Source organism: Lactuca sativa, chromosome 3 (assembly GCF_002870075.4).
Source record: "Lactuca sativa cultivar Salinas chromosome 3, Lsat_Salinas_v11, whole genome shotgun sequence".
Classification (NCBI taxonomy): Eukaryota; Viridiplantae; Streptophyta; class Magnoliopsida; order Asterales; family Asteraceae; genus Lactuca; species Lactuca sativa.
The window spans coordinates 1,383,325-1,455,413 of record NC_056625.2 but is presented as its reverse complement, the minus strand read 5'-3'; the positions used below and the strand labels follow the sequence as shown (position 1 = coordinate 1,455,413).

The 72,089-nt window shown below is 37.5% G+C and overlaps 4 protein-coding genes across 4 annotated transcripts; 2 read left to right on the top strand and 2 right to left on the bottom strand.

Annotated features, from left to right (window-relative positions):
* The first annotated feature begins 17,161 nt into the window (after positions 1-17,161).
* LOC111892869 (4-coumarate--CoA ligase 2) lies at positions 17,162-22,694 on the top strand. Its single transcript, XM_023888927.2, has 6 exons — positions 17,162-18,283; positions 20,741-20,939; positions 21,014-21,159; positions 21,252-21,319; positions 22,394-22,496; positions 22,584-22,694. Exons 1-6 carry the CDS (start codon positions 17,162-17,164, stop codon positions 22,692-22,694), a joined length of 1,749 nt encoding a protein of 582 aa, XP_023744695.1.
* A 1,978-nt stretch (positions 22,695-24,672) lies between these two features.
* Positions 24,673-25,245, bottom strand: LOC111892912 (uncharacterized). Its single transcript, XM_023888989.1, has 2 exons — positions 25,000-25,245; positions 24,673-24,906 (listed from the first exon to the last, which is right to left on the bottom strand). The coding sequence occupies exons 1-2, from the start codon at positions 25,243-25,245 to the stop codon at positions 24,673-24,675; spliced, it is 480 nt and encodes a 159-aa protein (XP_023744757.1).
* A 32,416-nt stretch (positions 25,246-57,661) lies between these two features.
* LOC111892873 (phosphatidylglycerophosphate phosphatase PTPMT2) lies at positions 57,662-59,789 on the top strand. The gene is made up of 6 exons (XM_023888931.3): positions 57,662-58,288; positions 58,573-58,695; positions 58,840-58,933; positions 59,021-59,103; positions 59,186-59,275; positions 59,347-59,789. Exons 1-6 carry the CDS (start codon positions 58,055-58,057, stop codon positions 59,683-59,685), a joined length of 963 nt encoding a protein of 320 aa, XP_023744699.1. The 5' UTR covers positions 57,662-58,054; the 3' UTR covers positions 59,686-59,789.
* Positions 59,784-71,493, bottom strand: LOC111892872 (uncharacterized). Its single transcript, XM_023888930.3, has 12 exons — positions 71,306-71,493; positions 62,021-62,105; positions 61,876-61,927; positions 61,736-61,756; positions 61,593-61,646; positions 61,411-61,461; positions 61,111-61,173; positions 60,944-61,009; positions 60,837-60,875; positions 60,561-60,683; positions 60,399-60,491; positions 59,784-60,288 (listed from the first exon to the last, which is right to left on the bottom strand). Exons 1-12 carry the CDS (start codon positions 71,403-71,405, stop codon positions 60,016-60,018), a joined length of 1,020 nt encoding a protein of 339 aa, XP_023744698.1. The 5' UTR covers positions 71,406-71,493; the 3' UTR covers positions 59,784-60,015.
* Positions 71,494-72,089: the final 596 nt, after the last annotated feature.

Genomic DNA, 72,089 nt, shown 5'->3' with positions numbered 1-72,089 from the left:
ATTCATTTAAAACTTAATCGTCCTTTTCGTTTTTCATGGTGGAAATTGGTAAATCGTCATTTACCTACCTTCAAATATTCTGCAACTAGATTACGGTATCCCTCTTCTAGGTTGTAGAGTATTGTGTTGGATCCTAGCTTGATGTTTCATTTGGGTGTTCCATCAAGAATTCTAATCAACTTAACTTGAATTTTCTCCCGTTTTGTAGATGTCTGAATCTTACAATGGTCTTCCCAAATCCTTTGGAACAAGCTTTCCAAATGAAGATGACGTTCCGAGATATGATCAAGGAAATGAGAGTCGTGCTTCACTTCCTCCACCTCCTCAAATTATTCTCCCTGACCCACAAGTTCAAAGGCTTGAGAAGTTCAAGCTCACTCAAGCCCTTTTGGCAAGTAAACACGAAGATGGGAAACCTGTGTGTGCACACGTCTTAGAGATGAAGTCACACATTGATAGGTTAAGCATGTTGTGTGTCGAGATTTCAAGCGAGTTGGCTGTTGACTGGGTTCTTCAGTCACTTCCTGAATCATATAGTGAGTTCGTTAGAGAGTACTATATGATGGATCACGACGTGACCCTAATTGATCTCACCTATTTGCTTATAGCTGCTGAATCAGCAATGATTTGGCGTGCTGGTCAAGCAAATTTGTCTAGTGAATCAAACTCCCAAACTTCAATGGACACTGGCAACATTGGAAGTCCAGAAAGAACTAAGCCTGTGATTGTCCGATGTGCTGTGCCAAAGGAGTCCATTTGCTTTTATTGCCAAGAGAAGGGGCATTGGAGACGAAGCTGCCCTAACTACCTGAAAGATCTAAGAGATGGGAGAGTCAAGATGTATGGCTCTACTCCAGGTAAAATCCATTACCTAACTCTTTTGAGTTCCTATTCTGGATTCTTAATACATGATGTGATAAGATTACATTTTGATGTTTTGTAGGATCGAAGAAAAGAGAGGAAGCTTGAGGGAAGAAGTGAGCTGAATCTAATCATGAAGAAATGGATTTCGATCGCATTACTTGATGAATGGATTCTTGAGCTACTACTTGGAGTTAGAATAGATTGTTAAGAAATATGTAATAACATAGTTTTTCAATTGAATTGCATTGTAAGGACAAATTTTTTCCGCAATAAAATGAATTTTGACTTTATCTTATTTATTTATCCTTGCAATGGCATGTATGAAAGAATTAATGTTTGAATGTTTCTATTATTAGCAATAATGGATTTGATTCTTAATTGTGTTATTTGTGGAAATGTCAAAAGTTTACCAAATAGGGAGAGTTTCTCATCGCCCAAGTTTCAATTGGACAGAAACTTGGAATCATGCAATGTGCATTGTATGATGAATGAAAAACTTTCACATTTGGGAAACTTAGACTAATTCTTTGGCAAAGTGTCAATTGAAGGACTAGGAGATCGAGTACACTAGGTCGTACGTTGATCAAGTCTACCACAAGAGTGACAAAGATATTCGTCATGATTTACTAAAGTTTAGTAAATATGGTTATACTTATAAGATTGAGTAGAATTCTGAGTTAACTGAAATAGTTTCAATCAATAGCAGAACGAATAAGAAGAATCAAGAAGGCAGAAAGATAAAAGTTTCTCCATTCTAAGAAGAAGGGAGAGTACCTTTTATTGTGTTTTATGATGAAGTCTTAATGATTAAGAACCATATCTCAATTGATCCTCTAAGTGAGTCTTAGTGCATTTGCATGTCTAAGAAGAGAAATCAAGAATTGTAGAAATGGTTAAATCAAAGAGTCAATCGTACTTCATTCCAATATCAAGTCTTGGATTCATACTCCAAGATTATGACATTGAGTGAAAAGTCTTAAGTAGGTTTATAACGCTCATCAAATGTGGAACTTGGAAAAGTTTTCTTATTCTTGCACATTTGAAATTGGTAAGTTGTGTTGTCTTGGATAAGACAAAGACCAACTAGGACCAATTGTGTGAAGTGTTTTGTCTTGATAAGAACTACACTAACTCTTGAATATTTGGTTTGTCAAGAAATGTTTCTTGACAAGAGAATCTTATATGACAAGGAGTCAGTGGGAGTCTTAATGGTCTTGAAAAAATTTCAAGAACAAATCAAGAATAAACCTTATCGATCATCACTAGCACACGACTTGAGGTTTACAACCTATCGTGCTGACATTATTTTGTTTCTTTGCCATTCCAATTGAGTTAATTGTGTATGTGAGTTCTATGAGTACTCATTTGAATGCATACTAGAGCCTTAGTCGATGGAAAGTACATTGATATGTAAGGACAAGTTACTAAACTACTTGGAAGACATGGTGGGCACTCGTGTTACCATAGGGCAAGAAATCAAGATTAAGAAAGTTCGGTCCATATGAGTTTGGATTTGTCGCAAACCTTGGTTTTGGCAAATACACATGGATAGGAACTCATACACCATAAAATCTAAGTGTCATAAGATTCCCTCCTTCATGAAAATGACTGTGAGGAAATACTTTCACTAAGAGAGGTTTTAAGAAGATTGCGATTGTGAAAATTGTATTCTCACATTCGATTATGGTTATGGCATCCCTTTCCATAGTTCGAATTGTGAGATCTGGCAATTAGTTTGAACATTTGGAACTTAGTAACATAAGTTCTAGATTGTTTAAACACACATATGAGCTATCTAAGACAAAGGTGTATAAGTTTAAGAAGCTTAGATAAAGGCTTATCAAAGCATCTGGTATTAGAAATATGAATTTCAGAAATTCAATAGGCATTGTTTTCTGGAAGTTCATTTGTTTTCTGAATACATGTCAAGGCTAGTGGGAGCATAAGTGTTGTGCTTATATGATAATCATCATGATAGTGGGAGCATAAGTGTTATGATTGTATGATTATTATGGCGAGTATTGCAAGTTAGCAATATTAATTATAGAAAAACAAAGATTCAAATTTGCAAAGTTGCATGGGTTGAAAAGTTGTTTTGCTATAATTAAGGGAGAGAATATTATACTTCGTTTCAAAATCTAAAGCTTAGATTGAGAAATTTTAATATTTTCAGTCAAAGGATACATTGTGTGTTCTTAAAATTCGATTATGATTACGGCATCCCTCTTCATAGTTCGAATTGTGAGAACATGACACATAGAATATTATGGCAAAAGATTGGTAAAGTATCATATCTTTATGTAAGACATTATGCATCGTGTCCCATACGCTTCGGGTATAGGATCGATTGCAAATGCTATAATATTTTACCATTCTAAAATTTTTCAAATGTTTAGCGCATTAAGAGGGAAAAAGGACTAGAATGGATTTTGACTAAAATTATTAAACAACTATCAAAGGACGATCCAAAGTTCGCTGAGGATTGGTCGCTTGTGAGTAGTTGGAAGTATGGTATTGGATGGACCATATCGACATTATTATGAATAGATAAGATTCTATTAAGAATGAGTTGTCATATGGCAAATGTGGAAATGTTTCCATATTGGGAGTTGGATATTAAGAATCTATGTCTATATTAGAAACTTTTATGCAAGAAGGATGTTCAAAGGAATGTACTTTGAATGTGAGACTTCACGTCTATGGAATTGTCATGTAACAATTTCTAAGAAAGCACTTTGTAATTTCATTAGCCAAGTCTTGGTGACTTTTGTGCTATGACTTTACGAAAGGATCGTTGCGTAAAATGTTAGAATCTAGCATATTCTAGTAGTGGAAGAACCTTGTGTTCTTACACTAATAACGGGGATTGAGGAACTGTGAAATGAGAATCATTGGAAAAGTTTTCAATTGTTCTATTTCACAAAGTAAGGACCATAGGAAACATAGTGTGCATGCTTTATGCATGGGACAGCTGTTGTTGTAATTTAAGTAATAAGTTGATTTTCTGAAACAGTAAACGATAATAATGAGTAATCAATATGGTGGTTAGATAGAAGTGTTTTATTTACTCTCACAAGTTTGAGGCCATATAGGATTAAGTATTATTCTTATGTTTCAATTTGCATGTTTTGACTTCCATAATAACTAGGTTATTCAAACATCCACAGTCGGTCATACGTTGGAAGTAAGTATGAAGGAAGACTGTCATGAATCTGTCTGTAGATTGTCCAAAGTGTTTAGACATAGCACAAGTTTGCTGCAGAGTTCATGAGTGTTTTGATAAGATTAAAGTATTGGATTAAACCCACGCTCACTTGGATCACTTCATGGTTTTATCACGAGTGATTAGTGAGACGATAATATTGTATATTCTTGAAACCGAGACATGTGAGTTGTTATTTGTTGGTCGGTTGCACATTGATAATAAGTAAACGCACCAGTAACTTGGTGTTATAAAACTTATTGTTGTGTATGACTCGATCAATAAATGCAAGCGAGCATTTGAGTCGAAGTTTATCCATTCCTTTTACCCAAAGTGGGATAAAAGCGATATCTGTGGGCCTCTCGATGATTTAGTGATGACACCTAAGCGCTTGGCCAAGCTGGGACTAAGTTGATGTGTTCAATTGTAGTCTGTTGTCAGTCGTCATAAATCGGAAGTTGGGAAAAAGTATAGAGAGAATGATTGAAACTTATGTCTTTTGTCTATACGATATCTTGAGAATGGAGGAATATATAATCCCTTATCTAGAGGACACGCTATCTGATAAGATCAGAGTTGACAACGGCTTTTGAAAGCTACGATTGCTGATCAGGTTCTGAAGTCATACGGAAAATAGTTATTAGACTCATCCAAGTGGGAGACTGTTGGATTAGTGTCTAAGTCCATAACTATTTTGGTACGTACTTGACCCGATTATGAGCATGGTCCTTTTGGGTTGCCTTCACCATAGCAATATGTAGGATGATTTAAGGAGAGAAAGGTTTAAATATGATTTACTAATATATTATGAGAATAATATATTAAAGGAGAAATCATATTGTTTAATTAATATTAGTCAAGAATAAATTGTTAATTAATTTTGTGGCTAAAAGAGATTAATTAAACTTGGGGGACTGGACTGCAATTATTGGATAATTGAATTATTGGGCTAAGGAATGCTAAAGGAATAAGGGGTGGACGAAATTATGATGGAAGCCCATCATATTTTCGTCCATGGCCTTATCCAGAAAATTCCATGGGTTGCTTAGAGTTTAAGCTGTCCATTAGGGTTTTGACTGAAACCCTAGTAGCCCACACAAGTATATAAAGGACCCCTTAGGCTCCAAAAACGTGGAAAAGTCTTCCATTAGGGTTTCCAGCTGTTTTTGGGCAGCCTCTCTTCTTCTCCTCTTCATCCAAGTTGCTTAGTGGTGTTTGTGACTCCATTAGAGGTGCAGCACTTGAGGCACTAAGCTTTCTAAGGCCAATCCAAGCAAGGAATTGATTGTTATTACTATATAACAATCAAAGGTAATTCTATAAACCCTAATTCAGTTCATAATATGTTAGATCTAAGTTTATTAGTCTTGGATTCAAAGCATGTACAATAGAGAAACCTAGATCCGAGCATTAGGGTTTGTATGAGCACATAGGATTGTTCTTATGCCTAAAACCCATCAAATAAACCATAATATTCTCTCTCTACTTAAATTACCTTGTCAAGTTGCTTTGGTGAAGGCAACCCAAAAGGACCATGCACAACCGGGTCAAGTACATACCAAATATAGTTACGGGCTTAGACACTAATCCAACAGTCTCCCACTTGGATAAGTCTTGTAACTATATCTCACATATGACTTCAGGATCCGATTAGCAATCATAGCTCTTATACGTCGCTGTCAACTCTGATCAACAACGTATCCTTCAGATAAGGGATCGTATAATCCTCTGTTCTAGATATTATGCTGACAATGCCTATTGTCCAACATTTGTTCCTCGATTTCTGACTTGTTTGACATAGAATTTAGTTGAACACATCAACTTCATTCTGACCGGGCCCGACACATAAGTCAAACTAAATCATCAAGTGACCAAGATATCACCTTTATTCTCATAGAATAAAAGGAACAAATTAACTTCGAATCATATGCATCTATTATTTACCAATTAAATCATGCACAACAATGTGTTTTATAACATCAAGTTACTAATACGTTTACACATCATCAATGCATAATCAACCAGCAAACAACAACCATATCTCTAGGTTTAAAGACTATATGATATTATCGCTTTGCGATCACTTAAGGTAAAATACCACGAAGTGATACTAGCAAACGCGGGTTTATTCCAATGCTCAAATCATATTCATAAGCACTCATGAACTTGCAGCAAACCTTTGCTATGCCCAAAACCTTTTGAAAAATCTACAAACAATTCATGACAGTCTTCATTCATATCTACTTCCAAAATATGAACGACTGTGGACTGTTCGAATCATCCTATCATTCAGGAAGTCAAAACATGAAAAATTGAAACAATAGATAAATAAGCAACACAAGATAATAGCTTACTCATAAATAACACAACTTTATTTATTCATCAAATGTCAAGTACAAATTATCTATTACACGTTTCCTATCTAATCCAAACTTATATCATCCTTCAGCCCAATGCTCCTAGCGTGCTGCAAGTGTTTGACCCTACTTAGTCCCTTCGTAAGGGGATCTGCTGGGTTTTCTTCTGATGATACCCTCTTCACAACGAGGAGTCCCTCTTCTACTCGATGTCTGATAAAATGGTATTTTATGTCGATATGTCGAGATCTACCATGATCTCTTGGTTCCTTGGTTAAGGCAACTGCTCCTTCATTATCACTGAAAATTTCCATTGGCTCCTTTATGGATGGCATAACTCCAAGGTCTCTAATGAAGTTCTTCAACCATATAGCCTCCTTTGACGCTTCCCTTGCCGCAATGTACTCTGATTCTCATGTTGAATCAGCTACGGTCTCCTGATTGGAACTTTTCCAAGTCACTGCTCCTCCATTTAGAGTAAAGACCCAGCCCGACTGCGATCGGTAATTATCCCGATCCGTCTGAAAACTAGCGTCACTATACCCTCGTACCCTTAAGTCATCACTCCCACCGAGTACTAGAAACCATTCCTTGGTCCTTCGTAGGTACTTAAGAATATTCTTAACTGCAATCCAATGAGCTCTACTAGGATTCCCTTGATATCTGCTGACCATGCTCAAAGCGAAGGCCACATCAGGGAAAGTACAAGTCATAGCATACATGATAGAGCCTACTACGGAAGCGTAAGGTACTCGGTTCATATCAGCTATCTCTGCCTCTGTACTCGGGCTCTGAGTCTTACTCAACTTGGTATTGCTTTGGATTGGCAACTCCTCTTTCTTGGAATTTTCCATACTAAAACACTTTAGTACCTTATCCAAGTATGTATCCTGACTGAGTCCTATCAGTCTCTTTTCCCTATTTCTCGTTATCCTTATTCCCAGAATATAAGCAGCCTCTTCGAGGTCCTTCATAGCGAAACATTTCCCAAGCCAGGACTTGACCTCCTGCGAGGTTGGGACGTCGTTTCCTATGAGCAGTATGTCATTGACATACAATACGAGGAAAGTCACTATACTCCCACTGGCTTTGACATATACACAAGATTCATCTTTGCTTCGCAGAAAGCCAAAATGTTTAACTCTCTCGTCAAAACAAAGATTCTATCTGCGAGACGCTTGTTTCAATCCATAAATGGATTTCTCAAGCTTGCACACTCTATTTGGATGCTTCGCATCGACAAAACCCTCTGGCTGATTCATGTAAACATCCTCAAACAACTTTCCATTAAGGAAAGCGGTTTTCATGTCCATCTGCCATATTTCATAATCATGAAACGCAGCTATTGCGAGCATTACCCTAATAGACTTTATCTTCGCAACTGGTGAGAAGGTCTCATCATAGTCAACTCCAGGAGTTTGAGTAAATCCCTTCGCAACCAATCGTGCTTTATAAGTATGCACTTTCCCATCCATGTCCGTTTTCTTCTTGAAGATCCACTTGCACCCGACTGTCTTACGAGCCGGTATATTATCAGCCAAATTCCAAACTTGGTTGTCGTACATGGACTGAATCTCGCTGTCCATCGCCTCTTTCCATTTAGCAGACTTTGGGCCTTCCATGGCTTCCTTGTAGCTGTTAGGTTCGTCCAAATTCATTAGTGTTTCATCACTAATAAGTGTATCCCCTTCACTAGTAATATGAAAACCATAAAACTGGGGTTGAACACTAACCCTACTAGTACGTCTAAGAGGTAAGGACTCATCAACAGGCTCAACAAGAGTTTCCTTCTCGGGTTGCGTGCTAGTTTCAGAGGTTCCTTCATAACTTTGTTCTTGAATCTACTCAAGATCAATTTGCCTCCCACTGTCCTCTTGGCTTATCAATTCCCTTTCTCGAAAAACTCCTCTTCTAGCAACGAAGACAACATTGTCACTTGGTCTATAGAAAAGATATCCAAAAGACTTTTGTGGATAGCCGATGAAATAACACTTCTCACTACGAGGTTCGAGCTTGTTGTGAGTCTCTCGTCTTACGATAGCCTCGTAACCCCAAACCTTAAAATGTGCCAACGAGGGAGCTTTCCTTGTCCACATCTCATGAGGAGTCTTGGTAACCTTCTTGGTGGGAACTAAGTTAAGGATATGGGCAGCAGTCTCTAAGGTATACCCCCAGAAAGCTATTGGTAACAAAGTACGACTTATCATAGAACGAACCATGTCCAACAAAGTCCGATTACGTCTCTCAGCCACACCATTCAATTGTGGCGTTCTCGGAGGCGTCAATTGCGAAAAAATTTTGCATTCTTTTAGATAGTCGTGAAACTCAAGACTTACGTACTCTCCTCCTCGGTCTGACCGAAGCATCTTGATTTTCCTGCCCAACTGATTCTCCACTTCATTCTTAAACTCTTTGAACTTTTCAAAGGTTTCTGACTTTTGCTTGATTAAGTAGATATATCCATATCTGCTATAATCATCTATAAAAGTCACGTAGAAGTGGCAAGCATCCATTGTGGTGGATCTAAAGGGCCCACACACAGAGATCCAATAGAACCTCACCCCTTTCACAAGTGCCAGTAAAGGGTGACTTGGTCATCTTCCCAAGTAAACAAGATTCACACATGTCATCGTCCCTAAGGTCGAATGACTCCAACATTCCATCCTTTTGGAGTTGGGATATGCATTTCTTGTTGACATGGCCAAGGCGACAATGCCACAAGCATGCTTTGTCTAGGCTAGTAGACGAATCAATATTCAAAACATCATTTCCTAAATTATCAACAACCATCACTGATTCATAAATCCCATTACAAGGTAATGCATTGAAATAAAAGACACCATTCAAATAAACATTAATAGAACCATTGCTATTATCAAAAGAATATCTGAAACCTTGTCTAAACAATCCATGAAATGAAATAATGTTTCTTGCCATATTTGGATAATAACAACAATTGTTTAAATCTATCCCTAACCCATTACTCAACACTAAAGAATAAACTCTGACTTTGTTCACAGGCGACGATCTTCTGTTTCCCATAATCAAGTTCATCTTTCCATGTTCCACTTCCCTACTTCTTTTTAGGCCCTGCAAATCAAAACAAATGTGAAATCCACACCTTGTATCAAGAACCCATGAAGTAGCAAATGATGATTTGTTAGATTTAATAAAATACATACCTGCAAAGGTGGGCTTAATCTTCCCATCCTTTATATCTTGCATATAGTTCGGGCAACTTCGTTTCCAGTGGCCCTTTTCATAGCAATAGAAGCACTCTGCTTCCTTGGGATCGGAGGAGGGTTTAGCGGAGCCTGCTTTCGTCCCACTAGAGAATGAACCATCACGAGACTTTCCCTTTTGGTGGCTCTTACATAGAGCCTTCCTCTTTTTACCCTTTCCTTGACCTATTGCCATTACAGGAGCAGCCACAGCAGGGGATGGTGCAACGGATTTGTCTTTGAGGTTTCTCTCAGTAGTCCTCAAGAGTCCTTGGAGCTTGCTTAAGGAGACCTCTTCCTTGTTCATGTGGTAGGTCATCCTAAACTGGTTGTAGCAGGAGGGCAAGGAGTGGAGGATTATGTCGATAGCCAAATCCTCATCAAACTTAACATTAAGTTTGAGAATATGATCAACATACCTCTACATTTTCTGCAAATGAGAGGTTAGGGATTCTCCACTCCCCATCTTAGCGGTGATCATGTTAGTAATGATCTCATAGCATTATTGCCTCGCGCTCTGGTGATACCTGTCCAGCAAATCCTGATGCATTTCATACGGATACATGTCCTCATAGGACTTTTGGAGTTCGAGGTTCATGGTGGCCATCATGATGCAATGAACTTTCGTAGCATCACGCTCGTGGGCCTCAAAGGCGGCCAAATCTTCCAGAGTAGCAACATCTGGGATGATCTTCTCAAGCTTTTCATCGAGGACATATTCTTTATCCTCGTAGCGTGTGATCATGCGAATGTACCTCAAACACTCGTTGAAGTTTGACCCATCAAATGTCACCTTTTGACATAGGTTCATCAACGAGAATGACCCAGAAGCGTTGTTGTTGTTGTTTGCAGACATCTAAAAAAGAAAGGAACAAAGTTTGATTAGAAATGAGTCCCTAATTAAACACCCAAATGAGAAATTAGGGCTAGGATCCAACAACATTACTTACAACTTAGAAAGGGATGTCGTACTCTAAAAGTAAATAATTTGAAGGTAAGTGAATGACGATTCAATAATTCTCACAAAAAAAAAAACGAAAAAGAGATTTAGGTTTTAAATGTATTGAAAACTCCTAGATCTTTGAGATTCATTGAACTTTTCAATGGCATGTTTAAATCTCGATATGCACTTCAAATTTGCGACTGGGATACCGAGGATCGCAAACAAGATGTGAATAACCATGTGAATCAACATGGTGCACTCAATGTCTCTATAACCTAATCAATGTGTCAGAAAACCACACACGCTCCATTGATCTATGACAAACATCGAGTCACCCTTCGCTACCAATGTCATCCCCAAATTAGTGTGCCGGTTAACCATACGCGCTCCACCAACGTTTGACAAGGGTACAAAGTGTAATTCCACGGATTAGCATCATTTTCACATTTTACCCTAAAGTAACTAAGATTGGGAATTTGTAAAACATTGTAGTTACTTTGTATCTTACATTATACTTTTAATGAGGAGAGGATTGCCCTATCCTACCCGTTCGGCTAACGACCCTCCACCAGTTAAGCAAACGGTGGGTGTGAGTGTACACCCATTAAGCGCCATTTTATAGGCAGCAACCTTATACACACCTTATAGACTGGCTTCGTGAATGAGGCCTACTAACGGTAAGACTAGCATTTTAAGTTATACATACATACATACATACATATATATATATATATATATATATATATATATATATATATATATATATATATATATTAAGCTTGTAATAATATAATAGTATAGGGTTGAATTTTAAACTAGTAAAATTCTAAGGGTTTGAAATTTAAATTATTCAAAATTAAACTTTTAATCATAAAATTTAAATTTCAAAACATGAGGACAAGTTTTTGAACTTTTCAAAACAAAAGGGATCAAATAACAAATAATTTAAATTTAACAATTAATTTCATAATTATCTATATTTGACCTAATCCAATTGTAGTCACAAGATAATTACCAAATAATTTAAATAATCCATATTTATCATATAAACAACTAATATTCAAAAGATTTGAAATTATCTATTGTTTTGGCAGGGATAATCATTCAAATACAATAAAATTCAGATTTTATCTTCAAAAAAACGATTTAGGCATTAATCCCATGACAAAACAGCAACAAAATCTTGAAATATCCTCTGCCTGACGCACAGGCTCGCCGAGTCAGACTTGGACTCGCCGAGTTGAGTCGGGCAGAGGCAAGAAACACGAGTTTCAGCAAGCAAACAGTTAAAGCATCACATACAACAGAAACCAATCATGGCTCTGATACCACTAATGGGTTTTATGCATAAAAACAACCCTATGTGCTCATACAAACCCTAATGGTTGGATCTAGGTTTCTCTATTGTACATGCTTTGAATCCAAGACTTGCAACCCTAGATCTATCATATATAATTCGAAATCAACATCATAATAACAGATCTAAGTGTTTACCTCTATCAAATAGCTTGAAATCCTTGTAGTCTTCTTGATCTTGAGCTTAGAGTCACAACTGTAACTCCTCTAATGGTTCACAAACCCCACAAGCAAGAAGGCAATATGAGAGAGGGCGAGAGATGCTAAAATCGGTCGTAGGGTTCTTTAATAATTTGACATTTTGGGGATTTTGTGATATGTTTTGATGTGATTTATGTTAGTTTAAAATGAAAATTTTGTATGAAAATTTTCGGTGTTACACAAAATGTCAACAATATATTGGCCCAACACTTTTGTGTTTGCTTGCCGATGCTGAGGCTGCAAATGTGTTGAAGAACGTGTATGTTCATCAAAAATTTTGTCACTTGGAAAATTCCATTAGAATTTTTGATTCTATTTTCCCTTATCAACCAAGAATAACTTTCCTCATAAAAAACCTATACCTTGATTTAGTCGATAATGTTATGTTGGTCTAAAAACCTCCGTCAAGACTTTTCTTCCAATCGTCACTTTAAGTTCAACTTTGCTATCAAATATATGTGGGCATTCAATCTTGTAACTAGGGTCTATCCTCTATGATGGAATATTGTTATTACAAAAAATTGTACATGACAGTAAATGGGGAATACTATACAAAAGGGTATCCTAAAACCTAGGTTTATGTTCATCAACCAACTTTTCTCCATCATAAATACTTTCTAAGTTAGATATATCTAAATTAACATTTGCAACATCCGCAAATTCTCTGTAACGATCTAAATTTTCATCGTTCTGAAATGAATCTTTTCATTTTTAGTTTCATCTTACTACGCCGACATCGTCAACATGAAGTTGTTGTGGGTCCTCAGTAATATAATATCCACCCACATCATTAAGATATGTACCAACATCATCATCATCAACATACTTTTGAGGATCCTCATAGAATCGCTGAATGCACCATATTTATATTTTCAGAAACCCAATGAAACTGAGGTATACTAGGAGTTATAAAAGTACATATTGGGTTGTCGCTCCCTTTCTTGTTTCCTATTAGATATGTTTGCAACATGTGTTTTTCCTCTATCGTCACCTTCTTTAGCATCACTTTCACCAACCACCACATACATTTTCATAGGTTTTCCTCCAACCACTTTAATTACGTTAATCAACCGTCTAATATCACTAACATCAACCGTGACTATATAATAATGTGTTTTTGGATGTTGGAAACCAAGAGTAATTAGATTTATCTATCAAACCAATTTTTATTTTCACAAAATATAAAAATCAGTAAAATTAATATACTTTGAAAATATCAAAACGAAATTGCATATACTAGAAATCCTTTCATGTGGCCAAAACGTATTCTAGATTTTTCTAAACTATCTCCTACCTCCTGCCAGTTACAACCACAACAATATATTCACTAGAACTTATTTTAATAAAATAAAATTAAAATTAAAATTCAAAAGAAAAAATTGGTATTCTAACATTGTTTACATAATTTTTCTATATAATCTCGTGTGATTGTATTAATTGATAGTAAAAAAATGTCAGGTGTAATTGTATTAATTGATAGTAAAAAAATGTCAGATATCATAGTCGAAAGCAACAAATTCGTAGTTAAACTTACACACTTTTTTGGGAACATAAATAAAAAAATCAAGAATATACGAAGGGAAATCGCATACAAAGGAGAGGAAATCAAAGTTAGAGCACACCCAATTGTGATTTAAAAAACAAATGCTTTTTATAGCTACTCATTTTTGTTGGGTCATGGGTCGAAAATTGAACAAAATCATAGTATAATAAGTAAAATTGCAACCGGAGGCTAGAAAATAACAGATAGGGTTTACCAGTTTACCCTTCCTAGGTTAGTTTTGGAATATATATATATATATATATATATATATATATATATATATATATATATATATATATATATATATATATATAGAGAGAGAGAGAGAGAGAGAGAGAGAGAGAGGTAGGTTCAAATGTTTCTCACATCTATAGTGTGTTAGAATACACAAATAAAAATTGAGTAAACATTAAATGTATATTAAATGATATCCATATTTATAATTTTTTTTATGGAAACTAATTTAATTCGTCATTAATGTCAATAACAATATTCTTTCAGAATGAATTCATATATAAAATAATAAGAGTGTATTCTAGGAGAACGATAGTATATTCTACTAGAATACACCCTCATTCTTTATATTCCATACAACTTTATTGGATTTTAAGTAAGTCTTGAAATAATGTTATTGTTGACATAAAAACCTAGATACGAATTTATTCTGAAAGAATGTTATTGCTGACATTAATGACGAATTTAATTAATTTCCATAAAGAGAAAATTGTAATTATGGATATCATTTAATATACATATAATTATAGAAACCATTTAATATCTATCATTATTTAATTAAATAATAATATAATTTTACTAAATTCTTATCGGTGCATTCTAGCACACAATTAATGTAAAAAACACTTTAACCTAGCCCTATATATATATATATATATATATATATATATATATATATATATATATATATATATATATATATATATAGAGAGAGAGAGAGAGAGAGAGTTAGGTTCAAATGTTTTCATTATCTATTGTGTGATTGATTCTGGACCAATCATTTTAGTTATTTTAAGAAAGTAATTAATGCATATTAAATGCTGAAGATGTAATTAATACCTATTATATCTTCAACATGTAATATGCATTAATTACTTTCTTAAAATAACTAAAATGATTGGTCCAGAATCAGTCATACATGCACACAATAGATAGTGAAAACAAAATAACCTAACCCTATATATATATATATATATATATATATATATATATATATATATATATATATATATATATATATATATATATATATATATATATATAATTTTGGCTAATTTTGTAAATTATCTATAAAGACTTGTGTGTGTTAATAAGCCCGCATGTAATTTATAACAAAAATAAAAAATTTTAAGGTCAAAACTTAGAATAAAAACTTAAAAAGTGAAAGATAGATAAAAAAAAATTGAGTAATTGAACCCTTATAAATGACCACTTTAACAAAAATGTTTTTTTTTTGTAAAGTAACTATATTCTGTGGAACACATGGTTCCAGAGAGGTCCCCGGAATTCCGGAGTACGATTCCGGACCATGATTCCAGAACATTTGGTTGTTTTTTTGAGGGTTAGATTATTCAATTTTCATTTATATAATGATACATTATTTCGGACAGGCCTCTAGAACACTGGAGTATGATTTCAGACCACAGTTCTGGAACGTTTTTCTTATTGTTATTTGTGTAAATGTGTTTTGTTTTTTTTTTTTTTGGTAGAAGTTTTGTTTATATATATTAAATAAAATTCAATTGATAATCTTAAAAATTAAAAAAAAAAACAAATAAATTTATAAAGTATAAACTAAAGGGATTTGTTAGAAGTAATATTACAATGTTCAAATCATCTTCTTCCTTGTATTCCAAAATATTTTCGTCATTCGTTTACAATATGACATAGCCCATGTACTGCTTGGACCGTCTATACAATACGAATTCTCGATGATCAACGCTTCTAGGAACCAATACAAAAACACCCCAAAATCCCCCCTACTCTCCATCTGTTGAAGCAAAAAGATCCACATCTACATTATCAATGTCTAACCACCTCCTAAAACACGTATTCTGGAACATAGTCTTGCATTCGGGTCTGTCTCCGAATGCCGTAAGAATTTCTCAGTTAATTTTGGGTTTGCAAGAGAGTGTAATGGATGCATCAAAAATCCTATCATGTTGCACAAATAAAAAATGTGTTATCACTTCTTTCTGAAACGAAAATTGTCCAATATCCTGGACCAGTTCCTCGTGTTCCGGACGAGTTCCTCGTGTTCCAGAATAGTTCCTCGCATTCTGGAGGCTTCTGGAATGAAATTTTAAGATCTGAAATAGTACATTTCGATGTAAATTAACAATATTCAAACATCTAAACTACTTTTCAGTTGGTTCTACACCAATGATTTCTTTAATTTAAACTTTGGAACGTTTTCAGATCATTCCTGAGATGTTCTACGCATTTCGGAATAGTAATTATAGACGAATAAGCATGTCATACAAACAAGAAAACTAGGTTTTTAAAGTGAATATCGTATCTGTAATATAACGGGGTCGTAGTGGTCTTCTTCCATGTCGGAGTTGTGTGCGGAGATCGGAGTTGCGTGTCGGAGATCAAAAAAAGTATCGGGGTTGCGTGTCGGAATCGAATTGGAAAGTCGGAGCTAGATCCGGAATGAAGGCGAGGGTCCAGATTTTTTCAAATTATATTCGGGATTTTGAATTTCAAATTCCTGATCTTGAACACGGACGGATAGTCCGGAATCGAAATTTCGGAGACTCAATATGAGCTGGCCCACCCGAAAATGAGTCCTAAATATGTTCTGAAATACCCCATACCGAAATAAGTGGTCATTTAAAAAAATAAAAAATTATATTTTTAAAAAACACGAAAAAAGATGGTTAGATTACTCAATTTCCCTAATAGACATGGAAAGGATATAATACATTTTTGTTAGGCTGCAAGTCAGCAAACCGAATAGATGAAAACCAAGTTAATCACATTAATTTTTATTTTGGTTTTTATATTTAAAATCTATTTTTATTTTTATTTGAGTTGTTTCGCTTATTATATAACAAAAATTCTAGTCTGAACTCGTAATTTACGAATGTTACATTTAAATATCATAATACCCTAACCACACGTAGATACAACTTTACATTTATTACATAAAAAAGAGAATTTTAAGATTCAAAAAAGAAAAAGGAAATAAAAGGATCATGATTTTGTAGAATATTATTAACTCGCAGTTTCTTGATTTCGTATCACCTAACTCTAAATGTCCCCCCATCCACATTGTCCATGTTATGTCATATAATTCATTCATCTAACCCTTCAATCACCATCTTGCACCTCCTCTTCTACTTTCACAAATTTACAAGATAATTTACGACACAATTCCATAAGAATTCCGCTAAGAAAAACAAATTACAAGCATCAAGAAACATCCTCATAACACAAACGAAACCGAGAGGCATCATGCTTTCTGTCGAAGCTCAAAAACAAGAAACTCCACCACCTCCACCCCTTGCGTCGTCTTCTTCATCACCAGCTTCTACTTCTAATAACACTAATACAAATAACATTCATAAAGTTGATGATGGCTCCAATAGACATGTTATTTTCAGATCAAAACTACCAGACTTACCCAACATCGCAAACCATATACCTCTTCACACCTACTGTTTCGAGAATCTTTCCCGATTCTCTGACAAACCATGTCTCGTTGTTGGTTCCACCGGAGCCACCTACACTTTTTCCCAGACACACATTCTCTCTCGCAAAATAGCCGTTGGATTATCCGCTCTTGGTATCTCCAAGGGTGATGTGATTATGCTCCTCCTCCAGAATTGCGCTGAATTTGCGCTAACTTTCATGGCCGCTTCCATGATTGGCGCGGTGACCACCGCCGCAAATCCCTTCTACACTGCTGGTGAAATCTTCAAGCAGTTCAATTCCTCCAATTCCAAGATGATAATCACCCAGGCGCAGTACGTCGACAAGCTTCGTGATCATGGGGAACACAACCCAAAAATGGGCCAAGATTTCCCGGTTATAACCGTCGATGACCCACCAGAGAAGTGCCTACATTTCTCAATGCTTTATCGAACAAATGAAAACAATATTCCGTCTGTTACAATTGATCCGGACGATGCCGTGGCATTACCGTTTTCGTCGGGAACGACAGGACTGCCAAAAGGTGTCATCTTGACGCATAAGAGCCTGATCACGAGCGTTGCACAACAAGTCGACGGAGAAAACCCAAACCTTTATCTAAAACAGGAGGACGTGGTTTTATGTGTGCTTCCGTTGTTTCACATATATTCACTAAACTCAGTGTTATTGTGTTCTCTGAGAGCAGGGGCCTCTGTGGTGCTGATGCCTAAGTTTGAGATAAGATCGCTACTTGAGTTGATACAAAGGTATAGGGTGACGGTAGCAGCTGTCGTACCACCGCTGGTGCTTGCGTTGGCTAAGAATCCGATGGTCGGGAGCTACGACTTGAGTTCGATAAGGGTGGTATTGTCAGGGGCGGCGCCACTGGGGAAGGAGCTCGAAGATGGTCTTAGAAGTAGAGTCCCACAGGCAATTTTCGGTCAGGTAATTAAGTTGCACCATTTTTCTTTTCTTTTACCCAAAAAATTTTAATTACAAATTAAATATTAATAAATAAATAAATAAGTTGCTGGGTGACGGTCAATGATTGTAAATTAAGGAGTAACAAAGTTGTGGCACTCATGACTTGTGTAAAATAAATTACAACAAAATTATTACTAGATGACAATATATATATGAGGCTCAGATTCTGATTTTGGTTGGAAAGTAGTTGAAAGGTTATTTTTGGCAACGAATAGCACTATATAGTGTTCCGTGTTCCGATTAGATGAGTCAACAACTAACCTTTAATTTGCTCAAGATTGGTTTATTCGCCAGAAGAAAGTAGCATTGGCTTAATCTCATTCTCATATATCATGCTCATATAAGCTTATAAAAATTGAAGTTAAACGTAAATAGCATAATTAAATAAGTGGCGTAAATCAATTGGTCTCAAATATTGAGTATTATGTGCTCTTATGAAATGATATAAACATCTATAGCTTTTTACTACCAAAGGGCCTTGCCTCGGTAGGAGCGACCTCTCCTCTCATTTTTATTTTTCTAGGGGTTTGAACCATGTAGGTGGTATAGGTGGATTTGGAAGTTAATTATAATTTGCAGATTTTAAAAAAAAAATTGTAGATTTGTACTCTTTCTTTCATCCAAGGCTGCAAGCGTGATCATCAGCTTCTGTTAAGCATTAGTTGTTTTGCGGTTTTCTGTTTTTCCCATCCAAAAGGAAAGTAGATTTTCTTGGTTTAGGTCATTTAATAGCATACGTTGCTTAAACAAACATCTAATTACCCGGCTTATTGGTTGTGTTCTTTTATTAAATGCAATACACGTAAAGCCTTGCTGATGAATTGTAGCTCCATTCCATTTGCATGATGTCTCCTCTCCACAAACTACCTTACACACACACACACACACACACACACACACACACACATATATATATATATATATATATATATATATATATATATATATATATATATATATATATATATATATATATAAGGCTAGATTAAAATGTGGATGTATATATTGTGTGGACATGTATGGACAATGTTATTCTATTAAAATGATTAAAAAAATAGGTTGTTTGTTAATGTTAATACGTTCAGCCTCACATTAATATTATCATTATCAAACATTTTCATTAATTCTTATTTATTTTTTTTTCTCACGCATCATTTTTCACTCATTCTTATTCTTACAGTATACGATTATCAAAGAATATATTTTGACAAAATGAAAATCATAAAAAAAAATTCTATAATGCTCTTATAGACGATTTAATTAGTGAAAATGTGTGATAATGATAATAATATGTAAGGATAAATATATTCACATTAACAAACAACAATTGTTTTTTAATAATTCTCACATAATCACAATGTTCACAAGTCCACACAATAAATGTCAATCCACATATGAACCTAACTCTCTCTCTCTCTCTCTCTCTCTCTCTCTCTCTATATATATATATATATATATATATATATATATATATATATATATATATATATATATATAGAGAGAGAGAGAGAGAGAGAGAGAGGGGGGGGGGGAAGGGTTAATACTTAGAGATTACAAATTTTTTTTTGACATTTTTTTCCTAAAAATCGCAGGTTTATTTACAAAATCGCTGAAAAATAAAAATATCGATTTTTGTTTTGGTTTTTTTTCAAAAGAAATTTCAGCGAAAATAACAAAAAAAACTGCGAAAATTCATAATATAAAATCAAAAAAAAAAAAAAAAAAAGATTTGTGATGTCTAAGTGTTTCTTTTATACATTTTTATGAGTTTTAGAGTTTCTTGTTTTCCATAGAACCTATATATATATATATATATATATATATATATATATATATATATATATATATATATATATATATATATATATATATATATATATATATATATATATATATATATATATATATATATATATATATATATATATATATATATATATATATATGCACAGTTTGTGATATGAACATGTACATCTATGTTGACGAGAAAGGTGCACATATGCACATTTGCAAAAAAAAGATAAATAAATAAAAAATAAAAAAAACATTTTTTTTCGAAAAAAAGTTCAAGGATTTGCCAAACATACGTGCGTCTAAGGCATATGTGTAGTTTTGCTTGAAAAAAATAACAAGAAATAAGTTGGAAAAAGTTCACGTATTTTTACGAATCTTGTATTTTTACGAATCTTTGAGATATATATATATATATATATATATATATATATATATATATATATATATATATATATATATATATATATATATATATATATATATATATATATATATATATATATATATATATATATATATATATATATATATATATTCACTTGATGAGGCGATTCTAAAGAATAATTACAATTTACATATTAAAGTAATGCACCATGTATACATGTACATGTATACGCAAGACAGGGCTATGGGATGACAGAAGCAGGACCTGTGTTGTCAATGAGTGTCGCATTTGCTAAACAACCATTGCCCACCAAGTCGGGTTCTTGTGGTAGTGTTGTCAGGAATGCTGAGCTTAAGGTTATAGACCCTGACACCTATTCATCACTTGGATATAATCAACCTGGTGAGATATGTATCCGTGGTCCTCAGATTATGAAAGGTATGTAATGCTTCCTTTTATTAGTTTTCCTTATATATTTATGTTAAATATAATTAATACATATGATGTGATAGGATACCTGAATGATGCCAAGTCTACAGCTGCAACCATAGATGAAGAAGGTTGGCTTCACACAGGTGATATTGGGTATGTAGACCATGATGAGGAGGTTTTTATTGTGGATCGAGTCAAGGAACTTATCAAATTCAAAGGCTTCCAGGTACTCCATGGCTTTTAGTTGGTTCATTTATCAACTAAACATATTGATTAAATGGTAATATTGAACTTAATATGTGGTTGATGAATCATTAGGTTCCACCGGCAGAGTTGGAAGGCCTTCTTGTGAGTCATCCTTGTATTGCAGATGCTGCTGTTGTCTCGTAAGTGTAAATTAATGATGATGTATGTACTATATATATATATATATATATATATATATATATATATATATATATATATATATATATATATATATATATATATATATATATATATATATATATATATATATATATATATATATATTAGTTTACAACTCGTGGGAACCACGGTTAAAAAATTAAATAAATTTTTATAATAAAAACTCAAAATTATTAATTAATTATTCTAAATAAATTATTAATTAAGAGTTTTTTTTAGTTATATAAATTTTAATCATTAATTTAAATAAATATGTGAAATTATATCATTCGTATTATTTTTATTTTAATTTTTATTCTAATGTTATTAATTTATTGTAATTAAAGTGAAATTTTAAAATTGTAAATTTGAGATGGAGTTGACAAGTGGCACACATTAATCTACTATAATAAATAAAGATCTTTTTTGCCACATGTCACATTCTCATTCATTTTGCCACATGTAATTTTATGGTAATTTTAAATTAATTTTTATTCTACATGTCATTTTATTGTTTTTCCATTTTATTAAATTCCATATAATATTAAATGTAATAATAAATGCATTTCAATTTCATTTATGAACTTTCCTTCTAATTTCAAAATTACCAAGTTAAAGTTTTATTAATTTCTTTTAATTATTTATCTAAATTATTTCTATAAATTTAAAAGAGAAAAAAAACACTTGAATTTTTATAATTCAATATTTTTTTTTCATTTTTCTTATAGATTCAAACTTTCTTAAATGTTTAGAATTTTATATTTAATTTTTATTTTAAATAAACTCATGTAATATATGGGTCTCACACCTAGTTAGGATATATAATAAAGTGACAAATGGCAAAAGTGAATAAAATATGCATTAATTAGGAGGCTTAATAGAATTACACATGTCAAAAGGAAATTAAAACTATTCTTTTATTAGAATATATATATATATATATATATATATATATATATATATATATATATATATATATATATATATATATATATATATATATATATATATATCTTCAAATGCTGAACAACACAAGTAATACTTAACAAAAACAGGCAAAAAGATGATGCCGCAGGGGAGGTGCCCGTTGCTTTCGTTGTTTTATTGAATGGGATGGAGCTCACTCAAGAAGCTGTAAAAGATTACATTGCCAAGCAGGTAATTATTAATTAACTAAAATGAAAAAGAAAAATAATCATTCATTATACTTACAGTTATAATTAAAATGACGATGCATGCATGTAGGTGGTATTTTACAAGAAACTGCACAAGGTCTACTTTGTGGCGTCCATTCCTAAATCTCCATCAGGAAAGATACTAAGAAAAGATCTGAGAGCCAAACTCTCATCCACATGATCACCTTGTCATGTATTTTTCATAATACTTAATAACGTCCATGTATACGTATAGCTAGTACTTTCCACTTTTCATTCCATAAGGTCATCTATTTTCCTAAAATATATAGAATTGTGTAATATGGGTCATCACATATATCCGACCAACATACATGTCATGCCAACATAATTATTTAAGGACATTGATTAACTTTAGATCAGGTAGATGGCAGAAGTTTATAGGCGATTACAAATCAACTTGTGCTTAATCATTCACCTTGTAAAGAAAATCCAGATGCCTTGAAAATCAGAGCATCATATGGTGTATACGTTTGAGATTTTTAGGACAACAAAAGCCAAATTTATATACTTGAAGACCGGAGGAATATGAATCTACATATGCCTACTAAACAAAGTACTCAATTAGTAGTAGGTATATCACTAGAAGATCACAATAGAGTTTGATTAAAATAAATTCGAAATGATCTATTGCTAGATACAAAATTAAACAAATTTAATGCATAATTAAGAAACAAAGAACAACTCTCACGATGTTTGCAAGGTTTAGTTAGAGTTGGTCAATTCTCATTAATGGCCTCTCTTATTACTTCTTAATTTTCATTTTCAATGCAAATTGTCTTCTTGATGCATGCCTCTGAATACACAACAAACTCTCAAAGAACCTTTTTTAATAACTTATAAAATTACATGAATTCTCAACAAAACAATTTATATATGATCTATCAAGATCAATTGCGAAATATAAAAACTTGAATAGAGTATGTGATTGTGTGCTCCAAACGTTTCACTTGATGTCTCAATTTCCATGACATTCAATCGATAAATTATTTCCATTTAAATTTGAAATTCATATGGTTCGAGTGTCAACTCACCCATGAGTTTTTTGAATATAGTTGGTGATTTTGTGTGTCATATGAAGTCACGAAAACCGTTATAATTGCAACTTATTGTAATCTCTTAGTTTGTGAATATTTATAATGTTTTGCATGTTATGCATATAAAGATATATATTTGATTTAGTTCTAAACGAATGTAAATGTATTTTTACAAATATGTTACAACTTACTATCTATATTTTTGTTATTCAAATCGACATCTATTTTTTTAATTTATATAATATTTATTTATTACGATAGCAAAATAAAATTTGGCGTAGGCTATTGTAAATTTATGATTTCTATGTATTTTGTATAAGAGATAATTTCTCATTATTAATTAATTTCATTTTATTTCTTTGTATTTTCTCAGTTACCAAACAATATAATTTATTGACTCATTTCATTCCAAATATGCAACTAACTAGGGTAGTGAAACAGTAATAATTCATTTTATTACATTATTTATTTCACTATTTGGTCTACAGTATTTCTTAAACCATTAGGTGTGGACAACTAGATGTAACATCATTTTGGTGTCATATCACATGTCACATCATCAATTGTGTTATAACATCAAGTTAGGAAATAATCACTATGTTGTATCTTGTTATAACACCAACTTTTTTCCATTTTATAATTTATTTTTTTTTTTTGGAATTTTTTTTTAATTTAGACAAATATTTTTTAAATATAACATAATAAATAAAACATAGTGTTTAAAAATTATAAATAACATATAATAATTTTTAAATATTAAAATTAACATAGAAATTAAATTACACATAACATCCAAATTCAAAAAAAAATAACATCCAAATTCAAAAAAAAAAAATACAACGCTATTCGTTATCGTTTTGTTACCATAGAAGATATAATCCGTCAAGTCTTCTTGAAGTTGTCTGTGTTTATTTGCGTCTTGATATGTCAACAACGTGATGCAAATACTCTGTTGTTCCTGGTTGAAACTGAACGTGTCTGGGCTCCGTTGGGATATAGTGTGCAATATTTCGTCTTTTATCTTCTACTACCATGTTATGCATTATGATACATGCATACATGATATATCGTAGAGTTTTTAAATCCAATGGTCGGGCTACATGTTCAACTATATGTCACTTCGCCTTCAGCACGTTCCACATCCTTACGTGCTCCTTCTTGTCTTCTCTTAAAAAAATCATCTCGTTCTTCAACCGGGTGGCATAATGCCTTCACGAATGTGGAATACTGAGGATATATTCTATCTGTAAGGTAATACCCATATTTGTATTCGTTTCCATTCACCGTGAAAGGAGCATCCGGGGCCTTTCCATTCAAAAGATCGTCGAATATTGGCGACTGATCAAGAACGTTGATGTCGTTGTTGGAACCCGCAACCCCACAAAATGCATGTCAAATCCATAAATCTTGAGAAGCAACAGCCTCTAAAACCAACGAAGGTGATCCGTGATGACCACTTGCGTATTGCCCTTTCCATGCTACCGGAAAATTTTTCCATTTACAGTGTGTGCAATCAATGCTTCCGATCATTTCGGGAAACCCATGGTGTTCTTCATGCACCACATACAATTCTTGCAAATCATGCAACGAAGGTTTCCGCAAATACACGTCTCCAAATGTTTCAACAACACCCCTTGACAATGTATAGAAACTCTCCCTTACGGTTCTTTCGGACATTTTCATATAGTCGTCCATGATGTCGGGTGACTCCCCCACAACCATCAAACAAATGACCGCAACATGTTTCTATAACGTTGTAAACCCTCGTCTACCTCTAGCATCATATCTCAATTGAAAAAATTCATACCTAAATATAACTTAACTACAGTTTAAAAATATATTGCATATGTTGTAAATTTAAAAAGAAACATGTAGTGTATTTTTATTTAATTTGTATAAAAGTATAGTAAAGAAGCGATACCGGCTTTCCAAGGCATTGGTGATTCGTAAGAACACATCCTTACTCAAACGAAATCATCTTTTGAAGTCCTTCGTCCCGTATACACAATTATCCGCAAAGTAATCGCGATATAGATGCGCGTATCCTTCCTCGCGATTTCTGTTTAACATCGCACATCTCGTTAGCAGTGGGGCTGGGTCTGGTTGTAGTAGGTCGTTAGTGTAATAATGATACATCATCCTGAATAACATATCGGCATTGGAATCATCAGATGAATTGAAAGAATCCATAATTTTTTTTAAGATAATTGAGGTTATATAGAGAGAAAAAGAGAAGGTATTTGTAAAAAATTGTTTAGATAATAGGTATTTATATAGGAAAAGAATAAATAATTTTTTTTTTAATTAAGTCAAAGGTTTAATACACCAATTGTCAATTTTTTTCTCGTTTCACCCGGTGGTAACGGCCACAAAGTCCACCGCGGCGAGCTGCAACGAGTTAGGGGGGGGGGGGGGGGGGGTGTTCCCCCGTTAAGATGACGTTGCGCCTCGTCTCTTCTCATTGAGGCCCATATCGGGTACTCTTAGACAACCCATTTCATCTAACCAACCGGAACCTAAATGGCTTGGAGCATCATTAATGATATTTATTTGTAAAAAATAAAAATTTACAACTTGTATAAATATTTTTATAGGTTTTTATATACCATTGATGTGAAACGTTTTTTAATATTAGATGAAAAGTTATGATAAGCTACTTTGACTAATTCTTTTTTAATCTTTGATATTTATATTAATTTTAATAGTTTTGAGAAATAATTCATAACAATATAAGTTTTGATAAATATATTTAGTTCTATTTCTTATGTTTAAGGAAATAGATAACTAATATATACATAATAATAACTTCATATATATATATATATATATATATATATATATATATATATATATATATATATATATATATATATATATATATATATATATATATATATATATATATATATATATATATATATATATATATATATATATATATATAACGCCTGCGGATTCGGGCTTGTCAATTTAGAGCCAATAAGCATCAAAAATGAGTTTTTGATGGAAGAATATTTAGAAGGAGTAATCTTAACCAAGTTATAGTATATGTTACAATCCGAAATCCGAGTTATAACGAAGAAGTTATGGTCCGTCGAAGTTTCGCGACAAAACCGACACGACCCTGTGAGACGTAAATATGAATTTACGATAGAGGACTTTTTAGCCTTAGCAATCTAAACCAAAGTCATAGTATGCATTAAACTGAGAGAGTTCATAAAAAGAACGCCCAAATCTGACTTCTTATGAGGAAGTTATGATTTTTCTAAGATTTCGGTTAGCAGTGCACAGCCCGGAATTCAAATTTTAGATCAAGCGGTTTTTGGCCAATGCGACCTAAATGAGAGTTAAAAATCTCATTAATAGGGGCTCAACGGTAAAAAGACAGACGAAAACGGAGTCCGTATGTAGAAGTTATGAATTTTACGCGGTCATTTAACAGTATAATCTCACCCTACTGTTAAATTTAAGATCAGTCGAGAATTAGCCGATGGACTCAAAATGAAAGTTGTAGATTTTATTTTTACCTATGCGTGGATATAAATAACGTCAAAAACGAAGCTCATATGCAAGAATTATGAATTTTTGAAAATCGGCTAATTTACACCATGTGTGCGATGACATGTGTCAGCATCAGGCTCAGCCTTGGTGTCTCCAGCTAGCTCACGACGTGAGCACTAAGGACTCACGACGTGAGTGACCCCAATTCACCCTATAAATAGATGAACGAAGGCTACCGAGTTCCTTACACCTCCCATTACTTCTCTCTCTCTCTCTCTGTCTCTCTCTCTAGAACCTCTCTTTAGCCCCCTAAAAGCCTAAGGAACCCCCTAGAATGAGGCGGAAGCCCCGGAGCGCCCAATGGCTCCAAAAAGAAGAGCCTTTGGCTCAGAAACTCTGCTTCGGCGGAGCTCGGTTTTGAGAAAAACCCATTGTAACTGAGATACGCCTACCATACTTTAAATATAGCTTATATAAAAATATAATATTGTAATTATGAACCTATAAATAAGATTTATCAGTGATTCAAAGTCATTATACTGATTAATCTACTTACGGGAATGATGTCTAGGTTGTGATTTAGTGAGGTGTTTAAAGTGGGATTTCCAAATAGTATACTTCGTATATTAAACGGACCCTACCTCCGATATGATCCTACCTGGTTGTTCCTTACTTGATAGATCTTGAAGTAGACTTTGAGTTAATGATGAATCTAGACTAATAATTAGTCGCAATAAAGATTAGACTAAAATCTAGTGCTAATAATAATACGTTTCGTCAAAAGAAATCATATTGTTAAGAAGCGAAGCGCTGCTCAAATTTTGAGTCGTCACTTTAACAAGCGAGTGCATAGTTACTTTCATCTTATACATAGATATGAAGTATTTAATATAAATTACATGCTATGTGTGCATATTATCTGTATACTTGCTATCTATGTTGGATGAACAATTTTATACATATTTTAAATGATTTAAAATGTATACGTATTTTATATCTACAAATTATGCTGGATAATACATGGGTAGATATGAGAGGTGATATAGACCATGAGATAAGGGTGAGAGGTGAAAAATAAGAGAATCCTTTTTCCCAAGCGTTAGACCCGTCATCTAGCAGAGTATGGATGACAACCACGGACTATTCTAGACAGTCCAGTGGAACACTAACAGGCTCGCAACCTGTAGTGTTGTGAACGATGTGTTCACCCGATGTACTCTAAACCCTGGCGACTATGAGACTTAGTGCCTAAACCCTGGCGAATATGTGACTTAGTGCATGTTGTATAAACCCAGACAACTATGAGACTTAGTGCCTAAACCCTGGCGACTATGTGACTTAGTGCCCGCTGTATAAACCCTAGAGACTATGCGTCTTAGTGCTTGTTGTATAAACCCTGGCGACTATAAGACTTAGTGCCTAAACCCTAGCGACTATGTGACTTATTGCCTGTTGAGTAAACCCTGGCAACGATGGATTTTGTGTCATTTACTTAGGATGATCCTTAGGAACGAATGAACGAGGAATAGCTAATTCTTAGGGTAGATCCTTAAGAGTAAAGAAGATAATGGGGATGGGTAATTAGGTTGATTGTTTGATGTTTACACATAATAATTATATTACTGTGGGTTGAAAACCCTATGTACTCACCAGGTTTCCCAACCTAACCCACTCAAGCTTATTTGAATCGTAGGTGCCTATACGAAGTTACATTACACTGAGAGATTAAAGAGGTGTAGATCATTATTGTAAAGGAATGTAAGTTCTGTTTATGCTTATGTTTTTGTATTCACAATGACATCCCAAATGTTTTAAAATGAATAAAAATATATTTCTTCAAAAATTCTTTGATAACGTATTTATCATGTTTTATTGAGAACAAATTTCGCAACATTTTTATTAAAAGAAGTACTCTGATTTTTATAAAGCATAAACAAAATCGGTCTTTTCTGCCCATGAAAATGAGGATGTCACAATATATATATATATATATATATATATATATATATATATATATATATTAGTAAACCGTTGGCGCGCATGATTTAAGATAATAATATTTTCACTGTTGGTTGCACTAATTGTAACATCCATAAAATTCATGTAAAATTTAAAATTTTCAAACATTCCAAAACCATCCATTGTTTACAAATTGTTTTCAAAATAATCCAATATCAGATTTTTCCCATAAATTAATCATGAAAAACAAGGAGGTACACGATCAAGCCTTCGCCTTCCCGCGATCATCAGATGTACCTGAAACAAAATTCACAACTATAAGCCAGAAGCTTAGTGACTTCCCTCAAAATACTGATCCATAACACATAGTACACATAATAACAACATGTAATGGGTCCATAGCTTTACAGACTAGATTACCCCGAGCCCACAGCATGAGTCTGGCTTGCCTATCGGGCCCACAACTCATGTCTGGATTGTTCCCGAGCCCACAACATAAGTCTGGCTTGCCCCTTGGGCCCACAGCTTATGTCTGGCTTGCTCTCTTAGTCCTTGGATTGGCATACAAAAGATTAGCCCACAGTACGAGTCTCGCATACCCTGCTCGGCCCTCAGCTTCTATCTGGAATGCTCATAAGTCCTTAGTATGATTCTGGCATGCCCTCCCTGGCCCTCAGCTCAATCTGGCATACTCCAAGGTTTGTCGGCTACAGCACGGAACAGTACAACCTTCAACCCAACCCACAAAACATGTCGACATGTAACATATAATCACACATATAGATAATCAGACAATATCACAGGTAGTCCTACAGATCTACCAAACTAGCATATCAAACTAGCATGCATTTCTAACTCATACTCAACATATCAGTAACTACTAGGATATCAATCCAATGGGCCGGTAATATCAATCCCAACTCATAGCTCCAACTCAACTGCCTACAATCACCAAGTGACTAACCTCATCAAAATCCCGAAATACCCAAAATACCCTCAAGGTAAAACTTGGTCAACCATGGTCAAACTCAAAGTCAACAGTCAAGTTCTATAGTCAAGGTCAATGGTCCATGTTGACCCAACTCGTCGAGTGCATCTACTGACTCGTCGAGTTCCTTCATATCTCAGAAAATCGTGAAAAGCTTGAGACAACTCGTCGAGTTACCAGAGCAACTCGTCGAGTTTTTCATCATTCCAGAAAGCGGGAAAGCTCGAACCAACTCGTCGAGTTGGCAGAGCAACTCGTCGAGTTTTCCTAGACTTAATGCATTCAGACACTTCCAAGCGAAACCAAATCCCCAAACTATAGATCTTGTCCCTTAGGACTGAAATACCACGTAAAGTTGCTAGCTTTACGTCCATGCATGGCATCAAGAGGGCTAAAACACTCATGTAGGGTTTCAAAGCACTCCATGGATGATGGTAATGAGCCCCTTGATGAAGTGTAAGTTAAAAGCCCAAGACTTGTCTTTTCCCTATAAATAGTCATGTATTATTCATTATTAGGGTTAAGAGTGAGGCAAAATATAGCTGCCACGTTGTGAGGTTTCTTATGTAGTGTTAGATTCTTTAATTTATGTTGAAAGTGTAATTTATTCCTCATGTTTGAATAAATCTAGTGATCATTTGATATATCTTCTTTATTTGTGTTTGTTCTTATTTTCTGCATCTTGTTCATCAAATCACAATTAGGGTTTTAATCCCAACAAGTGGTATCAGAGCGGGTCTTTGAAGATCTATTGATTGATGATTTTCTGCACAAGATATTGAAGATTATTGGTTTTTTAGCGTCTTGGAATCATAATTATGTTCAAGCTACTGTTCATGAAAATTCATGATGTTCCTCTACTCTTCATCGTGGTATTTTTTCTCTCTGTTCTTTGGATCTAATTTGCTTTGAGATCAAAATCTTTTGATTCAATTATTTTTCTATAAACCCTCGTTTGAGTACAAATCGTGTTCATTGTTATTCATTTTTTTGGATCTGATTACTATACATTCAACCGATCCAATACCATTTTTTTTACCTGAGCCCATTATTGCCAATTACTGTTCATTCGATTCATCTTCAGCCCAATTTCAATTACCGTTCATATGAGTTTTGGCTTGTTGTTGATGGACATCACCGATTCACGTTGTTCTCGTAATTGTTGAAATTATCATGATCAAATTTTGATTTAAGGCCGAATTCATTCGATTTTGATCTCTATTTTTTTGATTCATTCTTCTTACCAATATTGAGTTGTTTCAATTCAAGTTAATCGGGTTCGAATTCTAATCAACGTTTGTAATAATACTTCCTTATGACTGATTGATATCCATTTGATGCTTTGATTTGAGAATCGAGTCTTGTTCTGCAATCAAAAAGTGATGTTTTCTTCAATGATTCTGATGAAATCTGTGAAGTTGTTGATTTGGTGTTCGTTGAAGAATAAAAATCAAAATTTGGTGTTTTGATTATTTGGAGGGTGTTTGTTTTATCTTTTTGAACCAACTTTTACACTTTATCTTTTCCAAAAAGTTAAAATGGGGTAAAAGATGTTTGGCAAATGTAAAAGATCTTTTAAAAGTTACTTTTCATAAAGAAGGATTTAAGGCATTTGGAAAAGTCACGTATCTGTGACTTTTTGAAACTTTTGAAGGCTTTCTCAATTAAATGACTGATATACCCCCGCTACCCTAAAATACTCTTCTCGTTCTGTCCGCCACCGTTCCTCTCTCGTTCATCCCTCTCTCTTGCGGTCGTTCATCATCAACTTCAACAAGTCGCCGGCAATCTCCAAGGCATCGACGATCGTCCGACGATTCACACAAAATCCGGCGATCTCCTTTCTCCCTCTCCGACCAGGTATTACTCCGATTTTGTTTTTTTTTTTGTCTTGATTTTCGATTTTAACAGCAAAAAACTATGAAGCTTCGTTTTTTCTTGTACTGTAAGTGGATTTGTTCCTTAGATTTCGATTTTCCTAGAATTATATGTGATTTGTTCCTTCAATTTGTTCCTTGTTCCTTGCATGGATCGGTCCCTGTAGCTGTTAACAGTTTGTGTTGTTAACAGTTTAATACAATTGTGAAATTGATAATTTATTGGATAATTATTAGTGGAATTCATGAATATATGGATGATTTTGATTAAAGTGATGAAATTTTTTGTTCCCAGGGACCAATTTGTGTTGCTAACAGGTAACATTTGTGAAAATTGTTCCAATTTCTTTATTCTGGTTTGTGTTATCTTCTTTTATTGTTGTTCTAATTTTTCTGTTTTAATTAAACTATAGCTCATGAATCATATAAAAGATTGATTAGCAATTGTTTAAATTGATAAAACCATTTAGGAAGGTTATTAAAATTGGTTTGGTGTTAAAATGTTGATATGAAATTCACAGATGGACGAAAACCTCACCACTGTTGTTGACTGTGAAACATCTTTAAAAATGAAAAAAACAAAATTCGGATGGGATAATCGTAGCTTCATGGTGTTTGTTGATTCATGTGTAACTGAAGTAAAAAAAAAAGGCAATAAAACCGGTACTCACTTAACTAAAGTTGGGTGGGAGAATATACAAAAACACATGAAGGACAAAACAGGTTATGTTCTTGAAAAAAAAACAACTAACAAACAAATGGGAGAATATGAAAAAAGAGTGGAAGCTTTATGACCGATTAATGAGGCTTGAAACCGGACTCGGTGGGACGAGAAGCCAGATAGATGCATCGCCCGAGTGGTGGGAGGAGAAAATAAAGGTATTTACTATTCTTTGTAATTATTTTAAGTGATGATTGCATATATATTGCATATAGATTGAGCATATTTGATTTACATTATCTTTTTGTCTTGTTGGAGAATAAAGATTATGCAAAATTTAGGAACGCAGATTTGAGCCTATTTGATGAGAAATATGCTTTTTTGTTTCGGGATTCCGTTGTCGTTGGAGATCAGACTATGACTCCATTACAGTTTCAAAACAATAGCAATCCAAACGGAGAAAATGTGGAAGGCAAAGGAGATAGTGATGATATCAATTTAGATGATGATGTTGAGCCACTTTTTCCTAGTTTTCATGAAAGTAGTTCAAGTAAGAAGAAAAGGTCTAAGCTTGTTTCCAACAACCGTTCAACCAAGAGTAAAAGTTCAGTTTTTGAAGAAAAAGTAGATGCTTTATTGGATGCCATATCAACAAAAAGCACACAAACTTATCCACAAAATAATCCTTCGCCAACAATAGCAGATTGCATGGCCATTGTTACCAAGTTTCCCGATTTTCGTGAAGGCTCCAACGAATTTTCACAAGCATTGTTTGTGTTCACCAAAAAGCAAAACCGTGAAGCTTTTATGTTTCCAACGACTGACGAAGCCAAGATGGGGTTCCTTAAATTACTTATGAAATAATGATTTAGCAATATGTGTTATGCTTTGACATTATGTTTTAGGAATATGTGTTATGTGTTTACAATGTTTTAACATTATGTGTTGTCCTTTGACATTATGTATTTGACATTTTATATTATGTGTTATTGTTTGTCTTTATGTTATATGTTATTGTTTGACATATTTTTATTTGTATTATGTAGGATGGATAGTGATGAGTCTAATTCTTCTAATGATAATGAAGAATGGTGGGTGGAAAAGGATAGACAATTTAAAATGTTATGTGGATTAGCTTTAAAAGGGATAATACTAGCTCGTAACGTACGTATGCCATGTCACACTTCAGACCGCACAGGGAACATGTTTATTAATGAAGTACTAAATGGACATCCTAGACGGTGTTATGAGATGTTCAGATTGCACGTACCGGTTTTTAGACAGTTATGCGCAGATCTTGCTACAAATTACGGGCTACAACAAACACGAAATATATCTATTGAGGAATCTATAGGAATTTTCTTGATGACGTTGGCTCATGGGTGTAGCAATAGATTTGTGCAAGAGTTTTTTAACCATTCGGGGGAAACAATTCATAGGCATTTCCATACAGTTTTGAAAGCCGTGCTAAAACTGAGTGCCGACATCATCAAGCCAGACGCAAACTATAATGATGATGTTCCTGAATATATATTAAATAACCCTCGGTATTACCCAATGTTCAAGGTATTATCTAATGTTCATTTTCTTAGTAGTCAAACTTTAACAAATCGTTTATTTATGATACATTTTTGTATTTGAAGGATTGCATTGGTGCTATAGATGGGACACACGTTAGGGCATCAGTTCCACAAAACGAGGAAGCGAAGTACATTGGTCGAAAGGGATATGCAACACAAAATATAATGGCTGTTTGTGATTTTAACATGTGTTTTACATTTGTATGGGCCGGTTGGGAGGGGACTGCACATGACACAAGAATTTTCAATGAAGCCCTACAGAGACCAGATCTTAATTTTCCATATCCAACTGGTGGTTAGTATAATTTTTTTGGAACACAAGTTTTATATTTTTACTACTTTTTTGAAAGGAAAAAATAATTTTTTTGTTTTAATTACAGATAAATATTACGTTGTTGATGCCGGATATCCAAATACTAGAGGGTATCTTGCTCCATACAAAGGCACAAATATTCGTTATCATTTACCGGATTTTCGACGTGGACACTCGGCTGCTGTTCGTGAACCTCGTGGACCGAAAGAGAAATTTAACTATCTCCACTCATCATTGCAGAATATCATTGAACGAACTTTTGGAGTGTGGAAAGCTAGGTGGGCGTTATTAAGAGACATGCATGTTAATTACAAGTATAAGAACCAAGTTAAAATTGTGATAGCATCGATGGCGATCCATAACTATATTAGAAAGTTTGGTAGGTTTGATGAAGCGTTTAATAGGGCACAACAAGAATCCTACAATCTCATACGAAGTGATACTAGTAGTGAAGTTTACGAAGAAGGTCCAAGTACACGTCGCACGAGTGGTGATGATTTATATATGGCTGCGATACGAGATATTATTGCACAAGATATAAACACATTGCGAAGACGAATGTAATATTATTTATGATATTTTTTATGAATTATTTATAATTTGTATGAACATTTTTTAATGTTATAATAAAAAATTTAGGAATATTTAAAAGAAATCTATATTTTATATTTTCTAATAAAATGTTTACAAAATTATAATATGTATTTAAAAAAAATGTTAAGTTGAAAATAGTATATGTAAATTACTAAATAATTGTAAATATATAAGCATGTTCTTTTTAGTCATTTTACATGCAAAAGTTAAACCAAACACCTTTTAAAAACAACTTTTGACTTTTGTTTCTCAAAAGTTAATTCAAACACATTTTTAAAACCATCTTTTGTGAAAAGTTCTTTTACAAAAGGGATAATGACTTGAAAGGGTAACGAACTTTCGACTTTTGTCACATTTAGTCACTAAACTTTTTTTCGTTATCTATTTGCCATTGAACTATAGAAACTGTTCATATTTTACCCTTATGACCGGCTGTTACCGGTCATAAGGGTAAAATGTGAACAGTTTCAATAGTTTAGTGGCAAATAGATAACGAAAAAAAGTTTAGTGACTAAATGTGAACAAAATCGAAAGTTCGTTTCCCTCTAAAAAGTTCAATGACTAAATGTGAACAAACTTCTTATTGTATTATGTTTTAGCAAATTATTTATTTTTGTTTAATAGTAGCAACATTTGTTGATGAAGAAATCTTTGAAATAAAAAAAACAAAATGTAACATCCGGATTTCCAGGTATCAGAATTTAAGTATTTTTCCTTTGTGTTAAGAAGAGAGACTCAACGAGTTGACGCCTCAACTCGTCGAGTAAGGTCGCGACTGATGACTCGGATTGATGAATGGACTCGACGAGTCGGTGAGGCGACTCGACGAGTCTACGTTGTTGGTAGAAACCCTAAATCTTTGGGCCCGAGCCATATTTAAAGGCACTTATGACCTTCAATTGCGACTACCTTTCCTATAAGTGAGAACCCTAGCGAGCTTGAGTGTGTAGAGTGAAAGAAAGAGTTATCTTGAGCTTTTTGGTGTGATAGATCTGGACCCTTCTAGGTCCAGAGAGCCGAGAATATGAAGCTTTAGTAGAGTAAACCTTGGGGTTCGAAGTTAGGAAGCATTTATGGGATTTTTATGGTATATATAGTTATTTTCATCTTACACATAGATATGAAGTATTTTATATAAATTACGTGCTATGTATGCATATTATTTGAATACTTGTTGTCTATGCTGGATGAACGATTTTATACATGTTTTAAAAGATTTAAACGGTATATTTATTTTATATCTACAAATATGTTGCGGATGAAACATGGGTAGATGAAATAGTTGGTGTGTGATGAAATAAAATGATGAGAGATAGGAGATGATAAAAAGGTGATGATAATTAGGTAAATCGATGATGATGAATATGTGATGTAGGATGAAAGGAGATACCATAACCTTAACCGACAATGTGGCGATGTAGTCATCTATCCGAGTATAGATGGCGACCACGGACTATTCTAGACAACTCAGTGGAAACACCAGCAGACCCATAACCTGTAGGTGATGAATTATGAGTTTAGGCGCTGTTGTAACTACGTATTCATGCGATGATACTCTAACCCCTTACTATGAATTACGAGTTCAGACGATGTTGTAACTACATATTCATGGGATGTCACAAATTCTGCATGCCAAACTAATGGTCATAATTCACATCAGTGATAATGGTTCATTTTTTTGTAAAACTAAAATTAGATTGGAAATTTTGATTTTTTATTTTGGAAAATGTCAAACCATTGGTTTTTTATTTTGGTTTTGGTTTTTTGTTTTTTTTTTTAAATATATTTTCAGGGTTCTGTTTTTTTTTTTTTTTTTTTTATTTCATAGATTTCTTCATCAACAAATGTTGCTACAATTTAACAAAAACAAATAATTTGCTAAAACATAATACAAGAGAAAGTTTGTTCACATTTAGTCATTGAACTTTTTAGAGGGAAACCAACTTTCGATTTTGTTCATATTTAATCACTAAACTTTTTTTCGTTATCTATTTGCCATTGAACTATTGAAACTGTTCACATTTTACCCTTATGACCGGCAACAGCCGGTCATAAGGGTAAAATGTGATCAGTTTCAATTGTTCAATGGCAAATAGATAATGAAAAAAAGTTTAGTGACTAAATGTGACAAAAGTCAAAAGTTCGTTACCCTTTCAAGTCATTATCCCTTTACAAAAAGTACTTCTGAAAAAAGAACTTTTTATGGCAAAAAGATAAAAGAAACACCCTTGGTAAGGAAGAGCAAGTTTAATCGGAACGAAAGGTGTGGATTCGGGAAATTTTATCTACAATCGGAATGAAATAATATAAAGAAGATTTGAACTAAAGTAACAGAATTGCAAACGTCTCGTTTTTGTAATCAGTTGTGTCATAGTCTGATCGAAGTCTTCGCTGTGATAAGCCAATTTCGCAATCTGAAGAGTGATGATCGGAACGAACGAAATTGGGATTGGAGTCATTTGTGGGTCAACCTGAAAGTCAAAATTACGAATGGATTCTCCTGCGAACATTCTCGGTATCAGAAAAATGAACGTAAAAAAAACGAACATGTGCTTGGATTCGGGGGCTAACGTTGATTCGCATCTGCTCTTAAAACATTGATTCGCAGCGAAACTAGTTACTGTGATTCACATCTCTCAGTCGATTATGTGTTGTGCATTGGATTGGTTCAGAACGAAGGTAAAATCGGTGTTATTTTAAACTCAATGAGCTTGGAACTGGAATGGTTTAATCGGTGGAATCGAAGTTTTTAGTAAACGACTGGAAATAGCTGTGTTCATCAATCATTCGTTTAATTGGGGAAGAAAACTCAAAGTTTCATTTTTGGTCCCTGCAACTTTAGCAATTTGATGGTTCTGGTCCCTATATTTTTCATGTCATGGCAGTTTTGGATTATATTCACAAATTGTTACAATTAAAGGGGGAAATTGATGCATAGTTACATTTTCAGTCCCTAACTTTCAGCAGTGTGACAGTTTCAGCCCGTTTTTTCGACAAGTTTACAAATTTAAGGGCCGGTGAACAGTTTTGGATTTTTAACGCACATATTTTTTTCGTGAATAGAAAAATAAAGATTCCATCAAGTCTTGGCGGTTCGGAAAGTCGTTTTTCGTGATAACGTCAAATTTTCACGGCTTTTTCGGATTTTATACTTCATTGTGTATATCATTTTGTCACGGGGGAGCACGATAATTATTTATCCATTCAAGATCATTCTCATGACCATTTAAAGGCTTTATAATCACATTTTTTATTATAAATCAGGGGAGTTTGGTATGGTCATTCGAAATAGGATTTGTGACTTTTCAAAGTTGAAGATTTTTTATAAAGCTTGTGGTATAATTATAAAGGTAGCTTATACAGTAGAAGTTCTTCATCGAGCTCTGCTAAAGCTTTTACAAAGAAGTATCCTTTACAGTAGAAGATCTTCATCGAGCTCATCTAAGGACTTGTTATATCTCCGACTTCTATTATTTTCTCAGTCTAGTGGCGTTACGAATCTTAAAATTTGGGTTGTTACATGATAATTTTTGGTGGCTTATATCATTAGCTTATTTGAAGATCATTGTGACTTAGAGGGGGAGCTCTTCAAAGACAAGAAGTGATTCGGTTTCTTTGTTCTGAAATGAGTTTTTATGACAGGTTTGGTTTTCATGAAGATTTTTTTGGGAATACATTCGAAAATGAAGTTTAAAGACATTACTTCAGTGCTTGATTTATATATCCTAGAGCATGTGTTTGAAGACTATTGAAGAATCAAGATTCGTGGATTGCTTCATCTATTCCTCGTTGCAAGATCTTTTTATTTACTAGATTCTTGTTTTGGAAGTTAAATCATTGTCATCCATTCCATACTTTGAGGGGGAGATTGTAGGGTTTCAAAGCACTCCATGGATGATGGCAATGGGCCCCTTGATGAAGTGTAGGTTAAAAGCCAAAGACTTGTCTTTTCCCTATAAATAATCATGTATTATTCATTATTAGGGTTAAGAGTGAGGCAAAATGTAGCCACCGCATTGTGATGTTTCTTATGTAGTGTTAGATTCTTTAATCTATGCTGAAAGTGCAATTTATTTCTCATGTTTGAATAAATCGAGTGATCATTCGACATATCTTCTTTATTTGTGTTTGTTCTTATTTTCCGCATCTTTTTCATCAAATCACAATTAGGGTTTTAATCCCAACAACTCAAATAAGGCTTATCAAGGGACTTAGAGCATGAAGGAGGGCCAAGACTTGATAAAGTTCGCAACTTTAAGTCCATGGAGGCCATGAGGTGTCCAGATCTGAAACCATGGCTTCATAACATGCTCAAATCCAAGAATGGTCCCAAAATAAGCTAATAATGGCCATAAACTTTCAAAAGAAGAGATCTAGCAAAGGGATGATCAAGATAACGACTTTATACCTCCAAATGGTTGCAACAACACTGAAAATCTTGGATCTAAAGCCTCTCCCTTCAAATTTGGACCACCAACTTCACACTCCTAGGAATGGGGGTGTTACAACTCTCCCCCACTTGAACTAGGCTTCGTCTTCGAAGCCAGTTATAGTTCCCGCATTTCAGCCTCCGACTCCCAAGTCCACTCGGATCCCTTCCGATGTTGCCACTGTTCCTTTACCAAAGGTATCTCCTTGTTGAGTAGGACCTTTACCATTCTTTCCAAAACAACCATCATCCTCTCAATGTAGTTCAAGCGCTCGTCGAACTAAATATCATCCAATAACACAACCACACCCTCATCCAATATACACTTTCGCAATTGCAAAACGTGAAATGTGCTATGGATCTGAATGAGCTCCTCCAGGAGATCCAATCTGTACACCAACTTGCCAACCCTGGCAATAATCCGAAATGGCCCAATGTATCGGGGACCCAACTTTCCCCTCTTCCTTAAGCGGATCACACCCTTCTAGTGTGAGACCTTCAGCAACACCATGTCACCGACCTGAAACTTCAACTCAGATCAGCGCCGGTCGGCTTGACTCTTCTGCCGACTCTAAGCAGTCTGCAACCGCTGCCTAATCTGTTGAATCATCTTGGTAGTCTGTAGAACCACCTCCGTCCGACCCATCACCCTATGACCAACCTCTCCCCAACAGACTGGGGTATGACATCTATGTTGGATTAGTGTCTAAGCTCGTAACTATATTTGGTAAGTATTTGACCCAGTTGTGCATGGTCCTTTTGGGTTGCCTTCACCAAAGCAACATGATAGGATGATTTATGAATAAAGAGGTTATTATGATTTATTAATATGTTATATGAATAATATATTAAAGGAGAAATCATATAGTTTAATTAATATTAGACAAGAATTAATTAATAATTAATTATGTGGCTAAAAGAGATTAAATAAATAAAGGGGAGTGGAACTGTCAATTGAGTGATAGTTGATTTGGGCTAAGAATCCTTTTGGATTTGAGGAGTGGAAGAAAATTAGATTGGGAGCCCATCTAATTTCGTCCAAGGCCTTTGTTCTGGAAGATTCTTTGGACTCCTTAAGGCCTAAGCTATATTGAAACCCTAGCAGCACAAGTATAAATAGACCCCTAAGGCTTCAGAAATCCGCTACCCCTACTTCTAAGAGTACCAGAGCCGACTTCAAGAGCTTCCAACCTCTCTCCAAGATCATCCTCTTACTGTGTGGTGTTTGTAAGCCATTAGAGGAGTGACATTTGTGACTCTAAGCTCCAAGGACAAGAAGATTCAAGCTTTCGAGAAGAGGTAATTATCTAGATCTGTTTTGTTATGTAAATTTCGAATTATATAAGCTAGATCTAGGGTTTGCAAGTCTTGGATGAATTGTAAGTACAATAGAGAAACCTAGATCCAAGCATTAGGGTTTGCATGAGCACATAGGATGTTCTTTTGGCTCAAACCCATCAATCTCCACCCATACAACAACTCAAAAGGTGGAGCACCAATATTGGTGTAAAAGTTGTTGTTGTAGGAGAACTCAGCAAGGGGTAGGTAGGAGTCCCAGCTCCACCAAAATCAATGACGCATGACCTCAACATATCCTCGAGGGTCTGAATGGTCTGCTCGCTCTGGCCGTCGGTCTTCGGATGATAAGATGTGCTGAAATGCAGTCTCATGCCCAGTTCCTCATGGAACTTCTGCCAAAAAAGGGAGGTGAACCGAACATAATGGTCTGACACAATAGAGACTGTCACCCCAAGCCGAGCAACGATCTCGCAGATATACATATCAGCCAACTTCTCGGCCGATGAACTCTCCCGAATGGCTAGAAAATCGGCACTCTTGGTCAATCGGTCCATGATGACCCATATAACATCAAAACCCTTTGTCATCCTTGGCAACTTGGTGATGAAATCCATCGTGATTTACTCCCATTTCTACATGGGAACCTTCAGAGACTGCAGCTTTCCATGCGGCCTATGATGCTCGGCCTTGACCATCCTGCAGGTCAAACACCTCTCAACGTACATCTCTCTCTTCATGCACAGCCATCAGTAGCTCAGTCTCAGATCCCGGTACATCTTGGTGGCCCTCGGGTGAATAGAAAAAAAGAGTCTTACAAGTCTCCTCCAATACAATCTGCCTGACCCCACCAGACACAAGAACCCATACCCGACCATAACGGGTCAGCAAACCACGACTGTCCTGAACAAATCAGGTAATCTCACCCCCTGATCCTCTCAATCTTCCAATTTTCTTCCCGTACCCCCTTGCCCTGAGCCTATCTAATCAATCCCACAAGTGAGTAATCCACAGATATCCTCATACACAACGCTGTAACAGCAGATCCAACCGACTTGCGGCTCAGCACGTCCGCCACAACATTCTCTTTACCTGGATGGTAAAGGATCTCGTAGTCATAATCCTTGACTACGTCTAGCCACCTGCGTTGTCTCATGTTAAGGTTCGGCTGATACATGATATGTCTCAAGCTCTTATGATCCGTGTATATGGTATAACGGACCCCATATAGATAATCTCTCAAGATCTTGTGGGCGAATACTACCGCTCCCAGCTCAAGATCATGTGTGGGACATCACGTCTCATATGGCTTTAGCTGCCGCGAAGCATAGGCTATTACCCATCCTCTCTGCATGAGGGCTTCCCCTAACCCGGTGATGGACGCGTCACAGAAAACCACAAAATCCTACACTCCCTCCGGTAAGGTCAACATCGGGGCCTCGCAAAGTCTCTATCGCAGGGTCTCGAATGTCGTCTGTTGCTTAGGTACCCATCGAAAATCTAGTCCCTTCCTCGTCATATGAATGAGGGGTACCGCAATTTTGGATAAGTCCTAAATGAATCTCCCATAGTACCCTGCTAATCCTAGAAAACTCCTGATATCCGAGGGAGATTTCAAAATCTCCCACTGTATCACCGCCTCAATTTTGGCTAGATCGACGAAAATTCCATCTTGGTTAACGAGATGTCCAAGGAACTTAACCTCTCGCAACCAAAACTCGCATTTCAAGAACTTGGCATAAATCCGTTCTCGCCTCAAAACACCCAGAAGGTCACGGAGATGCTCCTCATGTTGCTCTCTGGTCTTGGAATACACCAATATATCATCTATGAACACAATAACCGAGCAATTGAGCATCGTCCTGCATACCCGATTCATCAGGTCCATGAATACTACCAGTACGTTGGTGATCCCGTACGGCATCAGCACAAGCTCGTAATGTCCATAATGAGTCCGGAACGCAGTCTTCTCCACGTCCTCCTCCCTCACCCTGACTTGATGGTACCGGGACCTCAGATCTATCTTGGAGAGCCAAGATGCTCCCTAAAACTAATCGAAAATATCATCAATCTGTGGAAGTGGGTAACTGTAACACCCTGTTCGGAAAAACATTCATTTATGGATCCAGAAGTCAAGGCTAGGGGCGTTTTGGTCATTTATGGTTTTTGAGCTTTATTCGAGAAGATTTCAGGCCGGGGTGTTTGTTAGAAGCATAGGGCTTCTCGCCAGCTTTCCGTAGATATAAATTTCATTGGAAACGGATCTAGAATGAAGGAGTTATGACACTTCGAAGATATCGACATTTATGGCCCCTTAATGGAAAAGTTGACAAGGCAGTCCCTAGCATGCACAAAGTGCACAAGTGTGTTTAGCTGTGTACGTCCAGCGTAAGGCTGGAGTACGCCCAGCGTAATCGGGCAATTGATCGCGGGTATTGAAGGCGTACGCCCAACGTACAAGAAGTACGCCCAACGTAGGCTAAAAGCCTTTAAACCCTATTTTTGGGAGTGCCACTATATAAAGAACATAATGGCTTCAACCCTAGCCCCCATATCAGCCTCCCCAACATCAGAAGAAGCCCTAAAATGCCCCAACCTTCATTTTGTGAGATTTTGACCTTGGGAAGCTTATTTTGGTGGTTTAAAACTTGGAAGAGAAAAGAGGAAGATTGGCAAGGAGGAACCTTGGAGGCCAGAGCTTATAGATCTAAGATAGCATCATCTTCTAGAACTCTTTAAAGGTATAAAGCTCACAACTTTTCTTAAGGTTGCTTAGATCTAGTATGGTTTAGTTTTTGGTCAAAATGCGAAAGCTTTATGGCTTAAATCCGATTTCCAGACCAAGGGTTGCCTCCCTTGGTGCTAAATGACTCCCTAGAACAGAAAATTGATATCTTGAGGGTGCAAACGAGTTCATGCATGAGTTAAGACCTTTTTCCATGAAAATAGATTATGGTTTTTGGAGTTGGAGCTTATGTGAGTCATGGAAGCCATAAAGTAAGTAACTTTATGGTTTAAGACATGAAATAAGACCTGGATCTGAGTTTGTAGCCTCTGAATCAGAGCATTAAGAACTTAATGGAAAGATGGCATAACAGGATACTATGTTGAGCGTACGTTTAGGTACGCCCAGTGTACTCGTCGTCAAGCCTGTACGCTATGCGTACATTGGAGTACGCCCCACGTAGCACTGCCAGTTGGGTTTCGAGCATTTGGGCCTCGGTGTGGTCTGTACTTTGTGCTATAGGTCTTTGGGCCTTAGTGAGCCATCAGGAGTCAGTGATTATGAGCCAAGTATATGTGTTGGGCTTAGGGTAAGGCCCAATAAATGGATTGGGCCCAAGGTAGCAAAGTGGGCCCTTATTGGGCCAATAGTGGGCTTGGGAAGCCTATCTAGTGTTGGGCCTTTTACATTATGTTTGGGCCTTTGTTATGGACCATATTGGAGGTAAGGGTAAAATGGTCATTTTACCATGAGAAGGACTATTGCATTGAGCTAAGTGTTATTTGATATTGGTAGCTCGAGGAGCTGAGGGAGCAGTAGTCGGGGAAAACTTCAGTTAGCAGCCAGAGGGTTATCAGCAAAGTTCAGCAGTGCAGGTGGGTTTCCCTTTGTGTGATTGGGTCTACAGCCACAATGTCGGCCCATGTTGTTATGAGTATGAAGACCCGGGGGTTAGCCCTAGGCACTATATGCTAGTAGTTATTTCGGACCAAGGTCTGATGTCGGGCGGGTGCCTGAGGATGGTTTATGTGTTAGTTATTCCGGATCAGGATCCGATGTCGGGGTAAGCCCGAGGAAGGTTTCATGTTAGATTATACTCGTTGTTTGTGTGATACTTGTATGTGAATGGTAGGGAGGTGAGTGTGGGCGAGGTCCCGTATCTCACCATTAGTAGAGTATGGACGGGGTTCCATATCTCATTAGTAGCAGAGCAGGGGCGAGGCCCGAGTTAGGAAAGTAGTGAGTGTGGGCGGGGGCCTGTACCTCATTATCAGTAGGAGTGTGGACAGGGTTCCATGACTCACTAGTAGCAGCACAGGGGCGAGGCCCAATACATGTGAGGCCTTAAGACAGTAATGCAGTAGGGTATGTTCAATTTATGTGTTATGTGCTATGGTTATATGTTTGCAGGCGTTTAGTGGGTGGGGCCTAAAGTAAAACATATATGTATATCGAGCGGGGCTCAGAGACAAGCAAGGCCCGAAGTAGCGGGCGAGGCCCGATATAGCAGGCATGGCACAGTGCTTGCAGTATGTGTTTATGTATGGTGTGTGGTAGGTTGGGGAACTTACTAATCTTCGTGCTTACAGTTTTCAGTTTTGGTTTCAGGTACTTCCTGTAGCAGAGGGAAGAGCTCGAGTTGATCGCATGGCACACACCATTGTTTAGTCAGTCTTGGATGTTCTACTTTGATAAAATAATAGAATGTTTTGGACATGATACTCTGATGTGATATGTTTTGAATGAATTATTGACATTTGTGGTTTATTTATTAACTTAAAAACGAAATTTTTAGTCATGATTTTTGGGACGTTACAAGTTGGTATCAGAGCCTTGGTTTGAGGGATTTGGGCACACTTTCGGGTGTGTCTGAACTCAAACTAAGGAATTGGTATAGAAATTTTCAAAAGGAAAAATCAAATTTTGTAAAAATAGAATTTTGAGAAAAGAAAAGAGTTTTAGAAAAAGAGAAAAGAACTTTGAAAAGAGAAAAGGGTGTGGTGCATGCAATCATCCGAGCTCAAGTAAGTACCCCAAAATACCCATACAAGTTTATGTTATGATTATCAGTTAGTAGAACAACATGCTAGATTAGGACTAAGGATCTAGGAAGGATGCCTTATGTGCCTGTTATATGTGCTTTTGAGCTGCATGATAGTATTGGTTAGACAGTGGTAGGATAGCCTGTTTAGGTTATGCCTGATTATATGAGCTTTATGAATTGTATGTTAGTACAGATTCTTGTTATGTGGATAGAATTGCTTGATTATGTTCTAGTTAGAATTTTCCCTTTGGTCTGAATGCTACTTGCTTTGTGCTTTGTGGGACTCTAAGTGATGGAAGTTAGCCATTAGGTGAATACGTCAAGTCACATGTGATCAGGGTTGAATAATATCAGAGTGTTGGATATGGCCCTATTGTGCAGCTCTCGTTTGAGTCCAACCGTTGTAGGGACACGTCCTTTACTCGAAGGATTATCTGAGTGATGTGTGTAAAACCAACTAGTTTTAATCCTACTAACTTAGACACAAAATAAACACACGAAAGGCAGTGTACCTATCGATTAGTAATATAGTTCAAGCAAGTAGGGTATCGAACACAGGGAACGGTAAACAATTAAAATAAATGCTAATATTATCTAAATAAAACAAATAACAAAAATGGGGTTTTCTCTAGTTTTACAAGACTAGAAACTTAATTAGAATAACCAACACACAAATTAACTAACTAGCAACTAAAACAATTAATTACCAACTAAATTCAATAGTAAAGAGGACTTCTGTTTAGGTACGACTCATTTGTTCCCATGGATGATTTTAATGTATCGGATTAATTCTTCATTGGCTACCGATTAAGATAATTAGGTTCATGTTCGCTATTCCTAATTCTTAGAAAACAAATTAACTCAAGCAATGGCCAGTTGTCTAAATTAACGGTTTTCCTAGATTATTGATTCGGGTTAAGTAAGACTTGTAGTGGTTAACTAAATTGGCCCTTCAATTAACCTCTTGTCGATGTTCATCCAACAAGCTTACACATTAACTTACCTATCTTCTAGTTAATTCTAGTTTCACGTTCGTTATTCCTAGACATACAACTATGTGGTCACAATAAATCATATGAAATTAATAACTAAGAGATGTTCATACAACTTAATTACTGATTTATTAACAGAAGAATAATTATTGTCAACACATAAGGTTCTTTAACAAGCTTAACAAAACATAATTACCAATTAAAATTAATCATACTCAAATAATCAATCCATGTTCACAAAATTGTCTACCCTAACAGAAGAATAAGTTTTTAGCTCATGATTGCAGTAAACATAAACTCAAAAATGAAATCAAAGTATGTAAACATGATTCAAATCAAAAAGTTACTAAGAATAAACCAAAATTGTCTTGATTCTCTTCACAGTTGTATGTAGGGTTGATTCTTCAGTTCCTCACGACCTAGTAGCACTTCCAATCGTTTCTCAGCCTCCTAGGGTTTCTCTCCATGCTAGGGTATCGATCTGAAAGTCCCTTTATATAGATTTTCACAAAACAGAGGCTACTCGGCGATTCCAGTGACCTACTCGCCGAGTACATCACTTAAAACCCGTGTACGGCAAGTCAGCGCGTCCAGAATCGCGAAAGTTCGATACAACTCGCCGAGTAATCGACCCTACTCGCCGAGTACGTTTCGAATCAGCATTTTCTCAAAACACGAAAATCGTCCGAAATTGTGTCTAATTTTCAGAACATTTTGAATCTCGTCAATCGGAGTTACGGTTCATGAGATATGGCCAAAACACTGACGAGGGGTCAAGCTGTCCAGCAACATCCTTCTTTCTTCAAAATCCAAGATCCAAGCCTCCAATCGCTAATTCCGCTTCCTTTTCCATCCGAGCATGTCTTTGTTACTGAAAATGAAATATTTAAGCTAATTAAGCACCTTTTTTTCATTAAATGAGACAAAAACAACATAAAGTATTAAGATAATGCATGAATTTTATAACTAAATATGCCCATATCACTGAGCCTCGTCACATGTGATGGTATCCAGGTAGTGGCTAATTGACATTATAAAGATACCTTAAGTAGCTGAGGACTGGTTGCGGGTTTTAGGTTACCCTAGGGCAAGCCTAGGATGAGATTAGTGCTAGGAACAGTGTTAATAGAAGGGACTTGGTGGAGTCAAGGCAATTCTTGAGGAAAGTACGGAAAGGTGTGGAAGGTAGTATGGGCACGTACTACTGAAAGCAGAGGATCCGTACTCGATTCGAGAAGGGCTAAGATAAAACCGGGGAACTTGTAGTGTGTGTATGAGTGATCCCTCAGCAGGGATGAGTATTTTGATAGTTATTGTGATGTGTTTTCAGCATGGTGACATTGCGTGGGAGACCAGTAGGTGGATCAGGCGCCGGAGAGGGATCAGGCTCGGCTTCAGGGACCGAGCAGCTCGAGGAGCGGATGAGAGAGTTTGTATCAGCTGAGATCACGCGCAGTATCTTAGACTAGACTCCTGTGATCTTTGGCACGGTCAAGGAGGGTATACTAGAGATTTTGGACGAGAGGCTTAGAGCCTTTCGCGCAAAGATGATGGCTTTGGTAGGAGCACGTACCTTGACATTCCGAGAGTTTAGATCCTGCAGAGCACCAGATTATCATGGAGCTAGGGACCCCATTGCTAGCAGTAGGTGGTTGGCCAATGTTGCCAACGCTTTCCGCACGAGCCGGTGTCCCAAGGGGGACAAGGTCAAACTCGCCTCCTGTCTTCTGAAGGACAGAGCACGGGATTGGTGGGAGGATATTGGTCATGCATTGGGGGATGATTCCGCGTTGGACGTGATGACATGGAATGATATTTTGGCCAGGTTCAGGGCTAAGTTTGCACCAGTTATTCAGGTGCAGTAGTTGGCACATGAGTTTCAGGACCTCCAGCAGACTACTGAGACAGTGGCAGAAATTACCGCCAAGTTCAGGGAGAGGGCTCTTCTTGTTCCACAGTATGTGGCGGACGAGGAGATGAAGAAAACCCGGTATCACGAGATGCTGAGGAGTGACATCAGGTAGTTTGTGAGTAGGTCCAGCTGCAAAACGCTGGAGGACATGATTGCACGGGCTAGAGAGAGGGAGATTGACCTGGAGCAGATCAGGAAGAGGAAGTCAGATGAGATTCAGGTAGCCACGGGTTCGGGCAAGAGACCCATAAGGTCAGATTCGAGATCGAGGGATTATCAGAGTCGCAGCCGATATGGGAGGTGTGGCAGGACGCACGAGGGTGCGTATAGGAATGGTAGTGGTGGTAATTATGGCTGCTTCAAGTGCGGCCGGAAGGGTCATTTCAGTAGAGATTATACTGCGACCACCACTCAGGGATCAGATGTTTTCATTACAGTCAGAGGTGCCACAAAAAGGCCCAGTGTTCGATTTTGCCTTTGGCAAGACAGGTGATGACACCTGCCCCTACGACCTTGAGGATCACGGACGACCGTCAGGGCCGAGCAGAGGCGCCTACGATAGGGAGCAAGGCTTTCCAGTTGTCTATAGTGGAGGCGCGAGCAGCACCAGGTGTTACAGGTGAGTATCTTTTGATTTCATGTCAGTTTTATTCTTGATTATATTGTTATGCTGCAACAATTTTGTTAAGTGAATGTATGTGATGATTTTCCTGTTGTGTTCGAATTATATGCCAACTGCATACCATGGGTTTTGGTCGGTAGTTCATATTAGTGCCCTCTTATCTAGCCGATTCTTAAGATGCAGTCGCAGTATCTGGTATGAGTGGAGTTTGGGAAGTGTTTTAGTAGTTTCAAGAGTGGTTCAATATTGGTGTTGGTGGGTAGAAGCGCTTGCAGTGGTAAGTGTTGGATGTCAGCAGACTGACCTCTGAAAAGGATTGGAGTCCTTCTTAAGTGAGGAATGTAGGGACCTAGTCGAATCAAAGTGGGGGAGATCTATTCTAGAATTCAGGAGCGGGAGTAAGTGCAATTTGGGATGCCTTCGGATTAGTAGTCAGTGGTTGAGATAGAATGGTGAGCGTAGTAGGACTGCAGGATAGCCGCAGCATTCCCAACAGCGAGTTAGTGAGGGAAGTGATGTAAGACTACGGGTAAGCCGTAGCATTCATTAGCAGTTTGGTTAGCGGAGTGTGGGCTGAGGCCCGTATCTCCTAGTTCACGGAGTATGGGCAGAGGCCCATATCTCCTATTTAGCAAGGTAGGGATCAGGAAAGGGAAGTTCGTTGATATTAGTATGAAGTTGGCCTGCGTAGCCCTAGAGAGGTGAGACCTTGGGAGAGGCCACTCCAGGATTCAGTTGGTTGAGACCCGTGGGCGAGGCTCGTATGTTAGTAGCAGTATAGGTGAGACCTAGGAGCAGGATTGCTCAGTAGTATGGTTTGGCTGAGACCCGTTGGCGAGGCTCGTGCGACAGTAGCTAGGCAAGTGAGACTAGAGGGATAGACCGCTCTAGGATATAGTCGGGTGAGACCCGTGGGCGAGGCTTGTGAGATTATAGCAGCGCAGGTGGGACCTGGAAAGGACCTTAGGGTCAAGATAGGGGATCGAGGATCCCAAGACTTGTAGCGCCTGAGTGGCAGAGTAGATAAAGCAGCTTAGATAGCCGAAGTTTCTTCGGAAGTCGCGGGGAGCGACTAAGAGATTTGTGATGGGTGTAGTAACCAGTGGAAGCCCGGCAACCCAAATATTGACAGATTAGTTGGGACCAGGGTGGTCTCAGTTCATCCGGAAGGCGGATAAGGGACAACAGAATTTTCAGTTAGTGGTGGTAATGATAAGATAAGTATGGTATGAAGCAGATGGTTGACCGAGGAGTGCTACGCCTCTCACAGCAGGTTTGAATAATCTCAGAGGGAAGGATTTGACCCTGTTGCATGGCTCTCGTATGAGTCTAACCGTTGCAGGGATGAATCTTTTACTCGAAGGATTATCTGATTCATTCGTTGGTATGGGTGCTCAGCACTAAGTTATAGTAGTAAGAAGTATTCAGTGAGTACTGGCAGTAGTGACCAGCACTGGGAGTGGTTGGAGTAATGGATACCGTGAGGGGTATGTCCTTCACGGCAATAGAGGGGGTGGTTGGTTATAGAAAGTTGCCTTGGGAAGGCCAGTGAACGATCAAGGAAAAGGGGGTGGACCCCTAGGATGTCCATCATGGGTACCCGGGGAGTACCGAAAGGATTGTCGATTGGGTAAGAGCCCTATTCTCAGGATTTTTGGTGATTAGAGTGCTCTCGAGGTTATTATCTTCAAGGGCTGGTTTTAGCCGGAATCACCGGACGGGAGGCCATTGGAGGCAGTCCTCCGAGGATCGTATTCAGCAGGAGATGTATGCATCAGGAAGGCATGTGGTGGGCAGAGTACATAACAGTTGACCGTAGCAGACTTCGAGGATGAAGTCTAGTTTAAGTGGGGGAGAGTTGTAACACCCTGTTCGGAAAAACATTCATTTATGGATCCAAAAGTCAAGGCTAGGGGCGTTTTGGTCATTTATGGATTTTGAGTTTTATTCGAGAAGGTTTCAGGCCGGGGTGTGTTGTTAGAAGTGTAAAGCTTCTTGCCACCTTTCCGTAGATATAAAGTTCATCAGAAATGGATCTAGAATGAAGGAGTTATGACACTTCGAAGATATCGACATTTATGGCCCCTTAATGGAAAAGTCGAAAAGGCAGTCCCTAGCACGCACAAAGTGCACGCGTGTGTGTAGCTGGGTACGCCCAGCGTAAGGCTGGAGTACCCCCAGCGTAGCGGGGCAATTGATCATGGGTATTGAAGGCGTACGCCCAATGTACGAGAAGTACGCCTAGCGTATGCTAAAAGCCTTTAAACCCTAATTTTGGGAGTGCCACTATATAAAGAACATAATGGCTTCAACCCTAGCCCCCATATCAGCCTCCCCAACATCATAAGAAGCCCTATAACGCCCCAACCTTAATTTTGTGAGATCTTGACCTTGGGAAGCTCATTTTGGTGGTTTAAAACTTGGAAGAGAAAAGAGGAAGATTGGCAAGGAGGAATCTTGGAGGCCAGAGCTTATAGATCTAAGATAGCATCATCTTCTAGAACTCTTTAAAGGTATAAACCTCACAACTTTGCTTAAGGTTGCTTAGATCTAGTATGGTTTAGTTTTTGGTCCAAATATGAAAGCTTTATGGCTTAAATCTGATTTCCAGACCAAGGGTTGCCTCCCTTGGTGCTAAATGACTCCCTAGAACAAAAAATTGATATCTTGAGGGTGCAAACGAGTTCATGCATGAGTTAAGACATTTTTCCATGGAAATAGATTATGGTTTTTGGAGTTGGAGCTTATGTGAGTCATGGAAGCCATAAAGTAAGCAACTTTATGGTTTAAGACATGATATAAGACCTGGATCTGAGTTTGTAGCCTCTGAATCGGAGCATTAAGAACTTAATGGAAAGATGGCATAACAAGATACTATGCTGAGCGTACGTGCAGGCATGCCCAGTCTACTCGTCGTCAAGCCTGTACGCTAAGCGTACATTGGAGTACGCCCCGCGTAGCGCTGCCAGTTGGGTTTCGAGCATTTGGGCCTCGGTGTGGGCTCTACTTTGTGCTATAGGTCTTTGGGCCTTAGTGAGCCATCAGGAGTCAGTGATTATGAGCCAAGTATATGTGTTGGGCTTAGGGTAAGGCCCAATAAAGGGATTGGGCCCAAGGTAGCAAAGTGGACCATTATTGGGCCAATAGTGGGCTTGGGAAGACTATCTAGTGTTGGGCCTTTTATATTATGTTTGGGCCTTAGTTATGGACCATATTGGAGGTAAGGGTAAAATGGTCATTTTACCATGAGAAGGACTATTGCATTGAGCTAAGTGTTATTTGATCTTGGTAGCTCGAGGAGCTGAGGGAGCAACAGTCGGGGAAAACTTCAGTTAGCAGCCAGAGGGTTATTAGCAAAGTTCAGCAGTGCAGGTGAGTTTCCTTTTGTGTGAATGGGTCTACAACCACAATGTCGGCCCATGTTGTTATGAGTATGAAGACCCGGGGGTTAGCCCTAGGCACTGTATGCTAGTAGTTATTCCAGACCAAGGTCTGATGTCGGGCGGGTGCCTGAGGAAGGTTTATGTGTTAGTTATTACAGATCAAGATCCGATGTCGGGGTAAGCCCAAGGAAGGTTGCATGTTAGATTATACTCGTTGTCTATGTGATACTTGTATGTGCCTGGTAAGGAGGTGAGTGTGGTCAAGGTCCCGTATCTCACCATTAGCAGAGTATGGACGGGGTTCCATATCTCATTAGTAGCAGAGCAGGGGCGAGGCCCGAGTTAGGAAAGTAGTGAGTGTGGGAGGGGGCCCATACCTCATTATCAGTAGGAGTGTGGACAGGGTTCCATGACTCACTAGTAGCAGGAAAGGGACGAGGCCTTAGGACAGTAATGCAGTAGGGTATGTTCAGTTTATGTGTTATGTGTTATGGTTATATGTTTCCATGCGTTTAGTGGGCGGGGCCCAGTGACAGGCGGGGCCTAAAGTAAAACAGATCTGTATACCTAGCGGGGCTCAGAGACAGGAGGGGCCTGGGATCGGGCGGGGCCCGATGTAGCAGGCAAGGCCCGATGTAGAGAGCGAGTCCCGAAGTAGCGGGTGTGGCCCAGTGCTTGTTGTATGTGTTTATGTATCGTATATGGTAGGTTAGGGAACTCATTAAGCTTCGTGCTTACGGTTTTTAGTTTTGGTTTCAGGTACTTCCGGTAGTGGAGGGAAGAGCTCGGGGTGATCGCATGGCACACACCATTGTTTAGTCAGCCTGGGATGTTTTACTCTGATAAAATAAAAGAATGTTTTGGACATGATACTCTGATGTGATATGTTTTGAATGAATGATTGACATTTGTGGTTTATTTATTAACTTAAAAACGAAATTTTTCGTCATGATTTTTGGGACGTTACAGTAACGGTTCTTCACCGTTAACTTGTTCAACTCCCGGTAATCAATGCACATCTGGTGTGAACCATCCTTCTTCTTGACAAAAAGAATCAACGCTCTCCACAGAGAACTGCTCGGACAGATTAACTGCTTGTCTAGTAGCTCCTGCAACTAAGATGACAGCTCCTACAATTGGTACGACGCCTTGGCAATAGGGGCCGCACCTGGCACACGGTCGATCCTGAACTCGACCTGCCTCTCAAGAGGTATGCCGGGTAACTCCTCCGGAAACACATCGGCGAAATCTATGACAACTAGAACATCTGAAACTGAAACCTAATCCATGAATCGCGTATCCACCACATACGCCAAATAACCTGCACACCCATGCTGAATATACTGCCGAACCCTAGCTGTCAAGCAAAACCATGAACCCAACATGGTGCCCTCTCCATAGATAACTAGTTCTCCCCCACTTGGGGTTCGAACTACCACACACTGACCCTCGCAGTCGATCATGACACTGAAACAATTCAGCCAGTTCATACCCACTATCACACAAACATCCCCCATGGGAATCGAGATCAAGTCAATCGGGAAAGATACCCCCATAGATCTCTAGAACGCAACCCCGATAGACTAAAGAAGCAAAAATCCCATGTTCGTTGGCAATGGAGACTCGCAACGGACACTCTAGCTCTCCTAAATGCAAATCGAACTCCCTACTAAAAGATCGAGAAACAAATAACCGACTCGCCCCCAAGTCAAATAATACAAGAGCCGACAAGGAGTTCACTAAAAACGTACCTAACATAGGCACAAACATATGAGCATACAATAAACATAATCAATTAGATAAGGAATATAAACATACCAGCCACAACATCTGGTGTGGTCTTGGCCTCCTTAGCAGTGAGCTGGAAGGCATGTCCCCAAGCCCTTGGGGGCTTTGCCCTACCCTGACTCCCGTCAGTGATTCTCAGAGTAGCTGGCGCGAGAGCTTGCGTCGACTTGGAAGCGAGCAACGAACAGTTGGCCTTCACATTACCAACCTGATCAAAATGGTAACAGATCCTCATACTCGGAACATGGGCGGACTAGCAGCAATCCCTAGCATAATGCGAATCCTTTCCACATTTGTGGCACCTACTACTATGTCGACAAGTTCCATAACGAACCTTCCGGCACTTCCCACAAGTGCGGCCGCACTGACCTCTAGACCTAGAATTGGCGGTCTTGAACCGCTTCGGCGCCGGCTGTGACTGCGTCGGGGTCTGCCTCTGCTCTCTCAACTGCAACTTAATCTCAAGCTTATGCCGCCTGGCGGCCTCCTGTAACTCCAACAAAGTATCATATCACTGAGTAGAAACAAACTGTCTAATGTTTGTCTTGAGCATGCTCAGATGACGAGTCATCTAAGCCTGCTCTAAAGCAAACTTAGGGCAAAACATCTCCCTCTCAGTAAACATTTGGGTGATCTCTGTCACTGACTCTGATCCCTGCCTCAGGTCTAAAAACTCTTGAGCCAACCTCTCCCGCTCGATCCGAGGAATGTAGCGAGTGTGAAACATATCCTTGAACTGATCCTAAGATATTGCAGCCCTCTGCTCATCAGAGTATGATCATGTAACAAGTCTCCACCAGTCCTTCGCTCCGGACCTTAGGAGGTTCAGAGCGCATCTGACCTTCTGGTCAGTAGGGGATAAACAAGTGAAAAAGCATCCCTCCACATCAGATATCCACCTCATGGCCACAATTGGGTCCTGAACTCCATCAAAAGTCGAGGGATTCATATTATCGAAGTCTCGATACTGAAAGTCCCGACCTGTCCCCACACCTACAGCCACCACGACTGTGGAGGCTGCAGCAGCAGCAGTCTCAGCAATGGTTGCGTATCTGTCATCAAAATACTCCATCATCGCGGTCTTGATAGACCCAAACATCTCTGGAATCTGACCTCGTACAATCTCAACCACCTCCTCACGGATGATCTCCCTGACGCAATCCTATGTCAATTCCGGCCTATCCTGACTGCCAACTCCCGAATCCGGTCTCAAATCGCCTCGTAACCACCATATTGAAAATATACCAGGAAGATATCAGACTTTCCATATAAATAACGGGGAACCAACTCCTAACAAAGCCCTAAGGGTTGTGACTTCCTTGCTACGCGTATCGGTCATGTGCTTTCAGTAGTATAGGCCCATACTACCTTCCACACCTACCCATATTTGTCTCAATGATCATCACAACGCCTTAACAATCTACACAAAGCATAGGCGAGCACTCAATCCTTACTCATAGAGGAAGGCTAAACATCTCACAACTGGCCGACTGACCTTAAACAACTCATCCATGAAACTTCCACCAACCCTGCAGCACTTGTGTATGCTAGCCATACAAAATGCTAGACCCTATAAACATTCAAATATCTGATCCTACTCTAAGCCCTTCATCAAACAAGAATAGGAAATAAGGTCAAACCAAACATTCTCAGGCTATAAGATCTTAGTTATATACAACCGTGATGCATACACTAAGTAACTACAGTAACGATGTCAATTTCATATAAGGGAAAACCCTAGGCTATCAGGCATCATATAATCAGGAAATTCGATCACGCAATTCTTGAAGATCCCTAGCCTATCACTAGCATGTTGTTCTAACATATCACAATATCAAATTAAAGTATGGTATTTTGGGGTCTACTTACTAGCTTCGGCTGATCGTACACATTGCATCCTCCTTTAGTACTTTGAAAACCATTTGAAAATCATTTTTGAAAATCTTTTCCTTAGTTTGAGACTGGATTCATGCGATTGTTCATCCAATTCACTCAAACCAAAGCTCTTATACCAACTTGTAACATCCATAAAATTCATGTAAAATTTAAACTTTTCAAACATTCCAAAACCATCCATTATTTACAAATTGTTTTCAAAATAATCCAATATCAGAGTTTTCCCAGAAATCAATCATGAAAAACGAGGAGGTGCACGATCAAGCCTTCGCCTTGCCGCGATCATCTGATGTACCTGAAACAAAATCCACAACTGTAAGTCAAAAGCTTAGTGGGTTCCCCTAAAATACCGATACATAACACATAGTACACATAATAACAACATGTAATGGGCCCACATCTTTACAGACTGGATTACCCCCAAGCCCACAACATGAGTCTGGCTTGCCTATCGGGCCCACATCTCATGTCTGGATTGCTCCTGAGCCAACAATAATAAGTTTGGCTTGCCCCTGGGCCCACAACTTATGTTTGGCTTGCTCCCTCAGTCCTTGGACTGGCATACAAAAGATTAGCTCGTAGTACGAGTCTGGCATGCCCTGCCCGACCCTCAGCTCGTATCTGGAATGCTCATGAGTCCTCAGTATGAGTCTGGCATGCCCTCCCTGGCCCTCCCCTCATATCCGGCATACTCCAGGGTTTGTCGGCTACAACACGGAGTAGTACAACCTCAATCCAACCCACAAAACATGTCGACATGTAACAGATAATCGCACATACAGATAATCAAATAGTACCACAAGTAGTCCTACATATCTACCAGACTAGCATATCAAACTAGCATGCATATCTATCTCATACTCAACATATCAATAACTACTAGGATATCAATCCAATGGGTCGGCCTTGGTGCCTTCGACCCCTAAGTATAGTGAGGAAAACTCACATCACAAGTAGTGTTGAACCGGTAATATCAATCCCAACTGACAGCTCCAACTCAACTGCCTACAATCACCAAGTGACTAACCTCATCAAAATCCTGAAATACCCAAAATACCCTCAAGGTCAAACTTGGTCAGCCATGGTCAAAGTCAACAATCCATGTTGACCCAACTCGTCGAGTGCATCTACTGACTCGTTGAGTTCCTTCAACTCTTAGAAAATCGTGAAAAGCTCGAGACAACTCACCGAGTTACCAGAGCAACTCGTCGAGTTCTTCATCATTCCAAAAAGCGGGAAAGCTCGAACCAACTCATCAAGTTGGCAGAGCAACTCGTCGAGTTTTCCGCATCTCTCTCTCTCTCTCTCTCTCTCTCATCATTATACATTCACCGAGTATAGCCATTGAATTCGGCATGCCGAGTTGGTGGGATCGAGGTTTTAGCCTAATATTTTTGGACACAAGGCTTATATATTTTTAGGAGGGGGAGGATATGACATGGTTATATAGTTTTAGGGGGTCTATGGTAATCAATTCCAAATTATTAGCTTCGTGACTCCGTTTTCTTAAAATGTGGAAAAAGTACGAGTTGATAACTTCAAATATTCGAAACCTTGAAATTAGGGCTTAAGTGCTTTTTACTAAATCGATGCTACATCTCCTCTGTCATTCTCATTTCGTCGTGTTTCAGGGTTCATCTATTCGATTGCGATATCAAGTTTTGCGTAGTGAAAATCGTTGACCGATTGTCTATTTTGAAAGGCGTAGCTGTGATTTTTGGCAAGTTAATTTGGCTTTTCCTATGATCATCTTGGCCATCTGGAGTGTTTACGTGTAGTTGTAGATCTTCAAGTTTCCGTATATATGACGTTAATGAATTGAAGGATTACGTTGTCGTATGTTTGTCGGAGTAAGTTGTTGTGAATTTGGAAGGATACAATCCTGATTTGCTGGTGTGGTCAGTAGGATACTGTTTTGAGGTGATTATGTATATCGAAGATTTAAAGGGTGTTTGCGAGTCATCAGGGGGGAGGGAGGAGGAGGAGGAGCAGGAGGAGATTTTTTCTGTAGTGGCGAGCGGAGGGGCTATTGGGCTGTCTGGTTCTAAGAGGGTTCTGGTAGGAGCGGGTGCTCGTGCGTTGTTCTACCCGACACTCGTATACAATGTTGTTAGAAACAAATTTCAGGCCGACTTTCGGTGGTGGGATCAGATTGAGGAGGTATTCTTGTTGTTTAATATGTGCTAAAACTTAGTTGGAGTGTTATTGCGCTTTTTGTTATCTCCATAATGTTAGTAAAACTAGCTAGTCGGATCTGTATTGTAAGTTATGTTTCAGCATCGTATAGTTCTCATAATCTTCTGATGTTGGTCTCCTTTCACTAAAATACAGACATGATATTGTCACTTTGAGGTGTGGTGTACCATGTTGAAGTTGATACAATTTCTGGGTTTTGTATTTTTTGTGTTGTATCTTATATAGTTGCTTCTAATTGCAATATACAGTTTCTGCTGCTAGGTGCTGTTCCATTTCCTAGAGACGTGAAACGACTAAAGGACCTTGGTGTTCATGGAGTGATAACCCTGAATGAACCATATGAGACTTTGGTCCCTACGGCTTTATACAAAGTAATCATCTCTCTTTGTTCCTATAATCTATCAACTTTTCATCTTCCTTTTTAGGCTATATTTGTGATTGATGCCACACACATACAAACCTGGTCCTATACATGCATGTATGAGTTGCAATTAATTATATGTTATGTATAATAGGCCCATGGCATTGATCATCTAGTGCTTCCAACAAGGGACTACCTATTTGCTCCGTCAATTGATGATATATGTGAAGCTGTAAACTTCATCCATGGTAAATGCAGTCTTGTGTTGTTGATTGGAATGGGTAAATGTTGGTGATCAAAATGATTGGCTAATGTTTTTTATTGTTGTTGTAAAGGGAAGACGCTTGCAAAGCAGGGTACATATGTGCATTGTAAAGCTGGTCGTGGACGCAGCACAACCATTGTGATATGTTATTTGGTGAGTGGAGTGTAAATACCATTACATACAATACATACATATATGTTTTGATGGTTTATTTGTATTATTTTTATAACAACAGATTCAGCATAGGCATATGTCGCCTGCTGCTGCGTACGCGTATGTAAGGTCAATTCGGCCTAGGGTTCTGCTGGCGTCTGCTCAGCGGCAGGTAAGAGTGAGTGAGTGAGTTGCACACTTTGGTTGATGTGAAATTGTAATTTGTAATAAACAACAATGCAGGCGGTGGAGGAATATTACCATCTGAAACTGAAAGTGAAGAAAAGACAACAAGGTTCAAGGGACATTTGGGGGAATAGTTTCTTGGGAAGGTCTGTTATGGATATGGATATGGATATGGATATGGTATCGAGAGGTGTATTCAGATTTGATGATGGTTCTGTAGTTGTGATAACTACAGCTGATGTTGATGGATATAATGTTGATGATGAAGAAAAAGATGGTTTGGAGCTAAATTTGGTTTGGCGGGTTCGAGTTGTTGGTGAGGCGGCCTTGGCGAGGTTTTCAAGTCTTCTGTGCCTCACCAACTCACAAATGCTCAAAATCAACCATCTATGTTAATAAACAATTAATGTCATACAAAATTACTGCTTTGCTTTGTGTACATATTCTTGTGAAAAACATAAAAGTATATATATAATATGTTTTAACAAACAAAATGAAAACCTAAGTGCTTACTTAATTTTGTATCATGTTGTAATATGAAAATTTGTCCAATTATGGAGAAAATAAAATATCTAAAAATAAATAAAAGATTCTTCACATGGTCAAAAAATGAATGTATTTGAAATGCGGGACTGAAGAGCATGTTGGGTTCTTTTTGACAAAAACCGAGAGAAGAGAAGGAACTACAGACGTTGTAGCTAAGCATATGATGGTATGAATCCTCCATCATAGTCCAAGTAAATAGCTGAAAAAACTTTTGACTGATGGTGGCCATGTATAAGTTGAATATCCCGCTAACTCCAACTCCAATTCGACTTTGATGTTTGATGACGAGTCGTCATCATCATCATCATCTTGTTGTTTCAAGTAAGGAATGACATGCTTTTTAATGTCGTTATCGGAAATCCCAAGATGATTTCCCGACACGTTTATGAACTTCACTCTTCCACCTTCATCCAGTGCTTTCAGACCAATCCAGTCTTCAATATAAAGTTTCGTCTGTCGGTCAAAAAAAAACAACAAAAGTCAAAACCCCCTTCACTTCATTTATAAGGACAAGGACTTTATGTTATGTATTTAGTTAGTTAGGATGTGTATGGTATAGCTACCTGCTGTGGAGCCAAAACTGGACTGAACTCTCCATCTGGGAAATATCCAAACCAAGCCGTTTCTTTTGGTATCACCACTGTGTCTTGCTCAAACTACACCACAACTCATATTACACACACATACAACAAACCATCAACATACATACATACATAGTTACATACCATGATAAGCACCAGATTTTGTAAGCTCATCAATCGCTCCTTGTAAGTCGAGTTTCTCTCTTCTGGAATCTCATTGTTAAGCTTTGGAAGAAATCTGCAGTGTTGTAAGTATGCATCCATGTTCTAACAAACAACCAGACAAACAATCAACTCACAGACAGAATATATATATATATATATATATATATATATATATATATATATATATATATATATATATATATATATATATATGTAGATTCTACTACCTACTACTACTACTACTAGTGGACTTACATTTGGCAATTTCAGATAACCACTGGGGGCCAAGTGTTCCTGCCAAATTATTTATTAGCACCAAACAGATATATGTATATAGATCATACCCTAGTGCAAGTACGTACCTGGATATAATCACTATAAACCTCTGACTTGATAAGTGCATCCGCTATCATGCAGAATATGCCAGACTGCAAACACCAAACCATATTAAAACTATTTAATAATAAATCCTGGTTTATTTTTTTATTATTATTATTTCAACAAAACAAAAATGGAGCAGAGCACTTACACCACAAAGCGGCACTGATGCTGTACCAGCATGAGGTCCTCCTAAAGAGATTAAGTTCTTAACCTGTATATATAAATATATTATATCACAACCAGATCACCATAAACTTATGAGACATGCTTGATGCTGATTCCCCACAAAATTAACTATTATTAGATGCTAAAATGCACCAACAAACCTTTAAGGGGAAGAGATTTATTTATTTATGGCATACAAACATGCCTATAGTTTTTTATGTAATGACTAGCAAGTGTTTTCACCTTACCAGAAAAAAAAAAAAAAAAAAAATCTTTGACTTGCCTGAGGTCCGCCATCACAGAATTCTACAACTCCTCGGCCTATTAGATTACCCTGTATTGTAATTTGTAAGTACACAGAGGGAAATTATATTATATTTATATATATACAGAGAGAGAGAGAGAGAGAGAGAGAGAGAGAGAGCAGTGCACTGGATGCAGAAGGCAAACAGATAGGCAGGTCACCTGGGAGAGGCCAAGTATGTTGTAACCATTACTGAGTTGTTTCATTTTCTTGACCTGAAATGTAATATGACTAATGACTAGTAAGTGGAAGCAGCCTCAAAAACTAAACTCACAAGATAAGAAACAACAGAAATCATCTCCACCTTGTCGCAAACAACTTGAGTCTGGGAAACATAAAAAAGATTTCTGTAAGTAAAAGATTATTAAAAAAAAAAAAAAAAAAAAAAAAAAAAAAAAAAAAAGAAGATGATACGTTAACATCATCTCAAGGAAAGAGCTGTACCTGTTCTAGTAGTGGCATAAACCAGGAATCCCATGCTCCATCTCCAATCTCACTACACCATTGGAAGAATAACATGCCACCAAAGGATCAAACCATTACTTTTACTTTTACATTATTAACAAAAATCAAACATCAGAAGGCTTACATGCAAAATCCTTGGGACTTGGACAAGTTGCTGAGTTCCTGGGTGAACTTTGTCATTCCTTTATTTGAACACTGATCTCCAATTCCTGGATACAAACATTTTAAGATGCTACTTATCAGCTGTGAGCTGTCATAAAAAACCAGGAAGCTGTGGGAAAGTCATATGGAGTATAGGTTCCGAGCACACACAAAATATTCAAAAACTAGGGTGGAGTGGGGCCACTTTATAGTATAAATTTTCTACATGAATGAATCCATTTCACTGTTAGTAACTGATAGGCTATGAATAAGAATAACTCACAAAGACACGTAAACTCCAGAATTCATATGATTAATGATAGTTCTCTCACAATTATAGAGGTGAGAGTCTCTCCAAGGTTCATAAGAACAATAACAAAATCGATAAACAGCCCTACATTGCAAACAGGCTTAAATATACTCCTAAGGGAATAATCCTCAAAAATAGGGACTACTGGGACCACAACCCAGCTGGAAGAATTCCCCACGATTACAGCAGTGCAACAAAGTTAGTGCTAAGGTCATAACCACCTGAAGGAATAACGGAAACAAAAGGATAAAGCAAAAAAGAAAAAAAAAGACACTGCACCACACTCCCATGCTGCTTTATTATTTATTGACCTTTCTACCCCTCCTGCTGTAAACTAGAAGTTCCTGAGGCTTATCAGTAACTACATCCTCCCAAACTTTGACCTTGTCCTCAAGGTCAAAACTGGGAAATTGCTGTCTAATCTTTTCCCCATGTTCCCAGGTGGCTTCTGCTGTGGTTAAACCCTGTCACTTAAGGAGCACTTCTTTCTGATCTTTCCCACCAATTTTCTTCATTCTGACTCCACACAGCTCTTATGGTTGCACTATTAACTCCAAATCACTATTCAGTTGTGGTAGTATGATGTTAGTTGGGGTTGAGGTACCTGTGGCTAGCTTCAATTGAGAAATGTGAAAAACTGGGTAGATAGCGGCTTTTTCTGGTAGTTCCAACTTGTAGGCTACCTTTCCAACTCGTTGAAGCACACGATATGGTCCGTAAAACCTTGCAGCCAGCTTCTCATACTTCCGCTTAGCCAGGCTCTGCTGTCGATAAGGCTTGAGTTTTACGTACACCAAATCACCCATTTCTAATTCTACATCCTTTCTTGTTTTGTTAGCTTGATCCGCCATCTTCTGTTGAGCACGAATTAGATTCATTCGCAATTCATCTAGAATTGCATCTCTGTCTTCCAGTAGACGGTCAATGGAATCAACAGGGGTCTGTTGTCCTTCATAGCGAATGAGGGGTGGTGGGTCCCGTCCGTACAATGCCTTAAAAGGGGTACATTTGGTGGCTGAATGGAAAGATGTATTGTACCAATATTCCGCCCACGCAAGCCATTTGACCCATTTGTTTGGTTTCTCGGAACAGAAGCATCTTAAGTAAGTTTCCAGGCACCGGTTAACTACTTCGGACTGCCCATCCGTTTGGGGGTGGTAGGAGGTACTATGCTTGAGATGGACCCCATGAAGACGGAATAACTCTTGCCAGAAATGACTTGTAAAAACCCGATCTTTGTCACTGATAATGGAAGATGGGAGCCCATGCAACTTAACGATTTCCTTCATAAAACAGTTGGCCACCGTTGTTGCTGTAAAGGGATGCCGAAGGGGAATAAAACGAGCATACTTGCTCAACGGTCCACAACCACCCAAATTGTATCCCATCCTTCCGATTTGGGCAAACCTTCTATGAAATCCATGGTTATTTCTTCCCAAGTTAGAAGAGGAAGGGAGATCGGCTGCAACAATCCCGCTGGGTTGGTTGTAAGATTCTTATGTTTTTGACAAACCTCACACCTTTTGACATATTCAGCAATGTTATTCCTCATTCCCACCCAGAAAATTTCAGAAACCGCTCTTTGATAAGTCTTCTTTTCCCCCGAGTGCCCTCCAACCGGTGTATCGTGGAATTGTGCTATGATGTCAGGTATCAAAGGGGAATTTGCAGGAACCACCAACCTCCCCTTGTATAGCAGATTATCACGAAAAACTGCAAAACCCTTGTGTGAATTTGCATCCAACTCTAAATCCTTCTTGACACGGTTAATAAACTCATCTCGTACAAGCTCTTCTTTGAGTTTGTCCCAAAATTCCCAGTGCCCTGCACTCATGTTGTCACACGTGATCTCAGGGTTCTTTCAAGATAAAGCATCAGCCACCCGATTACTCGCACCTGGTTTGTAATGTATATCGAAGTCGAACCCCATCAATTTCGAGACTCACTTTTGGTAATCGCTTCCCACCATTCTCTGTTCCAATATATGCTTCAAACTGGACTGATCCGTGTGAACTATGAACTTCCTCCTAAGAAGATAGGGTCTCCATTTGAGAACTGCCATCACTATTGCCATCAGTTCCTTCTCATAGATTGATTTGAGCCTTGCCTTTGTTCCTAAGGTGGAGCTGTAGTAAGCTATGGGACGATTTTCCTGCATTAGCACCGCTCCCAAACCAAAACCTGATGCATCCGTCTCCAACACAAAGGTCTTTTGGAAATCAGGCATGGCAAGCACCGGAACAGTCGTCATTGCCTTCTTCAAGTCTTGAAAGGCCTTCTCGGCTTTTTGGTTCCACCCGAATTTATCTTTCTTGAGTTGCTCCGTAAGTGCTGAGGCAATGTTGGCATAACCTCTTACAAACTTCCGATAATACCCCGTGAGTCCCAAAAACCCGCGAAACTCCTTGATATTCTTAGGCGTAGGCCAATCTATCATTGCTTGGATCTTCGTCTCTTCAGCTGACACCCCGTCTGCAGATATATCATGACCCAAGTATGACAATTTCCTTTGTCCAAATTCGCATTTCTTCTGATTCACAAAAAGTTTGTGTTCTCGCAATTTTTCCAAGGTTGTCTTGAGGTGGATTAGGTGCGATCCTTCATCCCGACTGTATATGAGAATATCATCAAAAAAGACCAAAATGAACTTCCGTAAGAAGGGCCGGAAGACTTCATTCATCAGCGATTGAAAGGTAGCGGGGGCGTTGGTAAGGCCAAATGGCATGACTTTGAACTCGTAATGTCTTTCATGGGTCCGGAACGTTGTTTTGTGTACATCCTCAATTTTCACCCTAATTTGATGATAACCGGATCGCAGGTCCAATTTGCTAAAAATGGTAGCTCCATGTAGTTCGTCCAAGAGCTCATCGATCACTGGTATAGGAAATTTATCGGGCACCGTGACTCTATTTAGAGCTCGATAATCCACACAAAACCGCCATGAATTATCTTTTTTTTTAACGAGGATCACCGGACTGGAGAAAGGATTGTTACTGGGTTGGATAATATTGGCTGCCATCATCTCGGAGATCATTCTTTCTATCTCATCCTTCTGAAAAGTGGGGAGATCGATAAGGTCTAACACTGACAGGGGATGCACCTTCCTTTAGGATGATTTGGTGTTGTAATTCACATTCAGGCGGAAGTCCTGTGGGCTCTTGGAAGACATCTCTGAATTCTTCTAACACCTGCGCTAAGAAGGTAGGAACCTCCTTCACATTTTTCTCCTCCACCACTATGTTGCTCATCTCAATTAACAACCCACAGGAGTTTTTGCTCGGCTCTTTTGACATGGCTCTTAAAGAAATTAGCGATCTTCCGAGAGAACGGTCACCTGTGAGCTTGATTCGTTGACCTCCCACCTCAAATTCCATGGTTTGTTCTTTCCAATTAGTATGGGTAGTTCCAAGTGTTTCCAACCATTTCATACCCAAGATAACATCTGAGCTTCCAAGCCGTAGGGGAAGGAATTCTTCCACCACATCGATTGAGTCAAGCTGGAGCAACACTCCTCGACAAACTCCCTGGCTTGGTTCGCTATCCCCGGTTCCCATCCGTACGCCATACGGTTCCGTCTCTTGTACATGAAGCCCTAATGAAATCACCAGACCTTCTGATATGAAATTGTGGGTGGCCCCGGAGTCAATTAACGTGACCACCGGCTGGTTCATTATAACCCCCCGGATCTTCATTGTTCGTGGGGAGGTTAACCCAGCTACTGAGTTTAGCGAGACTTTCACTTCCAATTTGACTTCTGCCGAATCAAGGGTTGCTGGGTCTGTTTTTTCGAGTTCGTCCCCTTTCTTAGTGCCCAAATCCGGCGGGGCGACGTCGTCTTCCACCAAGATGACATTCACTTGGGTCTTGCACTGATGTCCTCGGAACCATCTCTCGTCGCATCTGTAACAAACCCCACGATTTCTTTTATCTTGTATTTGAGCTTCTGTGAGTGAATGGTGTTGGCGCATATTTCCACCGATGCGCTCAGGTATAGCGAGAGTAGTGGTTGAAGAATTACCCCCAATTCCCTTTTTGCCCGATTGAAGGTTTCGGGTTGCTAGAGCTCCGAATCCGCTAGCCAATAATGCCCGATTTCTTTCCTCTATTTGTTGGGCTAAATCAATCGCCCGGCCCAAGTCCCTGGGAGTCCACATTCTCAGTTCACTTTTGATGTGGTCCTGCAGCCCATCGATGAAATTCCCTAGCGCGACCCGTTCTGTCACCCCCTCTAATGGCGCCGATAACTCAATAAACCGTCGGACGTATTCCTCCGCCGTCCCCGTTTGTTTAAGCGCCGCCCATTGCTCGTACAGGTCGCTACCATGAATTGGTCGGAATCTATTTAGGAACAACTCCTTGAGCTCCTCCCAAGTGTTCAACACCTTTCGTTGATTTGACCACCGGTACCAAGCTAAGGCGTCTCCGCTGAGGCAGAGGACCGCAGCGGTGATCTTTTCCTCATCCAGTAACTAATAAATCGCAAAGTAACGTTCCGCTTGAAGAACCCAGCCATCGGGGTCAGTCCCATCAAACGCCGGCATGTCAATCTTACGGTGTCGATACTCGTATCTTCCCCCACCTCTGTCGTTACCGTTTTGGTAAAGCGTCCCAAAAACGAGGTCTGGTCCACCAATGCCGCCTGGACCAGAACCGCCTTGTCCTGACCCCCCTTGGCGTGAGCCACCAGATCCAGAACCCATGATTACAGAGCTGGCCAGCTCTTTGTTTTTGTTCAACGCTGTTCCAATGGAAGTATTGATGCCAAGAGTAACCATACTTGAATTAGTACCGAGAGGGTGCCCCTTTCCGGCCCCAGCAAGGATGTCAAGTCGCTTTAACACCTTCTCCATGGCCGACTTTTGCTCATCTTGCCCTTGGATCAACGAATCCATTCTCATCTTCATCTCCTGGATATCTGTTCCATGCGAATGAAGCCGGATTTGCATCACCCCTACTTGTTCCTCTACCTTCTTCACAACAGCCGCCTCTTTTGAAGCTCCTCTCATTGAATCTCAAGGCTCTGATACCAATTGATAGGCTATGAATAAAAATAACTCACAAAGACACGTAAACTCCAGAATTCATATGATTAATGATAGTTCTCTCACAATTATAGAGGTGAGAGTCTCTCCAAGGTTCATAAGAACAATAACAAAATCGATAAACAGCCCTACACTGCAAACAGACTTAAATATACTCCTAAGGGAATAATCCTCAAAAATAGGGACCACTGGGACCACAACCCAGCTGGAAGAATTCCCCACGATTACAGCAGTGCAACAAAGTTAGTGCTAAGGTCATAACCACCTGAAGGAATAACGGAAACAAAAGGATAAAGCAAAAAAGAAAAAAAAAAAAAAAAGACACTGCACCACACTCCCATGCTGCTTTATTATTTATTGACCTTTCTACCCCTCCTGCTGTAAACTAGAAGTTCCTAAGGCTTATCAGTAACTACATTTATTGAAAATGGTTATATCACAAATTACCAATTCAAACTCCACTATATATAGAAATTTTGAGGAGAGCAGCCCAATTGGCATACATACGTCTCTGAACCTATTCATTTAGGTGAATCCGGAATCACTAGGTCAAACACCATTAAACTTAGAGTTTTACGTGTTTATTCTACAAGGCCCAAACCAAAATGCCAATCTGGGATAATTTGATACATTTGTATTGGCTCTAACCTTGTGGTTGTCAATTCCCTGGAACAAGCTTTTGATTGTGTTAAGCTTTCAATCAATTTCATCATCTTCTTAAATCTTACTTACCATTCTTCTTTGTTACTTTATTGATTTTATTAAAACCTAATTTATGTTTTGCATTGCCATTAACTTGCCGCCTTCATCATGGACATTAATTCGCTCTCAACAAACTCGATTGGATCAGTAGGAAGAACACCTTCATGCTGATCACAATCATACCAACTAAATCCTTTCTTAATTCAATCTCTCCTCAAGAAACACTTAAAACCCTCATCTACTCAAGTTTCCAGTTTTATCCTTGTAAACCAGTCAAACCTCTAGAAAATACAAGTCTAAGTTCCACGTCACGTATATACTCTTGGAAAACCAGCGCCTCATGTGTTGCCCACAACTGATTATGGGTAAGATAGGTTAAGTTGTTAAGAGAAATTCTATACAAAAACTCAGAAGATTAAACTTTTAAAAATTCAACGAAACTTTTGATTGGATGCCTGACTCTGACTCTGCCAGTCAAAAAGCCCCAAATTACATATTCTCTTATCGCTGAAGACTTCTTGGTTAAGTTATAAGTGTGAAGTGTGAAGTGTGAAGCTATACTACTAGAAAGCATGTTTCCTACTCCTGCCAGGTACAATTCATTTTGCTAGTTTAGGTTATTGTATATGAAATTGGTACAACAGAAAATGAAGAAAAGTGAATAATAAGAGGTATATTATCACAAAATTTCGATTTTGACACCGAGCTATTTCTTTTCGCAATTATGTCCCTATATTTACAATTTTGTTGCAATATCAACCAAATGACCGATTCTTCCTGTTTTCCTGGTAACCACTTTTCCCGAATTGCAATAAAGTCACTAAGTTTACAAAATTTTGATTTTGACACTGAGTTTCAAATTGCAAAAACTCACTATATTGCCATAAAATTTCGATTTTGACACCGAGTTTTTTTTTTCAATTATGTCAGTACATTTACAATTTTGTTGCAATGTCAATGAATTGACCGATTCAGGAGATGTTATTGTAGTTTAGAAGCTCGACTTTTAAAACAAATAAACCAAGGTTAGTCCAATGGTTCAAACTCACTTACAAGTCAACGAAAAGGGAATAATCACCCTTTCAGGATATGCTATTGTGGTTTAGAAGCACAATTTGTACAACAAGTAAATGAAGACCCCTACAAGGTCGATTTATTTGTACAACAAATTATTGAAGACCCCTACAAATGAAGATCCCTACAAACTCGCTTCTAAACCAATTGGCCGGTTACCATCAATCTAGCACGATAACAAATAAATGACATGACAATAATGTAATGTGGAAGCCATGTAAGATCTTATGTGGTAGGATTGAGCTTCAAATATAGAGTTTGCATCGAACCCAATTTCACATATCCTTTTAGGTCGATCCAGTTGTTCAAAGTCACTTAAAAGGGTGTACTCAGCCTTTTAGGTGACATTTTTTTTATTATAATGTTCAATGTTTAATTCTCGTCAGAGTATTTCTTCACAAATGCATCTTAAAGTCAATCTAGTGGTTCAAACTCTTTTAAAAGTCGGTGAAAATGGCACTCGCCCTTTTAGGAGATGTTATTGTGGTTTGTGGTTTAGAAGCTCGATCTATGCATCAAATAAATGAAGACCCCTACAAGGTCGATCCAGGAGATGCTTAATGAGTTTGAACCACTAAATCGACCTTATAGGGATCTTCATTTACTTATTTTACAAATCGAGCTTTTTAACCACAATAACATCTCCTAAAAGAGTGATTATATACCCTTTTTACTGACTTGTAAGTGAGTTTGAACCATTGGACCGACATTCATTTATTTGTTATACAAATCAAGCTTCTAAACCACAATAACATATCCTGAATCAGTCAATCCGTTGACATTGCATCAAAATTGTAAATGTAATGACATAATTGAGAAAAAAAAAAAAAAAAAAAAAACTTAGCGTCCTAATCAAAATTTTATGGTAATATAGTGACTTTCTTACAATTAGAAATTCGGTGTCAAAATCAAAATTTTAATCAACTTAATGACTTTATTGCAATTTGGGAAAAGTGGTTACCGGGGAGAACAGAAAAAACCGATCATTTAGTTGATATTGCAACAAAATTGTAAATATAATAACATAATTACGAAAACAAATAACTCGGTGTCAAAATCGAAAATTTATGGTAATATACCGACTTTTTTGCAATTTGCCAATATATATATATATATATATATATATATATATATATATATATATATATATATATATATATATATATATATATATATATATATATATATGTTCAAATGTTTCTATTATCTATTGTGTGCATGTAGGATTGATTATGGACCAATCATTTTAGTTATTTTAAGAAAATATTTATACATATTACATGTTGAAGATATAATAATACATGTAATATGCATTAATTATTTTCTTAAAATAACTAAAACGATTGGTCTACAATCAATCCTATATGCACACAATAGATAGTTGGAAGACAATAACCTAACCCTATATATATATATATATATATATATATATATATATATATATATATATATATATATATATATATATATATATATATATATATATATATATATACACACACATGCACACACACACTTTGATGTTAGGATATATCTGTATTCGGATCTTGTGCAATTCTTCTTTCAAATGCAAATTTGATCAGATTATGATATTGATTTAAAACCAAAAATTATTTGTATCTACCATCTTTGTTGAAGTTCATTTTTATTGAAAATTTGGAACTAAATTGAAGTTCTAATAATTGTTTTTGCAGGGTGAAGGGACAACTGGATAATAGATAAATTGAGCACCCAAGGCTTTTGATGTATTTACAAAAAAAACAGTGTCAATAAAATAAGTAGGAGAGAAGGCCATGATGCGCAAAATCATCAAATATCAGTTTTCAGTTAGAATAGAACCCGTTGAGCCACAAAACTTAAAATGTAAAAAAGTTATCTTATATTTCATTAGAGGGAATTGAAGCAACGGTATATGCTGTAATACTAATTATGATGGGCAAACGCCAACTAAAGAAAACACAGATGCAAATACTAGTTCATCAGATAGCAAGTAAGACAAAGGATCAGAAACTGTACTTATTCGTTTCCAAGTGACAATCCCATTTCAGTGGAAAACGAACGAAAGTCCTACTTAAAATCAATGAATCGCAGTGCAATTAAGAAAAAAAAAAGCCCTAATTAATAATTATACATGTATTACCGTGAAGTACGATGAATGGAACAGAGAAAGATGAAGTCGGGAAGCATGTTAACAGGAAGACGAGGAACATGGTGATGGTGAGTGGTGTTGATGAAGCCATGGGTTAGGTTTTTTCTTCTTTTTGAATCCAAAACCCCAGAATTGATTGCGGGAAAAACAAGTCGAGAGGAGAGGTCGTACCCTTTACCAGTGTTGAGATTCCATTTTGACAAAATTGCAAAATGGTCCATACAATTTGTAAAATTATGTGGTTTTAGTCTAAAAGTTTTAGTAATATACCAGTGGTATAATTTTGGATATTTTATGTGGTTTTGGTCCCTATAATTGATATTTTTATGCTATTTTAGTCCATACTCTACCTAAAAGGATTAATATACCCTTAGATAATTCTTTGTTATTCTTTTAATTAATTTCTAATTATTTTAATTAAAATCTCTCTCTCTCTCTCTCTCTCTCTCTCTCTCTCTCTCTCTCTCTCTCTCTCTCTCTCTCTCTCTCTCTCTCTCTCTCTCTCTCTCTCTCTCTCTCTCTCTCTCTCTCTCTCTCTCTCTCTCTCTCTCTCTCTCTCTCTCTCTCTCTCTCTCTCCAGACCATACAAACACAATTATTGGTGTTCTCTTATCTTTTTCCCATCAACCCTTTTTCAACTGGGTATAGATGTACTAAAACCCAAAAACTAAAGAACACACCTCTATTTCACAGTATACAAATTTGCAAACTCATCAACTTCATTATCTCCATCGGATTTTTACGTCAATGTGAACGATATCCCACCACTAAAGGC

Excerpts from the sequence above, each read along its gene's own strand:
- LOC111892869 (XM_023888927.2), top strand. The coding sequence starts at position 17,162 with ATGCTTTCTGTCGAAGCTCAAAAACAAGAAACTCCACCACCTCCACCC. Across the intron at positions 20,940-21,013 it reads TGGTCCTCAGATTATGAAAG|GATACCTGAATGATGCCAAG; the intron begins GTATGTAATGCT and ends ATGATGTGATAG. Across the intron at positions 21,320-22,393 it reads GCAGATGCTGCTGTTGTCTC|GCAAAAAGATGATGCCGCAG; the intron begins GTAAGTGTAAAT and ends TAACAAAAACAG.
- LOC111892912 (XM_023888989.1), bottom strand. The coding sequence starts at position 25,245 with ATGTCCGAAAGAACCGTAAGGGAGAGTTTCTATACATTGTCAAGGGGT. Across the intron at positions 24,907-24,999 it reads ATCACGGATCACCTTCGTTG|TCGCCAATATTCGACGATCT; the intron begins GTTTTAGAGGCT and ends GTTCTTGATCAG.
- LOC111892872 (XM_023888930.3), bottom strand. The coding sequence starts at position 71,405 with ATGGCTTCATCAACACCACTCACCATCACCATGTTCCTCGTCTTCCTG. Across the intron at positions 61,174-61,410 it reads TCTGTGATGGCGGACCTCAG|GTTAAGAACTTAATCTCTTT; the intron begins GCAAGTCAAAGA and ends TTATATATACAG. Across the intron at positions 60,876-60,943 it reads TTTATAGTGATTATATCCAG|GAACACTTGGCCCCCAGTGG; the intron begins GTACGTACTTGC and ends ATAATTTGGCAG.
- LOC111892873 (XM_023888931.3), top strand. The coding sequence starts at position 58,055 with ATGTATATCGAAGATTTAAAGGGTGTTTGCGAGTCATCAGGGGGGAGG. Across the intron at positions 58,696-58,839 it reads TCCCTACGGCTTTATACAAA|GCCCATGGCATTGATCATCT; the intron begins GTAATCATCTCT and ends TATGTATAATAG. Across the intron at positions 58,934-59,020 it reads AGCTGTAAACTTCATCCATG|GGAAGACGCTTGCAAAGCAG; the intron begins GTAAATGCAGTC and ends GTTGTTGTAAAG.